This window comes from Xyrauchen texanus, chromosome 32 (genome assembly GCF_025860055.1).
Source record: "Xyrauchen texanus isolate HMW12.3.18 chromosome 32, RBS_HiC_50CHRs, whole genome shotgun sequence".
Lineage (NCBI taxonomy): Eukaryota > Metazoa > Chordata > Actinopteri > Cypriniformes > Catostomidae > Xyrauchen > Xyrauchen texanus.
Genome location: NC_068307.1, coordinates 16,629,550 through 16,701,638, shown reverse-complemented (window position 1 = coordinate 16,701,638; position 72,089 = coordinate 16,629,550). Strand labels below are relative to the sequence as shown.

The window sequence follows — 72,089 nt, the reverse complement described above, 5'->3', positions numbered from 1 at the left end:
GTCAAGGGAGTTTAGGCCCATATCTTTTGCTGTTCATGTTATGGGCTGTGCATGCAACAGGAGCATAGCAGACATTTTTACATTGTGGGGACACATTTATTTTTACTCTGTGTCTGTGACTAATGGGATTTAAACGTATCCAAGTGGCTCCAGTGTTTTGACAACATTCACCAAAATTCGTTCAGATCCATTTAATGATTCATTGACCATTTCTGATGATGCCAGGTGTTGACAAAAGAGTTTTTTGTGTGAAATTAGTTTCACTGTCACTGAATTAATTATCAAAAGAAAATATTAATCCTTTAAAATTACAAAGAGATTTTAGTAGATGTTTGAAGAATTATAAGAACAAAAAAAAAATAAAGCGAGAGAGATGTCCTCGATATCGATGATAAACTTTTGAGTAATTTTCTATACATCTAGAACAGGGGTGTTCATAAAATCAATTGCGATAGCAAAACAACCACTGGTTGGTTGATCTAGATAAAATATCAAAGATTGACTTTTTATTTCCTGACGTCTCTAGCTGCGTGTTGTTTGATTGACAGGCGGCTAATGTTTGTGCGCTAATGTGGATTCTCGACTAAATGGTAAAATACACTTTATAATTCCGCCCATGCCCTTCTTGGTGAGACATTAATGTAAACGCAGTCGGTGTGGTCTAAAGTGAATGTAGACAGTGGGACAAAAAGCATATTTGCATTCAAATGTCAGACACGAAGTGTACATTTAACGTTTGGTTACGTATGTAACCTCCGTTCCCTGAGGGAGGCAACAACACGTTGTGTCGGAGAAGCGACACTAGGGGTCTCTATTGAGCGCCGATATCCACCTCTGATCTATGAAAAAAGGCCAATGAGAGTTGGCAGCCGGTATTTGCATGTCCCGCCCCCGGACATATGGGTATTTAAGCGGCGCAAATACGGGAGTTCATTCAGGATTTTTCTGAGGAGCCGGAAATGGTCCGGCCACAACAGTGGCTCGGTTCAGCGACATGGCGGAGGAAAGACACAACGTGTCGTTCCCTCCCTCGGGGAACGGAGGTTACATACGAAACCAAACGTTCCCCTTCTGTCGCTCTCTCCACGTTGTGTCGGAGAAGCGACACTAGGGGACCCATCCAGCCTCGAAAGGGGGGAGTTGCTACAGCACGGCAACCGGGGCAGCTGTAACTGCCTAAGGGAGACACGGGGGTCCACTCGTAAGGGGACAGAACCGCGGAAATACACACAGGGGGAGTCCGAGCAGGAGGCCTTACCTGTGGAGCACCTATACCAGTACAGGGTAGCCATCAGGGTACCTGCAGTGGCTTGGGTCGGCGAGTTCCTCCGCTGAACCGCAGTCGGTCTACGTGTTACCGAGTTCTACGGGCTCGGACCTGAGAAAACACGAGACGCAACCGACTCGACGCGAAGGTTGTAAAACCTCGCGAAGGTGTTGGGTGTTGCCCAGTCCGCGGCTCTACAGATGTCTGTTTGGGAGGTGCCCTTGGCCAGTGCCCACAAGGACGCAACACCCCTTGTTGAGTGAGCTCGGACCCGCAAGGGTAGGGGCACGGCCTGGGTGTGATAAGCCAGTGTGATGGCGTTGACAACCCAGTGGGCGAGCCTCTGTTTGGAGACGGCATTCCCTTTCTGCCGTCCCCCAAAGCTGACAAAGAGCTGCTCAGAGCGTCTGGTGCTCTGTATACGGTCCAGGTAAATGCGCAGGGCGCGCACTGGACATAGCAACGAAAGGGCTGGGTCTGCCTCCTCCCGGGGCAGCGCTTGCAGGTTCACTATCTGATCTCGGAAGGGTGTGGTAGGAACCTTGGGCACATAGCCCGGTCGCGGTCTTAGGATCACAGACGTATCTGCCGGACCGAACTCCAGGCAAGTGTCGCTGACAGAGAACGCTTGCAGGTCCCCGACCCTCTTGATAGAGGCGAGCGCGATCAGCAGGGCCGTCTTAAGAGAGAGGGCCCTGAGTCCAATTGATTCAAGCGGCTCGAAGGGAGATCTCTGGAGTCCTGCCAAGGCTACCGAGAGATCCCAAGAGGGAACTAGGCCTGGCCGGGAGGGATTCAACCTCCAGGCACCTCTCAGGAACCTGAGGATCAGGTCATGCTTACCCAAAGACTTGCCATCTACAGGATCGTGGTGGGCAGCAATGGCGGCAACATACACCTTGAGGGTGGACGGGGACAGCCTCCTGTCCAGCCTCTCCTGTAGGAACAGGAGCACTGACTTAATCGCGCATCTCTGCGGGTCTTCAGTTCGGGAAGAACACCAATCTGCGAACAAGCGCCACTTTAGGGCGTAAAGATGCCTGGTAGAGGGGGCTCTGGCTTGGTTGATTGTATTCACAACGGTCGCCGGTAAGCCGGCTAGCTCTTCCGCATCCCGTCCAGGGACCAGACATGGAGGTCTGGGCGCGGGTGCCAGCGCGTGCCCCGTCCCTGAGAGAGGAGGTCCTTTCTCAGAGGAATTTGCCAGGGAGGAGTTGTCGCGAGAAGTCTGAGTTCCGAGAACCAAGTCCGAGTGGGCCAGTAGGGGGCCACTGACGTGACTTGCTCCTCGTCCTCCCTGACCTTTCACAGCACCGGTGCAAGAAGGCTCACTGGGGGAAATGCGACTTTGCGCAGCCCCGAGGGCCAGCTGTGTGCCAGCGCGTCTGTCCCGAGGGGAGCCTCTGTTAGGGCGTACCAGAGCAGGCAGTGGGAGGTTTCCTGGGAGGCAAACAGGTCTACCTGGGCCTTGCCAAACCGTTCCCAAATCAGCTGGACCAACTGGGGGTGAAGCCTCCACTCCCCGCCGGGCAGGCGTTGTCGTGGTAGCGCGTCCGCTACGACGTTGAGCTTGCCGGGGATGTGAGTGGCACACAGCGACTTGAGCCAGTCGTCGAGGTAGTTGAGAATGCGGATGCCGGCTACTCATAGCGGGGCAAGGGCCACCTCTGCGACCTTCGTGAAGACGCGAGGGGATAGAGACAGGCCGAAGGGGAGGACTTTGTACTGAAACGCCTGGCCGTCGAACGCGAACCGTCAGAAGGGTCGGTGTTGTGGCAGAATTGAGACGTGGAAGTACGCGTCCTTCAGGTCTACCGCTGCGAACCAATCTAGATGCTGAACACCAGCCAGAATATTCGTGAGCATCTTGAACGGGAGTTTTAACAAGGCCCGATTGAAAACTTCGCAGGTCCAGGATTGGTCAGTAGCTGCCGCCTTTCTTGGGTACAATGAAGTAAGGGCTGTAGAAACCCTTCCTCATTTCGGTTGGAGGGACGGGCTCTACCGCACCCTTGGCTAAGAGGGTCGCGATTTCGTGCACAGGGAACTGGCATGCTTGCCGTGTACTCGCGTAAAGCGGACGCCCTGAAGGGGCGGAGCCGAGCAAACTGAATTGCATAACCGAGTCGAATGGTCGGTGCAGCCAGCGTGATGCGTTGGGAAGGAAAGCCACGCTTCCCAGCTCTGCGCTAGGGGCACCAAAGGGACGAGTATTTTGGGCGTACCGGCGGGGCCTCGCAGCGGGCGGAACAGGTAATGCAGCATCGGGCGGCTTCGTTGCGGCCTGAGGCTGAGGTGCTGAGAATAGACTCAAAGCACTTACCTTGCTCCGCGCGCCCGGCAGGGGGCGGGTTCATGACTGAGGAGGAGGTCTGATGTTGGCGTCATCTGGACTCGTCTGAACCGGCCGGCTGGGGGACAGTTGTGGGCAGGCGGAAGGCGGGATCGCCGCGTCCGGTGTACCGGGACTGTCGTAATCTGAAAGCACATTGCCGTGAGAACGGCATTTGCGGGCCAGGTGACCCAGAGGCAAAGGAAATAGCTCTTTTATTGAGAATGTGGGTACCACAGCCCCCGTCAGGGGGTGTGGCAAATGAAAAAACAAAGGATTCTCCACCCAGCCCTCCACCGGGGGACGGAGCGGTCTTACCACCTCCGGAGCTAATGTCTTCGGCTCTGGGTTGACTGTCTCAGGAACGCTTGGGAGCCTTCCGGGTCCTAGAGGGGTTCATGAGACAGGGGCGTCGCCGCCTGTGGGGTGCTTCGACGCTGGGGCTGAGAGCTGGGCCCGGGTTGGGGCGGAGCAGGAGCTGGTTTCTTCGCCGCAGGGGGCGCCCTCGGCGAGCAGACGGGGCAGGGCCCGTAGCGGCAGGTGTGCGGCGGGGCATGATGTGAGAGATGGCCTCCGTCTGCTTCTTCACCGCAGAGAACTGTTGGGTGAAGTCCTCGACGGTGTCGCCGAAAAGGCCAATCTGGGAGACAGGTGCGTCCAGGAAGCGGTTCTTGTCAGCCTCACGCATCTCGACCAGATTGAGCCAGAGATGGCGTTCCTGGACCACTAGGGTGGCCATCGCCTGTCCGAGTGCCTGCGCTGTGGCCTTCGTCGCTCTCAGGGCGAGGTCAGTCGCTGAGCGCAGTTCCTGCAGCACATCAGGATCAGGTCCACCCCCGTGCATGCTTCTGAGTGCTTTGGCCTAGTGGACTTGCAGGAGGGCCATCGCATGCAGGGCGGAGGCAGCGGGTCCAGCCGCACTGTAGTCCTTCGCGTTGAGCGAGGATGTTGTCCTACAGGGCTTGGATGGGAGTACGGGGCCGCCACGCCAGGAGGCAGGGCTACCGGGGCATAGATGGTACGCAACTGCCCTATCGACCTGGGGAATCGCCCGTATCCGTGGCGCTCTCCGCCGTCGAGGGTGGTGAGAGTGGAGCGGGTGGCACCTAGGCGAGCGGAGGCGGGGCTCTCCACGTGAGCGTCAGCTCGTCATGCAGCTCCGGGAAAAGCGGGACCGGGGGATGTGAGGCCATGAGCGGCGCTGTCCCCAGGAACCAGTCATCCAACCGTGAAGGCTGTGGGGAGGATGGAGGGTTCCAATCCAACCCCACGCTCACGCGGCGCCGGAAAGCATGTCAGACATCTGAGCGTCGGCCTCAGCCTGGGCCTGCTGGCCCGGCGACAGTCCAGGGAGTCCTCGGCATCAGACATCACACTCTCCGATGCAGCGGCGAGCTCATCTGCTTCGGGCTCGGGAGGATAGACAGCCGGGCCGTGAGGCAAGCCGCTATCGCCCTGGCGTGAACGGGACCAGCAAGCGTGTCGGGGAATGGGAGGTTCGAGGGGCTACCCGGCGAAACTGCACCGCTGCCGCCCCAAATCGCCCTCAGCGCCAACCGCATCGTCCTCAATCCCGTGGGAAGAAGGAGCAATGCGGGTGCAGCTGGGGTGGCTTGCTCTCTGTTGAAAGCAAGCCGCGACCATAACGTGGTCATGGTCATGTTCTCGCAGTGAGAACATGAGCCATCCACAAACGCCACCTCGGTGTGATCGCGGCCCAAACACACGAGACAGCGCCTGTGGCTGTCTGAAGCGGAGAGCACTCTACCGCATCCAGGAACAACACAGGGGCGGAAGGGCATCTTGAAAAAGACGCGTCCTGAAAAGGACGTTCAACGCCGCTGTGTTTTGCTCTTTTAGAGAAATTACTCTTTTAATAGGAATTTACTCTTTTAAATACACAATGTGTGTGTGTGTCTGCGCTGTCGAGGCTCAGGGACAACAATGCACGCCGTGCAATGTGAAGGAGAAAGCCGCTGTTGTGCGCCGTCAAGATCCAACAGCATGCAGATCGTCAGAGGAAACAGGAGCGTTTAAAGTGGTGTGTATTCTCGCAGCAGACTGCAAACAGACCATCGGCTCCGAAGAAATTTTCTGAATGAACTCCCGTATTTCGCCGCTTAAATACCCGGTATGTCCGGGCGGGACATGCAAATACCGGCTGCCAACTCTCATTGGCCTTTTTCATAGATCAGAGGTGGATATCGGCGCTCAAGAGAGACCCCTAGTGTCGCTTCTCCGACACAACGTGGAGAGAGCGACAGAAGGGGAACCGAACAGACCACCGTCTAGTAGGATATGTCAGATAAACGATATTAATCAAACAACAATAACAAGGAAACGAGAAAACCACTCACTACTTTTGGCTTAATAACTTGAGTAGCTTTAAAAGTATTAATGTAATAGAATAAAACAGTAAAATTTGTAATAATAATATTTTTTTTAAATATTTTTTTTATTTTGTATTTTTTTATAATAGCAACCCCTGATGTAGAGAGTGTTATTTTGTATAATAAATTACCAGAAAGTCTCTACTACCAGAAAGTAGAGACAATAAAATAATGTATAATTAGTCTTTATCGTGTTTTTCTAATGCTGATAGAAAAGTATCAACTAGGCAGAACATTCCACCAGTCACAAACTTTTGTGCATCATGCATTAGAATATGAACACAACTATTTCTGGGCTTAAAAGATACAAGAACTAGGAGTACAATGTGGCCCCCAAGAAATAGTTCACTCAAAAATCACCCTCATGCCATCCCAGGTATGTATGACTTTCTTTCTTCAGCAGAGCACAAATTAAGATTTTTAGAATAATATTTCAGCACTGTAGGCCCATACAATATGAATGGATGCCAAAAATGTTATGCCCCAAAAAGCACATAAAGTAGCATGAAAGTAATCCGTATGACTCCAGTGGTTAAATCCATATCTTTAGAAGAGATATGATAGGTGTGGGTGAAAAAAATATCAATATTTAAGTAAATTTTTGCTAGAAATTCTTCTCCCTGCCCATTAGATGGCGATATGCATGAAGAATGTAAATCAACATAAACAAAAGAAGAAAGTGAAAGTTAAAGTGGAGATTGACTGAGCAGAGAGGAGAATTTATTGTAAAAATGTACTTAAATATTGATCTGTTTCTCACGCAACCTATCACATCTCTTCTGAAGACATGGATTTAACCACTGGAGTCACATGGATTAGGTTACTTTTATGTTGACTTGTGTGAATCTTGGAGCTTTAAAATTTTGTCACCTATTAATTTGCATTATATGGACCAAAAAAGTTTAGATATTCTTCTTAAAATCTTAATTTGTGTTCTACAGAGAAAGAAAGTCAGACACATCCGGGATGGCATGAGGGTGAATAAATGATGAGAGAATTTTCATTTTTGTGTGAATTATTAGTTTGAAGGCCGATGTGGCCCCTGTACCAAACAAATGCTCTACCCTGATTATTATATGCACCAAGTGACCCTTTTTTAGAGGTTGTTATTTTTTTTTGCATTCCTTGCATTGTTTTGAACATGTTTTATGTGCAACAGTAACTCTCTGCCAACATTAAGGGAAATTTAGACATTACACATAAACTGATTTTAATCATTGTTTTGAAAATAACTTTTTCATCTTTTAATTTCTGTAATCATGTCGCCCTTTTATCTAAAACATTTTCTATCACATTTGTGTAGTTTTTACAGTATCATAGATAAATGATGTATTTTAAACGTTGTCAGTCACAAACTCCCATTAAATACCTATATTTTGTATTCTGTCTGGCAAAAAGTGAATGTAAATTACGATATGTGTACTGATTTAATATTGGGGGTGTAACTTTTTAAGGAATAATTAATTGTGAGATCAAATGAGTGTTCATTTTCATTTTACACACATTTATCTTGGAAACGTTAATAAAAAGTAAACAGAAATGTCAGGGTAGCTACTGTCTGAGAAAGATAAGGTTCATACAGAGACATGTCAAGACTGTACCATTGTGAGAAGCCCTTGTAGTTCTATCTCGAGGCTCGTGACCTTTCTCTTGAGAACAGTGAGTTCAGTCTGAGATGTCTTGATCTCAGTACTGCCGGTGGTTACTTGAGTCTGCAAAACCTCAGCCTAAAAAAACACAGACATGCAATAAGCCATGAGAGTTGAGTCACGAAAGATGGTAATCACAAGCAGCTTTGTCCAATCAGAATCTGTGAACAGCCTCTGAAACCATTTGTATCCAGTAGTTAGATTATTACCTGAGTTCATCACTGTTATTTTACTGTACAAACAGGTAAACTGTCTCAACCTTGGGACATTTTTATAGATGTAATGCTTATCTGCTCTTACAATTGTCTAAGCCAGACAAAACAAAATACATTTTTGACTGTTTTGACAGCAGAGCACAAATTACTTTAACAATTACCTGAATACAATAACATAGTTCCTTTTGAGAACACAGAGTATTGTAATTCATGTTTTAAAGCATCCCTTTCATTGTTAAGGGATTTCCTTTAAATGTCAGAGAGAATGAATACATTCCAATCACTTTACATAGTGCCATATGCTGACCTTTACGATAAATGTTAACCTGCCACTCACCACAGAATTTTAAAAAAATGCAACAGGTTATGGCATTTTGTTTACTTCACAGGAAGTAATGAACTTGTCTTACTGGCTCACCTTGTTGTGAAACCATTTTTCAGCCTCCCTGCAGTTTTTTTCAATAAGGGTCTCATACTGAGCTCTCATCTCCTGCAGCTCTTTGTCAAGGTGTGATTGAGTTGCACAGTCGATCTCAACGTTAACAGAGCCGGATTGTTGTTTATGCAACAAATTCAGATCCTGTGGAAAAGAAGTGGGGGTATTGACTCGTATGGGATTCATTTTTGTGACACAATTTTCAAAATCATGATTGCTTAAACTGATTGTAGGGTTGTTTGTTTCCGTTAACAGATGACATGGATGGATGGATGGATGGATGGATGGATGGATGGATGGATGGATGGATGGATGGATGGATGGATGGATGGAGCGATCAATTAAAATTGTTCATGGTTTTTCCTGGGGGGGTTTATCTTAATTAACAGAGGACATGGATGGATGGATGGATGGATGGATGGATGGATGGATGGATGGATGGATGGATGGATGGATGGATGGATGGATGGAGCGATCAATTAAAATTGTTCATGGTTTTTCCTGGGGGGGTTTATCTTAATTAACAGAGGACATGGATGGATGGATGGATGGATGGATGGATGGATGGATGGATGGATGGATGATGGATGGATGGATGGATGGATGGATAATGCATGGATGGAAGGATGAATGGATGGATGGATATTGGGTGGATGGATGGATAGATAATTAATGGATGCTAGATGGATGTAAGATGGATGGATCAATTAAAAAAATGCTATTGTGACCTCTTCGTGGTTCTTCTTGATGTACAGCAGCTCATCCTTCAGCCCATTGAGCTGGTTCTCCAGGTCTCCAACAGATAATTTAATCTCTCCAAGAACCCCACGCAATCGAACCAAATCTGCATCCACAACCATACGCAAGTTCATCTCTGTCTCATACCTGCCACATCCATGGGGCAAGAAAGGATTGTAAGCATTAGTGGCATTTTATAACTTACAGTAATTTATATGAAGCTACCAGCATTGTAAATGAAATGTATTGTAAACTTTAACACAATATAAAATTCATAAGATATAAATGCATATCATGTAAATTTGGTAAGTGTACATATCACGCACTTCATATGGAAATCTTCAGCTGCAAGCTTGGTATTGTCCAGCTTCAGACGGAGCTCAGTGTTCTGCACTATACGGCTATGAATCTTTCAAGGACAAATGGTAAAAGTTTTAGTAATCTTGGGATGTTATGCTGCCAGGTAAAGTTCAGATGTTGCCCTTTAAATTAACATGACTTATATGACTGCATTTCAGGTTTAAAAGTAGTGTTAAGGTCACAGCTCATAAACAGAATTTACCTATTGTATTTGTCATATCTGGTATTTGAAACACAAAACATGGTATATTTCCATAATGTGAAGCAGTGGGGAGATTACATTATGGCATGGCATTCATTTCAGGGGTGTGACATCCTTAATTCAGATGATAGCAGCACTACTTTACCTGTGTGCAGAGCTCTGAGGTGGTTTTAAAATAACTGCTCATGTCTTTGCTCTTGAGTGGGCACTTGCTGTCATAAAACTCCTTAATTTGCAGCTCCAGTTTCAAGTTGGCATGCTCCAAAGTGCGCACCTAAAAAACACACTCAGATTTAGATATGGGCATGCATGCACTATTTATTTATTTATCTTGAATCTTTATGTTATTTTATTTTTTTATTTTTTTAAAGATTTAGACTTAGAATAATTTTAAGGACATTTTACACTACACTTTTTTTCCAACCCCAAATGTATTGCAATTTAACTACATAATATATATTTCTTAGGAAACTGTTTATGATAATATACATCCATGGGTACAATTTGAAGGGCAAACATTTTAAAACTATAATACATTTTTAATTATATAATTAGTTATTAGCGCATTTGTCAAAGATAAAGAAAATAATTATATTTGAAAATGTCTATGATTTAAAAAAAATTTCCATGGCAATATTTTTGGAGCAAAATGAATATGAATAAATAAAAATGAAATCAATATATACTTTAACATTTTTAAAAGAATGAAACAGGGATTATATACACGTAGAGTAGCTAACAATTAATTGCAGTTATACTCGTTAATTTAATTATATGGGTTAGAAAATATATTATTAATCAGAATAATTTAGTACATTTTTAATGTGATGTTTTTTACTTTTGGTAGATTAACTAGTAGAATACATTACCCGCTCCAGGTAAGATGCCAGTCGATCATTAAGATTCTGCATTGTCTGTTTCTCATTGGCACACAGTGTGACCTCGTTAGCAGGCATAACCAAGGATGAAGTGGACATGGATCTGGAGATGCGGACACCATTGCCCCTTGAGCTTCCATACTTCTGTCCACCAAAAGACAAAGAGACACCTGAACTCCCCAATCCATTCATGACCATTCCACCAGAGGAAACCAGGTTAGATGACCCGAACGCACTCAAACTGCGAAAGACTGACATGATTTGTCAAGGTGAAAAGACTGTGGAAGTAAGAATGTCTCTCAGTTTCAAAGCTAAGCATCTGAAGTCATTCCCACTAAAGACTGCCTTATATAGGCCTTAGCATGTAAAAAAAAAATCATTTGTTGCTTCTCACGTTGTGTAAAATTTCAAATTCCACTGAATAGATGGAATGTGAGAAAAGACACACCTGCGCACGCAGATCAAACCTATTGACTTGCAAAACCTGCTGTCACGCACCTAACCTTCTAAAACCCTGTAAAAAGATTAGTAGCTGTAAGATTACATCATAACATTTTTACCATTGTATGATTTAATATTGCTTGCATTACCTGACAGTTAAAAGCAAAAGTTTTTTTCTTCTTTGCTTTAGTTATGGTTCCACTGCTAATTCAACATGTGAGTGTTTAATCATTGAGGAATTATTCCTAAAACCATTTTCTATGAGAAACAATTCTATAATCTTGCTGTGACCCATTATACAATATATTAATGTCTAAATACCCCTGTTAAAATTGCAGGTTTTTGAGATGCAAAAGATAAATTCAAGATAAATCATGTTAAATCTTTTTACGATCATATTGAAGAGGATCTCCTGTGAACATCCATCTTCAAGTCATTCCACAAGTCTTCGACTGGATTTAGGTCTGGGCTCTGACTGAGCCATTCCAAAATGTGCATCTTCTTCTCCTGAAGTCATTGCTTTGTGGACTTAGATTTGTGTTTGGGGTCATTATCGTGCTGAAAGATTAAATTCCTCTTCATTTTCAGCTTTTTAATGGAGGCCTCCAGGTTTTGGACTAGTATATGGCACTATACAAGATTCTTTTTTTCTTGACTAGTGCCCCAGTCCCAGCTGAAGAGAAATATCATGATGCTTAATAACATGATGCTTCCACCACCATCTTTAACCGTGGGTATGGTGTTGTTTGGGTGATGAGTTGTCTTATTTTTATAAACATACCTTTTAAAATTATGGCCAAAAACTTTGTGTTTTCACCACAGCATTCCATTATTGTTTGCGCATGCTTTGCCATTAGGTACAGTATGATAAACATTCAACTTGCTTAAGCTTGGTAAAACCACAAACCCGAATGTTGTGTACCTGAACAAAAACTATCAGCACCACTCAATATTAATATAATTTTCAGATGGCACTTTGTAATGTGTCAATAATATGAACAGACAAACCATTGTCTCCTAAAAAGACTTAAGCCCAGATAAAAACTGAAATTCTGGTGTAATTTTATTTTTTAAAGTGCATGCATGGAGAACTTCACAGGAAATTTAAAACAATTATGGCTTCAGACTATTATGACTTTAGCTGTCAAAACTTTTATAGGCTGGAAATGGCATGCTGCACCACCCATTCTTTGGAAATATTTCAGTCATTGTTATTTTATGTTCTTTTGTGAATTCATACACTCCCTGAGCACTTTATTAGGAAAACCTGTACACTGACTGATTAATGTGACAATCTAATCAGCAATTCGTGTGGCAGCAGTGCAGTGCATAAAATCATTCCGATACGGGTCAGGAGCTTCATGTAATGTTCACATCAACCATCAGAATGAGGAAAAAAAATGATTTTGACTGTGGCATGATTGTTTGAAAACGCCCGATAGGGGGCGGTTTCAAACACATTAAGTGTTCCATGACTGGAGTTGGTGCCCTACGTAGGCTGTGTGCTCTGCATTTAGAGAGTGGCGGTAACTAATGATCTAAACATTTACGACACTGAAAACTGTAACTACACTGAAATAAGAATACACACAGGACTTTAAAAGCTATGAAATAGCAAAACAAGGCATTATATATGTCCTTGTGGGACATTTTCACGTTTTCACTGTAATAATTAATAGAAATGTTTCCAAACCTCTCTTCATATTGACAAATTTATCCAGATCTGACAAGAGCCTTTAAAGGGTTAGTTCACCCCAAAATTACTATTCTCATTATTTACGCACCCTCACGAAACCCCAGATGTGTATGAATTTCTTTCTTCTGGCTAACATAAATAAAGATTTTTAGAAGAATTTATCAGCTCTGTAGGTCCACACAATACAAGTGAATGGGTGGCAACATTTTAAAGCTAAACAAACAAACATAAATCAGCATAAAATTAATCCATAAGACTCTAGTGGTTAAATCAGTATCTTCAGAAGCGATGTGATTTGTGTATGAGAAACAGAGAAACAGATCACTTTCACATTCTTGTGTTTTTGGTGATTCACATTCTTCTCTGCATATTGCCTCCTACTGTCTAGAAAAATATTGATCTGTTTCTCACCCACACCTATCATATCACTTCTGAAGACATGGATTAAACTACTGGAGTCTTATGGATTACTTTTATACTGCCTTTATGTGCTTTTTCGATAATCAAAATTTTGCCCTACAGAGCTAAAATATTCTTTTAAAAATCTGAATTTGTGTTCTACAGAAGAAAAAAAACACATCAGGGATGGAATGAGGGTGAGTAAATGATGAGATAATTTTCATTTTTGGGTAAACTATCTCTTTAAAGTGATTGCTCAGCCAAAATATAATATTCTGTCATCATTTCTCTACTCTCATGTTGTTCCAAACCAGTGTGACGTATTATGTGGAATACAAAATATGTTAGACAGAATGTTAGGAACTAACAGTCTCGGTCACCATTCACTTTCAATATATATATATATATATATATATATATATATATATATATATATATATATATATATATATATATAAACATTCACTGAAAGTAAATATTGACTCAGGCAAACCTTCTGTCTAATATCTCCTTATTGTGTTGCATGGAAGAAAAAAGGTAATATGGGTTTGGAACAACATGATGGTGAATGATGACAGAATGTCCATTAATAATATTTAAATGTATATTATGTAATGGAATATAGGGGAGTAAACGTCTATTATGTCATTTGTGAAAGTAACGAGTTACTCACTACTTGAGTACTCTTTTAATTGGATACTTTCTTACTCTTACTCAAGTAATTATTTTGGATAGTACTTTAATTTCTACTTGAGTAATTATGTTTTTGAAGTAATTGTACTTTTACTTGAGTACAGTTTTTGATTACTCTACTCACCTCTGGGTACGAGCTAAGAGAAAGGCTACGATACAGAAAGACAATCCCCTGGAGCAACCTGGATTTAAGTGCCTTGCTCAAGAACACAATGGTGGTGGCTGTGGGGATCGAACCAGCAACCTTCTGATTACCAGTTATATGCTTTAGCCCACTAAGCCACCACCACTCCACAAGGCAACGGTGACTCAGAATTGCTCACTGTACTGTAGTTAGCAGAATAGCATCTCAGAATGCACAACACGTCGAACATTGAGGTGGATGGGCTACAACAGCAGAAGACCATGTTGGGCACTTTATTAGGACCATAGTGTACCTAATAAAGTGCTCAATGAGTGTTGATTGGTCTACCCAATATCTTACAAATATGCATATTTCTCATTAACTGAGATCATGTTTATATTAGTCTAGTGCAGCTTAAACTTATGAAAAAGAAAGAAAACAAACATGAGGACATTTAATTCTGCACCATCTCGTGCACGTCATATCTTTGTGTATTTCAGGTACTGAATGGTGAATTATCAATTGTTTGCTGTCCTCAGATCAAAATAATAGCATTACCTCAAGGTAAAATCTTTATGTAGGCCTACATAATTTTAATGATCCTGAGAGAAAGCGATTGATTCTTCAACCACATTAAAAATTAAACGCACATCACTTTTAAATTAAAACCTTTTCTCCATCAGTTTATTTTGATCAATAACACATTTTTAAAAATGTTATTTTTTGATGGTGCCTCATAAACCATATAGCCTAATTAGGGCAATTTTTTTCATTCAATGAAATGGTGCGCTTTCCTTTGGATGACATGAAAAATAATATATATCATGATGACTCCTGTTCACTGTCAAAAGAGCCTATAATGGTCATCAGAACTGGACCATGGATCAGTGGAAGAAGGTCCGCCTGGTCTGACGAGTCCCATTTTCTGGCAGACATGTACGTGTGTGTTGTTTACCTGGGGAAGTGATGGCACCAGGATGCACTTTGGGAAGACAACAAGCCAGTGGAGTGAGGGTGATGCTCCGGGCAATGTTCTACAGGGAAACCCTGGGTCCGGTCATTCACGTAGATGTCAATTAGACACGTTCCCTGATGGCAGTGGCCTCTTTCAGTAGGATAATGTGACCTACCACACTGCACACAATGTTCGGGAATAGTTTGTGGAACATGATGAAGAGTCCAAGGTGTTAACCTGGCCTTCAGATTTCCCAATCAATGCAATTGAGCATCTGTGGGATGCGCTGGACCAACAAGTCTGATCCACAGCGGCTTCACCTCACAACTTACAAGACTTGAAGGATCTGCTGCTAATGTCTTGGTGCCAGATACCACAGGACACAGGGGTCTTGTAGAGAGTCCATACCTCGCCAAGACAGTGTTTTGGCAGCATGCATAGAACCAACAGCATATTAGGCAGTTTTGGCTCATTAGTGTATACAGTATATATGCACACTGAGCACTTTATTTGGTACACTGTGGTCTAGGGACGTGCCATGCATATAAGCAAGGTAATCAGTGCATCCATAACAGAAGGGTGAAAAGAAAAATGGCACTGAAATATTTAAATATAATTGTTAATATAAACTACTGTTTTCATTCAAATTTCTCATCTTTTATCTCAGTTGAGCAGCACAGACAGTAATTAATTTATTTGATTTGGCACCACACTCTGGTATAAGCACTTTATGTTACGCTTCCTCTAATTCAAAAAATTGTTTACTGCCCTTTCATTCATCACTGAACGTTCATTCAAAGTCACGCCCGCTACTACAAATGGCCAAGGTAAGCATGCTTACCAAAATGAGTAAGTCAATCAGAAGCTCTTTCCTTTAGTCACGCTATCTATATTTTTGTTTTGTGTCAACAAGTTTAAGTTCACGATACGAATGTGTTATTATGTGCTAAAATTTATATCTACAGTGTAAGCAAAGACCTACACTGATTTGGCAAAATTCATTTGAAATAAAAATAGAGAAAGAGAGGCTATTAAAACTTCATTGGGTGACTTTTACAACAAAGAGACGGCTGCTCCTTATCTCGCTCTCCTGCTGATCAGCTGATAGAGTAGCTGATTCAGCACTGGCCATGCTCTATCACGGCCCCGCCACGCCCTCTTCCTCGTCACACTCCTCCCCCACCAGATTCAGGCCAGGGCACCACCGGTCCCAAGGCAGACGGCCACGGCTGTTTGCCTGGTGAATGGCAGAGGCGAGGACTCAGCGACAGTGCATACCTCCTCCCTTCCGGTTTTCGGTACCACCATAACAGATAAAGATGGGCAAGGAGGAGGCGGGAACCAGCTGAACAGTCAACGTAAGGTTTAATCAGTAACTTAACTTAAAACAAACATAAACAAACACAGACACACATGCAACGTGGCTGCTTGCATAGCTCTCTCTCGAACTGGAGCCTCCGGCTAGTATTTATCCCCCTCCCTGGTGATTTGCCTGATTAAGGGCCGGCCCGGCAATTTTACTGTCCTGAATTTAAAACAAATTGGTCAAGAATTTTGCCACTGTGACATAATTGTTTCCATTGACTGGTGAAGGCAAAAATGTACATCTAACATTTCCACGACATTACACTCAGCAGGCACAGCATTTCATAATGTGTATTAAAAGTCTTTGATGCTTGCCCAGTCTCAAAGTCAATGGCATGTGCCTGACAGTATATATACATATACACCAATCAGCCATAACATTAAAACCACATGCCTAATATCGTGTAGGTCCCACTCGTGCTGCCAAAACAGCTCTGACCCTTTGAGGCATAGACTCCACAAGACCTCTTGTCACGATTCACTGTTGTCTGGCCTGAGTTTCTCCCCTGACATCTGTTCCCAGACTACACTTCCCATAATACCCTGCTCTCAGCTCTGCCAGCTGTCCTTTATTGTCCTCACCTGTGTTTCATTTAGTCATTATCCTTTGTGTATTTAAGCCCTGTTGTTTGATCATTCGTTGTCAGTTGTTGTATTTGTTTTGACCTCCTGTTCCCCATCCGTTCCTGTTTTTTCTGTTCCTGTGTTTTTTCCCATTGTGGATGTTTCTTTTGTTCCTGTGTTTACCCCATTAATCTGTACTTTGTTCATTTTATTAAATGCATTTATATCCTGCTCCTGTGTCCTCCTTCGATGTAACAGAACAACTGACCAACCAAAATGGATCTAGCGGCTCCATTCATTTTGGCTGACCCGAGCGAACTTGCCTGTCCCAGAATATTCCTGTCAGTTTTGTGTCCTTGCCAAGTGCACAGACTTTTCTGATGCTACACTGAAGTCCATGTACTCAATCCAGTGGAGGGAATTGCCGGAGACCGGAGATTGCACATGGAAGGAGTATGTGAGGCTAGTTTTGGAGACACTCGCTGCAGAGGAACCAGCTCTCTCAATCCCGGTTTCAGCTTCTGAGCATTCTACACCTGCCACGGCCAACGAGCCAACGCCCACGCCTACCATGGCCAACGGCTCTGCCCACCACGTCTCTGCCCTCCACGGCTCTGCCTTCCACGGCTCCGCCCCCTGAGCCTTCCACAGTCCCACCTTCCACGACTCTGTCTCCAGAGCCTTCCACGGCTCTGCCTTTCATGGCTCTGCCACCAGAGTCTTCCAGGTCTCCTCTTCCAGTGACTATTCCTTCTTCAGCGGCTCCATCTGCCTGACTAGTGGCGACTCCTACAGCAGCTCCACCTCCTGACCCAGTCCCCATCCTGTGGCCACCTCCCAGGCCTCCTGACCCAGTCCCCATCCTGTGGCTGCCTCCCAGGCCTCCTGACCCAGTCCCCATCCTGTGGCCACCTCCCAGGCCCCCTGACCCAGTCCCCGTCCTGTGGCCTCCTCCCAGGCCCCCTGACCCAGTCCCCGTCCTGTGGCCTCCTCCCAGGCCCCCTGACCCAGTCCCCATCCTGTGGCCGCCTCCCAGGCCCCCTGACCCAGTCCCCGTCTTGTGGCAGTCGCCCAGACCTCCAGACCCGGTCCCCACCTTGAGGTCATCCCCTTGGTCTCCAGACCGTCCCCCAGATCTGCTCTGGTTACCTTGGTCTCCTAGCCATCCGCCTGACCTGCTCTGGTCCCCAGCTCTATCTTGGTCCTGCCTCCCTGTCTTTGCCCTATTCCCCTCATCACCTTGCCTCTTGTGCCCCCTTGTACTGCCTGTTTTCCCTTTTTTCCCCACATCCCATGGACAATTTTTTTTTTTTGGGAGAGTCTAGAATCCGCTCCTTAGAGAGGGGCTATGTCACGATTCACTATTGTCTGGCCTGTGTTTCTCCCCTGTCATCTGTTCCCAGACTACACTTCCCATAATTCCCTGCTCTCATCTCTGCCAGCTGTCCTTTATTGTCCTCACCTGTGTTTCATTTAGTCATTATCCTTTGTGTATTTAAGCCCTGTTGTTTGATCATTCGTTGTCAGTTGTTGTATGTGTTTTGACCTCCTGTTCCCCATCCGTTCCTGTTTTTGCTGTTCCTGTGTTTTTTCCCATTGTGGATGTTTCTTTTGTTCCTGTGTTTACCCCATTAATCTGTACTTTGTTCATTTTATTAATTATTTTAAGCTGCATTTTGATCCTGCTCCTGTGACCTCCTTCAATGTAACACCTCTGAAGGTGTCCTGTGATATCTGGCACCAAGACATTAGCAGCAGATCCTTTAAGTCCTGTTTGCGAGTTGGGTCCTCCATGGATCAGACTTGTTGGCCCAGCACATCGCATAGATGCTCAATCGGATTGAAATCTGGGGAATTTGGAGGCCAAGTCAACACCTTGAACTATTTGTCATGTTCCTCAAACCATTCCTGAACAATTTTGGCAGGGTGCATTATCTTGCTGAAAGAGGCCACTCCCATCAGGGAATAACATTGCTATGAAGGGTGTACATGGTCTCCAAAAATCTTTAGGTAGCTGGTACTTGTCAAAGTATCATCCACAAACCATCAGCAATATTAATAGACTTTTCAGATGGCACTCTATGATGTGTCAATAATATGAACAGACAAGAAAATAACAGACATTGTCTGCCAAACCATTGTCTCCTAAAAATACTTAACCCCAGATAAAAACTGAATTTCTAGTGCAATTCTTTTTTTTTTTTTTTAAGAACTTCACAGGAAATGTAAATCAATTATGGTTTCAGACTATTCTGACTTTAGCTGTCAAAACTATTATAGGCTGGATATGGCATGCTGCACCACCCATTCTTTGGATATTTCAGTCATTGTTATTTTATGTTCTTTTGTGAATTCATACACTCCCTGAGCACTTTATTAGGAAAACCTGTACACCGACTAATTAATGTGATTATCTAATCAGCAATTCGTGTGGCAGCAGTGCAGTGCATAAAATCATTCAGATATGGGTCAGGAGCTTCACATAATGTTCACATCAACCATCAGAATGGGGAAAAAATTATATCAGTGATTTTGACCGTGGCATGATTGTTGGTGCCAGACGGGTTGGTCTCCTGGGATATTGATGCACAACAGACTCTAGTGTGGAGTGGTGGTGATGTAGTGGTCTAAACCACTACACTGGTAAACTATTAATCAGAAGGTTGGTGGTTCAATCCCCACACCACCATTGTGTCCTTGAGCAAGGCACTTAACTCCAGGTTGCTCCGGGAGGATTGTCCCTGTAATAAGGGCTCTGTAAGTCGCTTTGGATAATAGCGTCTGCCAAATGCAGAAATGTAAATGTGGTGTTTTCTCAGAATGGTGCCAAAAAAACAAAACAAAAACATCCAGTGAGTGGCAGTTCTGAGGACAGGAACATCTGTTGATGAGCGAGGTCAATGGAGAATGGCCAGACTGGTACGAGCTAACAGAAAGGCTACGGTGCAGTACAATTTTAGTTAGCAGAATAGCATCTCAGAATGCACAACACGTTGAACCTTGAGGAGGATGTGCTACAACAGCAGAAGATCATGTTGGGAACTTTATCAGGACCATAGTGTACCAAATAAATTGCTCAATGAGTGTTGATCGGTCTACCCAATATCTTACAAACATGCATCTTTCTTATTAAGTGAGATCAAATTTAAATTAGTCTAGTACAGCTTAAACTTATGAAAAAGAAAGAAAACAAATATCTCGTGCACGTCATATATCTGTGTATTTTGGGTATTGAATGGTGAATTACCAATTGTTTTGTTGTCCTCAGATCAAAATAATAGCATTACCTCATAGTAAAATCTTAATGTACATACTTTTAATGATCCTGAGAGGAAGCGATTGATTCTTCAACCACATTAAAAAGTAAAAGCATCAGTTTATTTGACAAAATTCATTTGAAATAAAAACAGAGAAAGAGAGGACCGGCTGCCGTCCGCTGGTAGGTTGGTCATTGTTACTGGTTAGTCTGAGGCTATGAAGTGGGGATTTGGAAATCAGGTGCTTCTTGTGTTATGTCTGTGTAACAGATAAAGGATGGGCAAGGAGTGGGCAGGAACCGGCTGAGCAGTCAACATAAATTTTAATGACATAAATTAATTTAAGACAGACATAAACAAAAACACATGCAACGCGCCTTTGTGCATCTCTCTCTCTTGAACCGGCGTTTCCAGCTGCCCCTTATCTCACTCTGATTAGATGATTCAGCGCTGGCCGTCTCCTCGCCACACTCCTCCCCTGCCCAATTCAGGCCAGGGCACCACTGGTCCCCGGGCAGATGGCCACGGCTGTTCGCCTGGTGGATGGCAGCGCGAGGACTCCGGGTTTCGGTACCACCATAACAGATGATGGGCAAGGAGGAGGCAGGAACCGGTTGAACAGTCAACGTAGTGTGGCAGGGCGGAGGGCAGGGCCGGGTTGTGATCATTCACACCCGGTCCCTTATCAGGCTAATTAAGCCTCCGAGAGGGATAAAGGCCGATGGCAGACGGTAGTGAGAGAAGAGAGAGATCGTTTACGATGTGTTTGTGTCTTTTGTTTAAGTTCATCATTAAAATATTATTTATGTCGACAAGCCGGTTCTCGCCTCCTCCTTTCCACTGAACCACGTTACAGTAAGGTTTATTCAGAACTTAACTTAAAACAAACATAAACAAACACAGACACACATGCAACGTGGCTGCAAGCATATCTCTCTCTCAAACTGGAGCCTCTGTCTAGTCTTTATCTCCCTCCTGGCTGATTTGCCCTATTAGCCCACCCTCCTCCTTGTCACAGTCTGTTTTATAGTTCTAACATTAGGGCGCAGTGTCTGTTTAAAAATATATGATTTATATAGATATAGATATAGATATGTATATTAAGGAATGTAGAATGCTGTATTTATGTTAGATTTGCTTTGTGCATTCAGGTTAAGATTGTTGTCTTTGGTGGTCAGATTAGTTCATTGCTGCTGTCTATTCCAGTGGTTCTGAACTGTGGGAAGAGTGATGTGTGAGGCCTAAGTAAAACATAGCTTGCTAGTAACTGGCCATATTATCATTTTCTTTTTGTTAAAAAAAAACATAGTGTGGCTCTATTGTTCATTGTATGATTTAATGGACATAAACATGCTCGGCTCGGTATATCTCAATCTTTAATTTATGTGATATGAACAATTTTACTGTCCTGAATTTAAAATAAATTGGTAAAGAATTTTGCCACTTTGACATAATTGTTTCCATTGACTGGTGTTTTCTAAGGCAAAAATGTACATCTATAACATTTCCATGACATTACACTCACCCGTATAATGTGTTTTAGGCAAAGCGTTTCATAATGTGTATTAAAAATCTTTGATGCTTGCTCAGTCTCAAAGTCCATGGCATATACATATATATATATATATATATATACACACAAATCAGCCACAACATTAAAACCACCTGCCTAATATCTTGTAGGTCCCCCTCGTACTGCCAAAACAGCTCTGACCTTTCGAGGCATGGGCTCCACAAGACCTCTGAAGGTGTCCTTTGGTATCTGGCACCAAGTCATTAGCAGCAGATCCTTTAAGTCCTGTTAGTTGCAAGGTGGGGCCTCCATGGATCGGACTTGTTGGTCTAGCACATCCCATAGATGCTCAATCTGAGGAATTTGAGATCTAAGTAATTTGGAGGCCAAGTCAACACCTTAGATGTTTAGATGTGAGATGATTAAAAATAAAGTGCAGTATACTGGATGACTAGTCGGATCCAAAAGACCTAGATGCAGTCTATGAGAACTAAATCCCCTACCACTATTAGAGAGGTCTGTAAAATGCTTGGTTTCCTGAGCTACTATCGTTAATATGTCCAGGACTTCTCTCGAAACAGCAAGCCCTTCTACAACCCTTTGCAAGTGAAGAATAGCGCAACAAAAACATTCTGAGGAAGAACAAAGAGGGGAGGAGGAAAGAGTGTCCAGTTACCATCTCGGACGCCAGTAGAGTGGACCAAAGAACTTTGTGTAGACTGGTTGATGCTTTACTGCCAGTCCTTGCCTATCACAACTTTGACCTGCCTTTAACTCTCCACACAGATGCCTCAAGAGCAAGAACACTTAGCCGTTCTTTATCAGTGGTGAAATGGAAGATTAAATGTTATCGGATATGGGTCAAGGACTCTGACACCTGCCGAGCAAAATTACAGACTCCATTCTGGGTATCTGAATTTCCTCCCACTGAAGTGGGCTGTCTGCGAGAAGATTAGGGACTACTTGTTCTATGCAATTCACTTCACAGTCTACACTGATAATAACTCCCTGACGTACGTCATGAGCACAGCGAAACTCAATGCACTGGGCTACAGATGGGTTGGAGGGCTCTTAGATTTCAGATTTTACATCAAATACCAACCTGAAAAATGAACATGGACATCGACATCGACACACTCTCCTAATTTCCACTTTATATAAATAAATACATCACGGAATGCACAGAAGAACTATCCAGCGAAGCAGTCAAGGCCACCTGGCAAGGGAGTGGAGCTGCTGAGAAACAAGATGTTGCCTGATTAAACAAGATGAAAACCACAAAGAACAGGCCCAGCTAGAGTCCAATGGAACTCTTACAAGTAATATGAGACAAGGAGCCAGAGGTACTGTCAAAAAGCTGATGCATGAATGGAGAAAACTGCACTTAGAATGAGGACTCTTGTATCGCAAAACGGCACATGGACGTCAGTTATTTTTGTCAGCAAAGTATAAACAAACAGTCTTTAAACACCTACATGACAAAATGGGCCATGTTGGCATAGAAATGGTCCTTAGCCTTGCAAGAGAAAGGTTCTATTGGCTGTTCATGAGAAGGGACATAGAGGCATAGGTCACTAGACAGTGCCCATGTATAAAGCAAAAGAAGCCAGCATTACACACAAGAGCTCCAATGGGCAGCATAACCAACAGTTCACCCTTTGAGCTTGTGTCTATTGATTACTTGGAACTGGAATGTAGCAGAGGTGGCTATAAGTATATTCTTGTTGTTCTAAATCACTTTACAAGGTTTTCTCAAGCCTATGCAACCAATATATGTCAGGGAAAATTATGGCATAGAGGATCTTTAATGACTTACATGTTAATATTCCAACAACAGCAACTAAAAAGATGAGAAAGCATAGACAGACAAAACAACAAGACAAACAAGCACAAGACAGTGACACAGATACTCATGGAGATGAGAGTGATTACTACTGGCTACGAATGCCAAACAACCAAATGAATGACCCTGAACTTATCTGCAATCATCCTTCCTGTAATGTACCTAACTGCGACTAGACTGTAGTTCAAGGAGAACTACCCTGACCCTCAGTACTGACATTCCCACCCAGGCCAAGTTAGGAGATCCACATGTGATAGACGGCCAGACCAGACGTTCATTTACCATATGTTAGATCAGCCTACAGTACAGCCATATCCTACAGTAAACAGTTTTGGCGCTTATGGGATGGGTCAGATACCATTTTGTGGAATGTCACCTTACCACTTTCCACCTCACCTCATTGGCCCTTACAACATTCCACCGCCATTTCAAACAGTCCCACATTTGCCGCCAATGCTATTGTTTGGGTATTTAAAAAACAATAGGTAGATTTTTTGATTAAGGTTGAATTTCCTTTATGAATGTAATGTCAAAAGCCATTTTTATTTTGTTGGGGAGCGTGTGTCATTTATGGTCACATTTTTGTTTTAAAGGAGTGTGTATTTTTTATTGAAAATTGTATTTTCCAGAGCCATTTTTATGTTGTCAATATAAATGCTGTGTTTTCACAAAAAAGCCACTAATTTGTGTCTTGTCTTCTTTTCTCCTGATTTCTCAGGTATGTTCAATGTCAGAGTTGTAAAATACATTATTTCTCATGTCAAAACATATTAAATGTCATTTACTTTGGATTTCATGTCAATGAATTCTTTAGTTAAAAGATATGTTGAGTTTTCTAAAGTTTCAGTTTCCTCCTTTGTAATGAGTGTAACAGCAATTGGAATGGTCATTCAATGCTAGTGAATGGGCCAAAATGGTGTCCGCCCCTTAGCCGTTGTATTTTGAGATTATTTTTGTTTGTGTTTAAGTAGTGATAAGGCTCCACATATGTCTTGTAATATGTTGTTTATTTAAATCACATGTTTGATTTAAATTTTCAGTGGTTATTTCTGTACAAATGTTATGTTTAATTTCAGATTGCAATACTAATGGTGTAAATGTTGTACGGTGACATTTTTTTCCACCTTGTGGTTCAGGGCTTCCGTAATATTATGTCATTGGACAATGGTAATTATATAAAAATGCAATATTAAACGCAATATTATGTCAACGGGCTGCAGGATGCAAGCACAGTCAGACAGTTGATTGATTGAAGAGGCAGCAGCATTGCAGCAAAACAGCAATGTCACAATGGAAAATGAGGTAGCAATGGAAAAAGAAGAAAACCGAGGAAGAAAAAAACTGCAAGATGTTAAGTAGTTATGCTATGTTTTGAGCTAAAGTTAGCTGGCTAGTTAGTTAACATAGCCTAGGTAGAATATCTTCTTGTTTTAGGAAAGTGCACATTTGCTACTCTTACAATTAAACTGTAGAAGGGTAAAAACATGCCAGACAGATAATTGGTATGATGTAAGCAACACAGCTACAACTAATACAATTGATAATGGGTGTGTTAGATTTATAGTGTGCGAATAATCAAACTTTTTTTTTTAAGTCATATTGGCAGCACTGAGGGGCCCCCAAAATCAAATTCATCTACCTCGTTTGCCTGCTCTCTCTCATCCCAGAGCATTAAAGAGCCACACCAGATGCTCGTTAGTGGAGCATTTGTTGTGCTTTAAAAACACTGCAGAGACAATCAGTCTTTGTCTGGCCTTGAATTTTGTAATACACTCTGTGCACTCATGGAACGACTCTTTGTCTTGTGTTTTCCTTGATGTTATTTGTGTCTCAGATATGACTTCAGATAAGTGTTTTCTATGAGTGCTGTTTATATTGAAAAAGATACTTGTTTGATTCCTGAATGTTTTTTCTTGATTTTCCTAGAATATTCACTCACTTCAAAGTTATATTTTGGAACTACTATGTTTATTCCTACCTGCATTGAGAAACATGTTATGTTCAGTTCTCCATTTCAGTTGTGGGCAAAGAGATTGAGTTTATGCCTAGCCTGAGTATGCATTTCTGTTTGAGATTCATTTGAGATTTTCATCATTCCTGCTTCTGAACAAAGTTGATTGCTTACCAGTGATACTTTAAGGAGATGTTGATGATACTAGCCAGTGAACACTTACATGTCATGAGTTTTGGTTTATGTCTAAACCCACTGGTTCCTGAAATTACCTTGATGGCTGTTATGGATGAATCCTGAGTTGACTTTTGAGAATCTCCTGTGGACATGCCTATGTAAGGGTGACCATATTCTGGTTTTCCAAAAAGAGGACACCTTTTTTTTTCCTCGAGGGGATTGGGGTGGAATAATAGGGTTCAAAAAAGTGTTAGAATGCAAACTTTAATACAGTGAAAAAAAACTCTATTAGCATATGTAAATAAATAAAGATGTCCAAAAAAAATTTAAAGTCCATGTACTACAATAAAATATTTGATGCCATGAGAGTACCTTCATTTACTATTATTTTGAATAGCCATGGAAAATGAAGCAATGTGATAACAATTTTACCAGGTCGCAAAAAGTTTACCTGATGAACTTTCAACTTTTGCTGACCCTTAATGCTTTGCAGAGCAAATTGCTGTGTCTAGGAAACGTAACGTAACATGGTTGCTATGACAGCATGCCACTCTTTAACAAGAGCGAGTGCTTTAAGTGAGAAAAGGTCCCTCTGAAAGGGAATGTATGAGGTACATTTTAGGAGCGTTCTAATGATGTAAAGAGAAAAGAAAATAGATTTTACTGGTGTAATTTAAGTCTAATACTTTATTTGAATGATATATTAATTATACATATTATATAGCCTACTCTGCACTCATCTACTGAGGTACTTCAATTTGGGAATTAACATTCCTTGCGTTTAAATGTCATATTTACGGGCAAATTGGCGTAATTTTTTAGACATTTTCGTTGAAGCAAGGTATTGTGTGTTATGAGTGCCCACATCATGCATCCTCCGAATTCCCGTGGAAGAAGGTCGCATTCAAAGTGTCCTCGCTTTTCTGAAACGAGACAGCCTCGATGACGTGTGCGGCAGACAAATGCGACCTCCGGAGGACGGGAAGGCAGTTATACACATAAACATGTATAATATTATATCTAAATATATATACACACACACACTGCCGGACAAAAGTTTGGAATAATGTAATAATTTGATGTTTCGGGAGGAAATTGGTACTTTAATTCACCAAAGTGGCATTCAACTGATCACAAAGTATAGTCAGGACATTGCTGATGTAAAAAACCATCACTATTTGAAAAACGTAATTTTTTATCAAAACTAGACAGGCCCCATTTCCAGCAGCCATCACTCCAACACCTTCTACTTGAGTAATCAGGCAAAATGTCTAATTTGGTACTAGAAACTCACTTGCGAACACAGTTGAAAGCTATTTGGTTTGTTAAATTAAGTTTGCATTAACATTGTGTTTGTTTTTGAGTTTCCACAGTATGCAATAGGCTGGCATGTCTTAAGGTCAAGATTAGGTCAAAAATGGCAAAAAAAGAAACTCATCAGTCAATCATTGTTTTGAGGAATGAAGGCTATACAATGTTAGAAAAAAAAAATTCATACAGAGTGTACACTAGTCTTCATAGACAAAGGACAATTGGCTCTAACAAGAACAGAAAGAGATCAAGGAAGGCCAGATGTACAGATAATTACATCAGAGTCAAGAGGATAAGTACATCAGAGTCTCTAGTTTGAGAAATAGACACCTCACATGACAGCTGACAGCTTCATTGAATTCTACCTCAACACCAGTTTCATGTAGTAAAGAGAAGACTCATGGTGCAGGCCGTATGGGAAGTATTGCAAAGAAAAAGCCAAAAAGAAACAGTTAGAGTGGGCAAAGAAGCACAGACATTGAACAACAGATAATTGGAAAAGGGTTTTATGGATCTTAACCTCATTGAGCTTTTGTGGGATCAGATAAACTGTAAGATGTGTGAGACAAGACAGCTCATCTATGGCAAGGGCTACAGGAAGCTTTGGGTGAAATGTCACCTGAGAATCTGGACAAACTGGCAGCTACAATGCCAATGATCTGCAAAGCTGTCATTGCTGCACGTGGAGGATTTTTTGATGAGAAATCTTTGAAGTAGTTTAAGACGTTCTGAATTTTTTTTTCGAATTGTAATATAAATATTACACGTTATTAATGTCCTGACTATACATTGTGATCAGTTGAATGCCACTTTGGTGAATAAAAGTACCAATTTCTTTCCATAAGAGCAAAATCTGTACATTATTCCAAGCTTGTATTTGAGTAAACACAATGTGATCATAACATTATATTAAAACATTTTACATGGAATCCTGAAAAATAAAAGGCATAATTTGTATAAGACTTAATGCAGTTATACAGCCAAATCATTTTCTGTGTAATTTCATAAAAAATCAGAGTTTTTATTTGTTGCCTAAGTATCAAGTTAGTAACATTACCGAGGTACCAGGGCTGGTATCTGGTATCGGAACAACCCTACCCTAAACCTTAAACATAAACCTTACCGATAGTATGATAAAAAGCTAAAGTAATAGGAAAAACACAATTTCAGAAGCAACCACGTCACTTTGTGGTGCTTCTATGACACTTTCGGCTCATGTGTGGATTTGGGTGCTCTTCAGGACTCGTACCTCAGACCTTTTGTATGGCATATGCAACACTCTCAATCAGTTGAGCTACCAAGCTTGTAAATGTAGTTGTTATGTAATGCAAATGTTAAAATGAGTCATGTGCTAAAGTAAAAGTGTTTGTATGTCATAAGATGGAATAGTGTGGGGAATAGACAGAGGTCTGCACAGGGATTAAAATGTGTGGCCAGACCCTACACGGCCCAAACAATGCCGTTTTTAAGCCCGAAACCGACTCAAACCCAAAATTTCTTGCTATTTAATTTCTTCCCTAGCAAGTACTGTTATAATAGGTTATATTTATGTAAGCATATAGGCAACATTCGTAACAGTACTGAAACAGTAAACATACACAGTTTAACATGGCACAGCTGCCTCTTAGTACACTAGAGCAGAAAATTGCCTTACTGTTTATGCGCTGAAACTTCACTTGGTGCGGAACAATCAGGAATAATATGAAACAATGCAACAGTCCCCTCTATGCAGTCTGAAATTGTTTAGAATGTTGAATCTTTGTGAAAACGCTAACGCATTTTAGCCCTCACAGATGTGCTCATCTATAGACATTCAGTCTAATTTTCAGTTCAAGCACCACCCTTATTGTTTCATTGAATATAGTAGCCTCTTAGTGGACTAGAAGCTTAATCTAGGTATCATAAGACAGCAGAGATCCTCCCCTTTGCGATGGTATGCCGCCACATTTTATCATCAATGGTAGAAAACACATTTTCTGATTATTTGTTTTTACATGCTTTTCCTTCTGGATGGCATATTTTGTTCTGAACATCTAAGATATAACATTTGATTCAGCCAAGCAAGCTCACAGACAAGTAAACAATGGCTCATTGTTTAGAGAACTTCCTAAGGTAAATGCAGATATAAATGTTTGAGCTATTTGGGGCTTAAAACAGCAATTATCAGAGCATAAATGAGACGTTTGTTGACTTACAGAAATCATATTTCACTTTGTGATTCTTTTGAAAATCTTTCGAACTGTGGTATTGGGGCAACAAAAATAACTGCAGAGTCACATTCCTGAGAATGAGAGCTTGCATTTGATATATGGCTTGTCCTATGTGCTATGTGAAGGACTTTTCTTTGTATATCAGTATTTCTACCCCATTACCTCTGGGGGGGTGCTAATTGTTAACGCGATATCTTGTTATTTTAAGTAACTTAAATTTGTGATGTTATCTCTGAAAAGTTCAGATTCTAAGCATTCAAATGATACCTCATACGCCTGACTTATGTATACGGAGACTTTAACGGTTTTAAGTGTAAACTTTTTTCACTATATAGAGCCCCCATCCCACAAAAGATGTGTATTCAAATAAGTTTATGTATGAATTGTATTTTGTGTGTGTGTGTGTGTGTGTATGTGTGAGCGTGTATTTATCACTTTGTGGGGACCAAATGTCCCCATAAGGATAGTAAAACCCGAAATGTTTGACCTTGTGGGGACATTTTGTCGTCCCCATGAGGAAAACAGCTTATAAATCATACTAAATTATGTTTTTTGAAAATGTAAAAATGCAGAAAGTTTTCTGTGAGGGTTAGGTTTAGGGGTAGGGTTAGGTTTAGGGGATAGAATATAAAGTTTGTACAGTATAAAAACCATTATGTCTATGGAAAGTCCCCATAAAACATGGAAACACAACATGTGTGTGTGTGTGTGTGTGTGTGTGTGTGTGTGTGTGTGTGTGTGTGTGTGTGTGTGTGTGTGTGTGTGTGTGTTTAGTCAAGCCATGACCTTTTGAACTTTTAAAATAAAACGCTATTCTTGTGCTGTAATTTAAGATATTCTGGAAAGCAAAAATTATCAATGGGACTGTAAGATCCAAGTTATGCCACTGCTTTCAGAAATACTTTGTTATTAAAAGAAACAGGTGGGAATACATTGAAGTCTTTATTCCAATGTAACACTGTATGTTTACAGTGCCCGATACACTTTACATTAAATACATTGAGCTCCAGGTCTTGTCCATTTCATTGTGAGACAAGCGAAGAGTATATAAACATTGTTCAAATGTAAAAAATCATCACTCAACTTTAACCTCTCATATTTGTGTCAATCATCAATTCTTTACATATTCTACCAGACATTGCATATTGTTGAGTGATATTTCAGGACTTTTGTCAAATTTTTTGGATTTTTATTTATATATTAGTTTTTAAATAAACATTTTTTCTGAGCTAAATCAGTAGATATATACATCTTCACACTCTTTGAAAATCCTAAATGCAAAAAGACACACACACACACACACACACAACTTTCATCTCATATTACCATCACTGTTCATTACAGTAGCCTAACTCATTCTATCAAGTATGATTAACAGACACAAATGCACACAATGAACACAAAGGGTGTTAAAAGGAACAAAAACTGTGTTCATTGAACAATGTGCCCCATAGTCTCTGTATACTGTGATTTAGATTCAGCGAATTAAGACACTGCATAAATTTTTAACTGATTGTGTTTACTGCTCATGGGCATGGCTAGGTCACATAACTGCAAACTTCATCACTATATTTACTTTTGTTACAGCATCCCTGATTTTTAAAACACAATAATATATATTACAAACTTTACAATCTGGTGGAAAAATGGTGTCTGTGATATTTATGTTGTTTACGCGCGCGCGCGCGCGCGTGTGTGTGTGTGTGTGTGTGTGTGTGTGTGTGTGTGTGTGTGTGTGTGTGTGTGTGTGTGTGTGTATTGTGTCATCACATGAGGTGTTCTTAAATTTTAGCACAATCAAATTCAGAAATGACCACAACAAGATCACAAATGTACAGTACCTTCTATTCGCTAAACAAGACTGTAAAATGTGGCTTCTTATTTTATCCAGTACATTTATATAGCATAGCAGGTACAGTACATAACCTCACATAATGTACCAATAATTCTCTCTGAATTGTCAGGGGGGAAAGGGGGATTTGATTGCCCAAATCAGTGCTATCAATGACAAACGTATTTCTCAGAGAGCAGGACACACTACTTACACTTTTGTTGCTTGGTTGGCAGCAAGCAAGATGGATGCCCAATATAGTTCATGTTCCTGAATTTCTAATAAAAAGAAAATGTTTTACTTGTTTAAATAAAACAGTTATTCTAAGACTGATGGTTACAGACAAATTCCCTTCAAGAGGTGGCATGTAAAAAAAAAGTCAACAAATGCACAACTTTTCCCTTCTGAAGAGTGTTCAAAACACCCTACTGCAACAATGATACAAAAGAAAAAAAACACACGTTTAACATTTCATAATGAAATGTCTTTTCAGGTGCAATCCATACAATTCCCAGTGCCACAAAGAAAGTCATCCTTAAAGATGCTAACACAGGCAACAGTCACCACAGAAATGTAAACCTGATATGACTTTCCATTGATATGGCTTTCAATAAGGCCCCATAACAAATGAGGGGACATACATTGAGTGCAAAAAGGAAGATGATGCACAAAATGGCACAAGCAGCAGCTCTCAGTGCTAGGACTGTTCATGTAGTACTGTTACTTGAGTCTGTCTTCTCTTTTCCCCCAGAATCCAACAAGCCTCTCTCTACCACTTTATACAGGCCCAGACTTCTGAGCTTTTCCACAAGATTTACACTGAAAATGTTTCTCTGTCGTTCCTGTTCTCTTCTTTCTTGTTCACTTCCACCAAAGTTCCGCTGTCTTTCCCCTGAGGCAGTGCTGAGGGTTTTTAAGGTTCTATGAGTGAAATGGGAGCTAGGATGAGTTGAGGCTGAGATGCCATGCTCTGAAACCAGTTGTAGCAGCCCGAGGGATGAGGGGTGTGTGGCTGGGTGGAAATGTGCTGTGGAAGCAGAGATGCTTTGGAGACCTGATGAAGTTCTCACGTGCTTACAGCTCCCAAAAGCGGACATGCTGCGGGGTCGTAGGCTGGGGAAACAAACGGGAGAAAGCATAAGGCTGTTAAATTCTCCATGGAAAGATTTGGTCAACCACATAATATCACATCAGAAACAAACTGGGCAGAACAAACGTGTGAGTGAAGAATCCAGTCTTTTCAGCTACAATATCTGATCATGCTTATGAATAAATTAAAATGTGACCTGCACAGGTTGAACAACATGAGAAAGATTTTAAAGGGATAGTTCACCCAAAAATTTATATTTTCTCATAATTTACTTACCCTCATGCCATCCCAGATGTGTATACGTTTTGTTCACCATTTAATTGCAATGTATGAACCTACAGAGCTTTTCTAAAAATCTTTCTTTGTGTTCTGCAGAAGAACAAAATTCATACATGCCTGGGATAGCATTATGGTGAATAAATGATGAGAAATGTTTAATTTTTGATTGTACTATTCCTTTAATGTAAGCTAACATGCACAATCTACAGTTAGTACATTAATTTGTCTCAATAAAACATGATCTCAGTAGACAGATGTTACATATTACAGATGTGAACTGCTAACTCAGTAATGCATATCTCATTACAGGACTCATATAGCTAAACCTACAGTGGGGTCCAAATCTCTCAGGCCATATTTCCTTTTATTTTGAGGATTCTGAAAAATGGTGTCACATTGAAACAAAATTAAGAAATATTTAAGATTCTGCATGATTTCGATCACTAATCAAATGTAACAAATTTGTCACAAATTTGCATAAAAGGTCAGATTTTCCTGATAATATTGAAAAGGTTTTTGCTGAAAAATGAAAACAAAAAAATAAAAATTTGTACTACTAGCCTATGACTTTTGGACCCTACTGTCTTTCTGTACAGGAAAGAAGATGCAATTAGCAACAAAAGTCTCATGCTGTTGTGCTACAATGTTTTGTTATGTTCATAAATAAAGCCTACGGTTAAAGAGATAGAAAGTGAATTAGTTGTTAGATTTCGTGGTTCTGAGATGATGATCCTAGTGAAGTGTTTGGGAAGATCATGCCTGACACTTCTTACTTTACGGCGGATGGAATTATAACTGTAAAAAGAGCCGGTTCCAGCGTTTCCTGTTATAAAGGGAAGGAGGAAAAATATATAATATAAATGTAAATAAAAATATATATATTTAAGAAAGGCATTAAGGTTGAGAGGTGGAAGACTATGTACTTGAATCCAAATAAGAAATTTCTTATCTGATGTTAAAGTACACAATAGCCCATTGCCAGGGCTATTGAGAGGAAAAAAAAGAAAGTGGGTAGAAAAGATTTCTTAAAATGATTGTAACTACATCCTATACCAGAGGCAACAACTCATCCTCAGAGTTTAATGTGTGTGATGGATCCGATAAAATCTTTTGAACTTCCCTGAGAACTGACTGCTCATAAAAAACAGTAACTTAAGGGACTGGTATTCCCTTTTCACCATACTAATGTCCATTAAAGGCAAAAAGAGCAAGAGCATTTTGTTGGATGGATGAGAGTACTAAAATAAGCATTGTGTGATCAATAGCATGATCATGTCTTACCTGGTAGAGAAGGAGGAGAGGAGGACAGAGGGATGGAGGTTCTGACAGCTAGTGTTTGGGGTGGTCTGAGGGAGGTTAGGCCCAGATGAAGTGACTGTGTTGATGTGAGGAAACACACAAACACACTAAAACTCAGCTATGCATGATGGTTATTTAGAGCACTTCACTACAGGCAGGGTGGATCAAAACAATACATCATGAACTGCTTAGTAGCATGGAGAAGGCAATAAAAATAGATACAAAAATAATTGGAATCCCAAAAAATGTTTCACATACTTCTTGGTTTTGAAGTATCAAAACACAAAAGAATGTGTAGCTTTCAGTAGATAAAAGGAGGTTTTTACCAACAGTGCCGTGTAGGAGGTCTGGGAATTTGGACATGACAGGCTCATCCTCTTCCAGGTCATTGAGGCTGTAGACGTGCTGAAAATCCCCATCTAGCTCCCTGAAGTCTTTAGTGAGGACACCTGGCCGTGGGTGGAGGATACCCCCAAGATTGGGCTTGGCCAGCTGCTGCCATTGGTGAAGAGTGACTGAGCCTAGAGACAATAGCAAGATGAACTAGAATTTTATATTTTCCAAAAAAACAGTGCTTGCCTGTGCAAAACTTGCCAACATGACGATGTTCTGGGTGGTTGATATGCAGTAACAAGGGCGTTCTTGGTGTTTTATTCCTGGCCCAAATAAAAAGAGGCCATACCTATGCTATAATAATATTTACATTTAATAGCTGCGTTTCCATCCACTTTTATGCACATTTTAGGATATTGCATAAAAACTGCTTGATGAAAACACCAAGATGCAAAAAGAAATCTCCAAAATGTACATTAAAAAAAGTATATGCTCACTTGAGGTGGATGCATTGTTTATTTTGCAAGAAAATAAATTTGCTTAAACTGTAATGAACACATTTAACCAGATAAGCTCCTGTTGAACTAGGAATACAAGATGTGCAGTGTTCTGTCTGTGTGCTCTAAACCATGAATATTTAATCAATAAAAGAGTCACAGTGGCTACAATTTCTCCGGAAGTGTCAATTTTGGGATGGAGATGTGGCTTTATTTGCAAATTGTTTTTGCGATATTTTGGGTTTTCGCTTATATTAAATTCACAACTTGGATGGAAACATGGTTAATGTCCCTTCAAGTCTGAGGAATTTGTACACCCATTTAAAGATACTGTAAGCAAAAGTGTTAGCCATTTTAGAACTTCCACAAGACTTAGCTGTTGAATTAGACATGGCAAGAATAAGACAAGTCTTCTGATTGGCTAAACAGCTGTTTACAGAGCCTAGCGCTGTCAGAGAGACAGGAGTGATATTTCAAATGGCTATTTCAGTGATATCTGACAAGTAATAGGGATGTTTTCTGTGTGTCATTTTATTAAAAAATCACTTACAATGGGGGCCTGGGTAGCTCAGCGAGTAAAGACGCCGACTACCACCCCTGGAGTTGCAAGTTCGAATCAAGGGCATGCTGAGTGACTCCAGCCAGGTCTCCTAAGCAACCAAATTGGCCCGGTTGCTAGGGAGGGTAGCTTCACATGGGGTAACCTCCTCGTGGTCGCTATAATGTGGTTCTCGCACTCGGTGGGGCGTGTGGCGAGTTGTGCGTGGATACCGCGGAGAATAGCGTGAAGCCTCCACACGCGCTATGTCTCCTTGGTTACGTTCTCAACAAGTCATGTGATAAGATGCATGGACTGACGGTCTCAGATATGGAGGCAACTGAGATTCGTCCTCCACCACCCGGATTAAGGCGAGTCACTACACCACCACAAGGACTTAGAACACATTGGGAATTAGGCATTCCAAATTGGGGAGAAAAAGATATCTATTAAAATAAATAAATAAAAAATCACTTACACAACTTTAATTGCATGCCAGGCACAAATTGCGAGTCTGATGACTTAGAAAAGTAACAGCACACCTCTCCAAATTTGTAAAAGCTTGTACTTAACATATATGTGTTAAAGTCTACTCACCCTCCAGTGGCTTAACTATTTGCAGACGTTCAGGCAGGTACGAGCGAGACGAGCCTGTGCCTGAGGAATGGGTGGAGGTGCCAGAATAGTTTGTTCCTGTGGATACATCACTGTCATTGGGCGTCAGGATACCACTGGACCCACCGCCACTACCGCTGCTTCCATTCTGCAGGGCACGTAGTTTCCTCTCTCTCTCCACCTCGAAGAATGGACGCTCTGATGTATGACTTTCCTGACGTTCTGAGAGAGATCGGAGAGCTGCCTCTAAATCTTGCCCACCTGGTGTACCTGGCTGACCCAAACGCTTTGATTCCAGCAACCTGTGCAGGAAATATTTGTAATTATTCAGAATTAATCGATGGACTTCTTATTATAAATATGATCAAATTTGTGCAGTATAATTTTAAAAATAAAAAAAATCTCAAAGAGAACTTATAATGAGCAGTCACTGGGTTGAGGAATGTAGAAAATCTCAACACCGGCTGCAGCAGTGGAAAGTGATCTCCAATGGCATGTGCATCGTAGTCACGCAAGGGGCAGTCCATGAAGAGTGTATTCGTAGGATGAGTGTATACATTGTGGAAGTCAGGAACAGATTTGTAGAATCCTCCGTTAAAGCTAGTGAGGTGCATAACAATGCCCGACAGAGATAAGCAAACTTAACTCCAGACATACAGGCAGAGACGAGGTATCCTTTGTGGAAGACCAACTGACACGCAAGAATACTGGAAGGCAACAACACACCCGCCATGTGGGCAACCAACAGATACACGAGACAGGACCAACTAGGCAGAGAGAGTGAGGTTAGTACTCAACATCAAACAACAATCTAGCAAAGACACTGAGAACACAACGGGCTTAAGAAGGAGTGAATTAGAGGAGAGCAGGTAATGATCGGCACGCTAATCATTGGCATGATCACCATTCTCTCGGGAACAATCAATGTTCCCATGGTAATGCATGCATGCTGGCTGCGCCTGCGAGGGTAAGAAAATTACAAAACATATAAAGCGAACCGTGGGTTCTCAGCAGGAAACCGATGGAGCGTGTACTCCAGGTAGGGAAGGAGGTATTGCCCCAAGTGAAGGAGTTCAAGTACCTCGGGGTCTTGTTCACGAGTGAGGGGACAATGGAGCGGGAGGTTGGCCGGAGAATCGGGGCAGCGGGGGCGGTATTTCACTCGCTCTATCGCACCATTGTCACGAAAATAGAGCTGAGCCGAAAGGCAAAGCTCTCGATCTACTGGTCAATTTTTGTTCCTACCCTCACCTATGGTCATGAAGGCTGGGTCATGACCGAAAGAACTAGGTCACGAGTACAAGCGGCCGAAATGGGCTTCCTTAGAATGGTGGCGGGCTTCTCCCTTAGAGATAGGGTGAGGAGCTCAGTCATCCGTGAGGAACTCAGAGTAGAGCCGCTGCTCCTTTGCGTCGAAAGGAGTCAGTTGAGGTGGTTTGGGCATCTGGTAAGGATGCCTCCTGGCCGCCTCCCTAGGGAGGTGTTTCAGGCACGTCCAGCTGGGAGGAGGCCTCGGGGAAGACCCAGGATTAGGTGGAGAGATTACATCTCCATACTGGCCTGGGAACGCCTCGGGGTCCCCCAGTCATAGCTGGTTAATGTGGTTTGGGATAGGGAAGTTTGGGGCCCCCTGCTGGAGCAGCTGCCCCCGCAACCCGATTTCGGATAAGCGGTTGAAGATGGATGGATGGATGGATGGATAAAGCAAACCGACAAACCGAGAACTGGTCCACTAGAGTCAAAATGACTGTGTTGTCATGGGAAGGGTGGAGACCAGTTACAAAATCCATGGCTATGTGCGACCAGGGCATCGAAGGGATAGGCAGCGGTTGGGGAAGCCTGTCCGGGGATTCACAGGACGTCTTATTAGTCGCACAAATGGGGTAAGCGGCTACTAATCGATGTATGTCCTGCACTAATGATGGCCACTAGAATCACTGTCTAATGAGTGTCTGAGTGAGAGTCACCCCTGGATGACAAGCGACATTGGATGAGTGACCCCACTGTAGGATGTGCATAACCAAATAATCAGCCCGCTGGGCATGTGGCGGGGGGCGCAGTGTTTCGCAGCACCACACAAACTTTAGCCTCCACCTCACAGGATACCATGCCCACTATGCAAGTGGTGGGAGACAGGCTTGATGTTTTTAGAGCCCAGCACGAAGTTGAAACGTGTGAAAAATAGTGCCCAGCAAGCCTGTCTAGAGTTGAGGCATTTGGTGCTATGTATATACTCTAGGTCCTTATGATATGTCCAGACCACGAAAGGTACACCTGCACCCTCTAACCAATGACACCTCTCACACAAGGCCAACTGGACAGCCAATAATTCTCAGTTGCCAGCATCGTAATTCTGTTCAGCTGGTGTTAAGCGGTGCTAAAAATTAAAGTACAAATATGCATCTTTCCGTCCGAGGTGAAGATCTGTGACAAGACTGCTCCGACACCAACCTCAGATGCATCCACCTCCACCACAAACTGACTTGTGGGATCAGGAGTAATGAGGATGGGTGCGGTAGAAATACGTTCCTTTAATTTTGAAAATGTAACCTCAGCTCATGAAGATCAACAAAATTCTATGGGTGTTAAAAGCCATCTTCCACACATCCCCCTTCCTAATCTGGACATGGTGATAAGCGCTGTGTCAGTCCAACTTCATAAAGACTGGACACTCCCTGCAAGAGTTCAAAGGCTGAGGACATCAACGGTAAAAGACAGCGATTCTTCACCTTGATGTCATTCAGCGAGTCTAAGCGAGCCAACCTTCTTCTCTGTGAAGAAGAACCCTGCCTGCGAAGAAGAAGGGCGAATGAGACCAGCTGCCAGATAATCATTGATATACCTGTTCATGGCCTCCCTCTCGGGATCTGAGAGTGAATACAGCCGTTCCCAAGGCAGTGAAGTGCCAGGAAGCAGTTCAATTTTCATATGGGTATGAGGAGGAAGGGTCAAGGCGTGGGACCAGCTGAACACTGCCCTCTAGTCATAATATGACAATGGTACTCGGATAAGTCAGCCGGTTCATCTTGCAATGAAACACAAGACTGGACAGGGGAAAGAGCAAAGTTAAGACAAACAATAATAACTCCAAGCAAGAACGGTGTTGGTTGACTGATCTACTTTATGTGTGGGTTGTGCGTTACCAACCAAGGATGCCCCAACACTACCGGTGCCGATGGAGATTGGATAAGTTAGAAGGACAAATGCTCGATATGATTCCCAAAGACAAAGGTGCCGGCTTTGTGGATTGAGTGATGACGGACAGTGGCGTGCAACTTAGGGTGTGGGCGGTGATGGGTCTTTCCATAGGAAGTCACCACTTAGTAGCCAATTCGAAATCCATGTTTTCCCTTCCGCTCCAGAATCAACCAAGGTAGAAATCATGTGACAGGAAGGTCTATACTGCAGCCAGGCAGGGAGAAGTGTCTGAATCCAGCGGTTTTGTCCAAAGGTGTTGCGCTCACCAGTAACCCCTCTCCTACTGACAATCGTTGTCTTTTACAGGACAGGAAGCAGAGAGATGATCAGAAGCAGCACAGTAAAATCACAGTCCATTAACAAGATATTGCTGTTTCTCCCTGCGTGTTATTTGAGTTCTAGTGACTAGCATTGGCTCAGTGTCAGGCCGTGATACTGGCGAGTTGGCAGGAGAGGCAGAACGGGTAGGAGAATCAACCGCCAGGGTAGTAGGAAAGTGGCGTCGGCGATGGTGACAGCGTAGGGTCAGGCATCGACTCGATAGACAAATACACCAAGTCATTGAAGAGCGGAAACAAATCCAAAGAATACATTTGCAGAATGTCATTGGAAAGACCATGCAGAAATCGATCCCACATAGCATGGTCAAGTCTCCCTGCTGAGAGAGGGCAGAGCGAAGAGTGGATTCCTTAGTTGGGTCCATACTTGGCTAGATTGTTCTATAATGAGTGATGTGAGACAAACAGACCCAAGAGCAGAGGAACACTTCAAAGGATTTATTCAATATAATAATGAGCAGTCACTGGGTTGAGGAATGTAGAATATCATAACATCAGCTGCAGCAGCGGGAAGCGATCTCCAATGGCGTGCGTGTTGTAGGTGTGCAAGGTGCAATCCATGAAGAGTGTTCGTAGGATGCGTGTGTGCATTGTGGAAGTCAGGAACAGATTAGTAGAATCCTCCATTGAAGCTAGTCAACTAGTTAGAATCCAGGGCGTGCTGAGTGACTCCAGCCAGGTCTCCAAAGCAACCAAATTGGCCCCCTTGCTAGGGAGGGTAGAGTCACATGGGGTAACCTCCTAGTGGTCGCTATAATGTGGTTAGCTCTCGGTGGGGCGCATGGTGAGTTGTGCGTGGATGTTGTGGAGAATAGCATGAAGCCTCCACATGTGCTATGTCTCAGTGGTAACACGCTCAACAAGCCAGGTGATAAGATGCGCAAATTAACAGTCTCAGAGGCAATTGAGATTCGTCCTCTGCCACCCGGATTGAGGCACTATGCCACCATGAGGAGTTAGAGCGCACTGGGAATTGGGCATTCAAAATTGGAGAGAAAAAGGGGAGAAAATAAAGTAAAGGAAAAAAGGTGTTGCTCTGCATGCTAATCAGTGGCATGATCAGTGTTCCCCCAGGAACAATCAATGTTCCCATGGAAATGCCGATCAACAAACCGACAAACTCACCAGAGCCGTGACACATACCATATACTTGTACTGTTCAATGAAAGCATAACTAGTTCCCTATCTCTATACCTAAAAGATAACTTTTTAGCATTTAAATTTTTTTTAACATTATTTATGAATCATATTTCCGGATTTAGAACATCCCTAAATTTCCTATAAGTGAAGTTTTGTCTGATTGATCTTACATCTGGGGATACATTTTCCCCAAAACTTTAGCTACAAGTATTTGCGTACACACACATACACAGAAATATTAGAGCACACACTAACCCATGTTCCTGTGTGTGTGTTGGGGGAGAGTGCTTGTCCTCCAGGTTGAAGCTAGCAGAGTCTGATTCATAATAACTTGTCCGTGGCGTACTGATTCGACTAGAGCGCAATGACCCAGAGCTCGACCCCGGAACCTGGGGAGACTCGATTTGGGAGCGTAGTCGAGCCACCTGATTGGCTATTTTCACTGTCTCAAACACACGCAATGGGTGATTCCTGTGGTTGCAAATTCAAGAGAATCATGTCACATCAAAGTCCATAGTTAAGTAAAACATTTATGTGACCCTGCTAATGTATATAGACAATAAACATAATTAGCTGCTACATATATTTGGGTAATGACTAACTTGTATTCAGTGGGCGCAGGGCTGTCTAGGCCTTTCCGGAAAGTTCCTTCGATCTCAGCAGCGAGTGAGTCCATTGGGAAGATTGCAGATAGGGTACTATAACGCTGGACAGTGCTGTTGGGTAGACTCTTATTGCGCTGGTTCTTTATGTCCTCTTGAGCTTCGTGTAGCATGTCCTCACATTCTGAGTACCGATCACGCAGTTCCTTCAGCTACCACCAGAGACAGAGAGCATATGTTTCAAGTTTCTGATCAAGTAAATTATTTAAAATGGCAATACACTAGAAACATGACACTAGTGATAGTGAGAGGAGCCAGTGAAAGCAGTAGAATGTTTTCAATGTATGTTTGTTTTACTGCTTGTGCAGGTTTGATGTTGTGAGTTTCATACCTCTGTTTTAAGCTGTGACTGGCTTTCTCGTGATGAATTAAAATGTTGCATCAACTCCTCATTCTCAGCAGTGAGCTGAGGGAAAACAAGTTTTATAAATATACTGAGTCTCTAAGTGATATGCAAGAGAATGTATATACAGGCTTGGATATTCTAATATAGAGAATAATATAGTGAAACAAGTAAAAAAAAAAAACTGACATTTGAAGTAGTTCTCACTATATGAAAAGCACATAAATTGGCCAAATCAAGTTTTGCTTTAAAGGGGCCATGAAATAATTTATATATAATTATGTTTTTTTATCATTTTATTCTCTGAGCTCCACTGATTATGTTAATAAATTAATTTTTGCACCAAAAGAGTTTTTTAGTAATCTGATCATTTTCACCCTGTCTCTGACTGAAACGCTCTGTTTTGGCCTAAGCGCCTCCTTAAAACTTCAACGTAAACGCCCACTTTTATGGTTGGCTAACATCATACAGCACCTCAAATATAGCCATATTTATGGATATAAATATGGATGAGAATTAACAAGCCCCTCAACATTATAAAACTAAATTTCAGGGTTTACACATAACACACATTCAACACATTAACAGTTCCTTTGCAGGCTTGAATCATGTTATGACTTGTTCACAAAAAAATCCATGCAGTAATAAATGCACACACAGTCCATAGTCCACAGTGAAACTAGGCGCACTGAGGTGTACATCGCCAGAAACATAAAAACGGTCACAGACTTTCATCTAGTGCATGTTTACATAAACAAAACATTTAAAATAGAGCCGATGTGCGAAAGAATGCATCCAGAACAGTTTGTGCTCAAAACAGCAAGAGGCAGAGCAGCTGAATGTAAGAGAATGGATTCTCCTATTCAGAGTTGTAACTTGACACCATGTCTTTTAAAAGAGGCCCCAAATATGTATCAAGCGGTCAAAGATGTCTGTCTAGTACGTTTATATACAAAAATAATTCAAAATATTTCAGATGTGTCCCCTTTGGTGTTCAGGAATAGTTAGCCACACTAGGCCTGTCTGTCCTTCTCTCTCTCTCTCTGTCTCTCGAACTGAGCACCAGTAGGTGGGGCCAATGGTGCAATGTTGTGGGACAGGTATATACAAATGACCAATGTCTTGTGTTGTCACGAGCACACAGAATTCAAAACGAGATGTTTCAGCAGGGTGGTAACTTTAAATGCTCTTTTTAGACTGGGGAGAATGTTTTGAGTTCTGAAATGTACAGTATGTTTTTATAGTACAGTTACCTTTTAAATGACAGAAATCAAGGGAAATTTCATTCTCCATTTCATGACCCCTTTAAATCTACTAATATATACAGGTTTTGTGAGGTTTCATTTTAGGATTAAGGCAGGGTTTGGGTTAAGCAAATATCATCACCTCCGCATTAACAAACCTCATCATAAACCTATGAGATATAAAAACATATGATAAATCCTCACTAATATAGTGAAACCAGTTTGTGTGCATGTGTCTTACCCCTTTGCAACGCTGCTCTAGGTCGACTATCTGTCCCAGGAGTGAGCTAATCTCTTCTTGTTGTCTTAAAGAATCTTCCACCCTTCGAGAAAGCTCCTCCGACAGAGATGTGACCCGTTTATTCGCCATTGCTGGTGAGAGAGCCAAAATGAGAGAGAACATTAGTCCGTTGTCAAGAAATGTGATATTGAATGATTAGTTGGCCATTGTGGATAATGTTGGGTACTCACAGAGTTCATCCACACACACCATCATAAGCTGCTGCTCTTGTTCCTCATAATTGTTGGTCTCAAAGGTTAGCTCGTTAGCCTGGGAGAAGAATGATGTGTTTGAAAATGCATACCTATGACAGTATTCACAATTCACAAGCAGTTTTTGATGTTCTTCTGACATTGTGTGTATGTGCATGTGTTTATGCACACCTCTGAGCGCAACTTGAAGTTCTCCTCCTCCAAACCCTTGAGCTTTTGTTGCAGGAAGTCGTAATTCACGTAGTTACTAAGAGATGAAGACGTATCATTCTGTATAAGTCTGAAGGAGGAGCAAAAACGTATCAATATATCAGAATCCAGACATTGATCACTCTGTATGTGTGTGTGTGTGTACACTCACAGTGATTCTGTGGCATGCTCTATCTCTTCAGTGCTGGCATAAAAGTGCAGGAGATCATCTCTCATGGACAGCTCATGACGCAGCTGTGCTATCTGTAAGAACAGATCCAGAATTAAATGGTTAATTTGTACTCCAATTTGTTTATCATGGATAAAAATGTAACACACTGAACTGAGTGGCTTACTGCTTTTATAAAACGGTGGCCACTGCAATATGATAAATGACAACGATATACAATAAACAGTTAAATTATTAATAATAATCGAAACACAAATCGCTATTTTTCTATTGAAATAAAAAAACAAAATTCTTCCAAATCTTCCAGTATGTGTGGGCATTGAACAACAACTTTGATTGTGACTCATTCAATCCTTTTCATAATTTGTTTTAACATTTACAATCTATGAATTTATTTTCACATTAAACAAAGATTAACCTCTTCCGTGGCAATTTCCAACTGTTCATCCAGTAGTTTGTTTCGTTCAGTCACGGCTTTGTTCTGCTTGAGCAGCGATTTGCCAATCCGGGCTGCCAGTTCCAGATCCCGCTCTTTCTGCAGAGGAAAAGAGGTGGGACTTTTATTAATAAATCAATTGAAACATTAATAGAGGAAACATTTTTTATTGATGACAATCAATGAACATATTTGAAAAGCATACTATCACTCACCTCCTCAAGCAAATGTGTAACTGCCTCAATGTCATGATATGTCTTTGTGATTTGACCAACTCTCTCTGAGCACAGCACTGCAGAGAAAAAAGAGAGAGATTGGGAGGGAAAGCAAGAAAGAGAGGAGGGAGACAAAATGTAATAACAAAACATACTATGTTTCACCAAATGTCACAGTACATGTGTGTCAAAGGACATCTATATTATTTTGGATGGATCATAGGCTATTTAAAGGAATATTCCGGTCTCAAACAAGTAATATTGATAACCACAAAAATTTATTTAGACTTGCCCCTCCTTTTCTTTAAAAAAAAAAAGCTGCTTTTATAAAATTATAAGCTTCAAATTTCTGCCTTTGAACACGGCAAAAATTGTCCCCTATTCACATCCATTGTAAGTGATGATTAAGTGCCTTTATTTTCTTTTTTGTATCGCTTGAATTTTTTTAAATACATATATTTATTGAGACAATGAGTTAAACAGACAGCCTTATTCAAAGTGTATTTTTTATCAGTACATAAATGTATACAATTTTAACTAAAACGGATGTAAATGTTCGTAAATTCCATGAGGAATGTTCCTACCATCAGAGCAATTCAAGCTTGATACGTCACCTTGATGTTTTTGTGAATCTGTGGCAGTAGGTGGCAGTCAGTGCAACTCCACCTATACAGGCACCATGCCTCAAAAGCGCTCAAAGACAGCTGGACCGAGCAAACAGAATGCAGGGTTTGTAAAATGCATTTTTCATAGTTTCAAACTAGGATTAACTTGACACAATGTCCTAAAAGCACAGTGTTTATAGCTTCTCTGGCTATAAACTCAACCTTGACAAAAGTGAGCTCCTTTCATGCACTATCATTCAAAGTAATAAATAATAAGTTCAGTTATCTTGGTGTGTCTGTTACTAGGTCTCATTATCAGTTGTTAAAGGCCAATTTTACTCCGCTTCTGAAATGAACTCAACAAGATCTTATCCGCTGGTCCACTTTGCCCCTGTCCTTAGCCGGGCGAATCAACACAGTTAAAATGAATATCCTCCCGAAATTCTTATATTTATTTCAGTGCATACCATACTTCCTTACGAAGGCATTCTTTAAAATGTTAGATGGTCATATTTCATATTTTATTTGGAACAATAAAACTCCTAAAATCCGGAAACTATTTTTACAAAGGCCTAAGATGCAAGGCTTTACCAAATTTTTTTATATATTATTGGGCTGCAAACATCAAAAGCCTATTGTACTGGCTATTGGATACATCTACCCTGGATATTCCTGCTTGGTTACACATTGAAACCAGTTCTTGCTGTCGGATTTCACTTTCTGCTCTTTTGTGTTCATCAATTCCCTTGCATACGCCCCAGACTTGCCGTAACACTCACATGCTACACTCCTTAAAAATTTGGGCCCAGTTTAGAAAACACTATGGGTTAGTCTCCATGTCTATCTTTGCCCCGATTGTAGCCAATCATCTGTTTCCAGCTTCCCTTATGGACAACACATTTAATCAGTGGCTTAAGAAGGGGATTTTGAATATTAAGATGTTATATAAAGGGGACATTTTCATGTCATTTGACCAACTTAAGCATGAATTTGCTCTTCCAGCACATCACTTTTTTCATTATTTACAAATCAAACATTTTATACAGAATCAGTTTACTCAATTTCCTTCTCCACCAGCAAAGACATTTCTGGATTCAATCTTAGAAATTAACCCTGAGGTTAAAGGAATCATATCCAGGCTTTATACAGCTATATTTGATATGGAAGGCTCCTCACTCTCAATAATTAAGGAAAGCTGGGAGGGGGACTTGGGGACGTGCGAGACATGGTCTTATTCAATCCAAGATTTTACATCGGCTTTATATGTCCAAGGTCAAGCTTTCAAAATCTTTTCCTGGGGTTAGCCCCATTTGTAATAGATGCAAGCAATTCACAGATGGCAGCAGTTCACAGATCTCCAAACTGCAAACAGCAGTCCATATTAATGATGAATTTAACCTTCTACGCTAGAGACTCTGAAATGCACTGCAGAAATTGGGGACATCACAACAGGTAAATGAAAAAACAGGTCCTTCCAACACTTTAGAGATGCCCTTTCAGTTTTTGATACCTGTAATTATTTTAAGGTTCAGAAAAAAACTATCCACACTTTTGCCAATTGCTGGATTAGCTCTATGATGCAAATAGCAAAATAATGAAAACCTGTTAAAAAGTGTTTTAAGTGAAGATTTACGTAAGTATTTGTGATTTCATTCAGTTTTCCACATGTCCTGGTCATTGAGCCTCTTCTAAACCTGCTAACTTTGTTTGGAAGCAATTCAGTTCAGCTGTGATTTACGTCACTGAGAGAATTAAGGACAAGACAAAGCCTACTCTACAGTTCGTGAGAAAGAGACGCTGCACTACATGCAGGTTAATGTGACTTAACAGATTAAAGTAATTTAAGCCCCAGTCACTGTGAAATGGCTGGCTAAGAACCCTGTGTGCTTGTGCATTTTAACATGATTTTAGTGTAATTGACGTTAGTAAAACAGAACCATTTCAGATTTCTAACATTTTCTGTGTAAAGATATTTCCAATTTGACAACTTCATTGCCATGATAACTGTGGCGAGGAGGAGGGCGTGGCCTGGCCTTGATGACTCACATCAGGATAGGGATGAAGATGAACCAGGGACACCAGTTCGAGAGAGATTTTTATGATGTTTATGTTTGTTTAAGTTATTTTGACTTTTCTGCCGGTTCCCGCCATCTTGCTCATCATGAACACTGTTACAATAACATAATATTGTAAACACTAAAACCCTACAACAACTATTTAAATAACTTTACAGCTATGATAATACGAGATTTAACAGAAAAATTATTGTAAGTGCTTTTATAAAATTGTAAGTATGGTAAGGAGAAGGGTGGGGCCGGGCTGCGATGATACATGCCCGGCCCCTAATCAGGCTAATCAAGCTGACGAGAGGGATAAAGACCACCAGAGGTGGCAGTTCGGGACACAGTAAGCTTCACATTTCTGCGTTCAAACCCTAAAAAAAATTTGTCCCATTCACTTCCATTGTAAGTGCCTCACTGTAACCCAAATCTTTCCTTTTTTATAGAAAAAAAAATATTTTTTGTCCTAATCAACATTACGCCACAAATTCTGTCGATTGAGTTTAACTTGTATTGACGCCAGAATATTCCTTTAAGTTTTAGGTTCATGTTTTGCTTTCAACAATCAATACAGTGTAAATGATATGTTAGGTTTTTCTATAGGGCATAATGCACAAAATAAAAGGAAGAAAAGACACGTATACATAGACTGTAAATGGAAGGTCTATATAAATGTGAAGGTCTTTCTTTACAACACATGTGAAACAGCATAATGCAAATTAAGGTGAAGGTTAACAGACATCAAACAATTGAAATCTATTTGCCAATCCCATTTACATCAGCTAATCATTTAGCAGACACTTTTATCCAAAGTGACTTAAAAAATAGAAAAAGCACTATCAATTTATCATGCATGAGCCAACAATATTAGCAGTACCACAATAATGCAAAAACATAGTTTCTATGGTAAACCAGAATAGTACAGATGCTTGAGCCTTGTTAGTGTCTTTAATCCAAATGTATCCAGGAACCACTCCACACATAGCTTTAGTGATGCATATCACCAAGGTCACCTCGACTGGTCATTCCAAACCTTTTTTGATCATTATGAAACAGGTACAAGTCTACTGTAACCATGTTTAAGGTGGAACACCACTGATAATCTGTCCACATAGAAGGAGATCTTTTTTCTGCAGATGATAATCAGCCTCTTATTGACATGCTGTCCTGTCCAGATTGCCGAGACCCCCAGCAAGCAAGTCCCTCTTCTGCCAATAAATCATATAGTGACATTCATCTCTCCATTTCACACGGTGAGTCTCTCCCTCTACTCACTCTCTGTATGCAACTCCTTCTTTTAGTTCTCCTCAACAAATAACTCCCCTCTAATGCACCTGAACCATCTTCACCATATGTTTCTCCCTATCTTTCTCTGTCTGTTACCTTGTACCAGCTGTCTGCACAGCCCCTCAGTGTCGGCTTCCTCATCTTCCTCAGGTTCTTCATCTTCCTCATCGTGACTTGTGCTGCTGTCTCTCTCACTCTCGTCCATGCCCATACTGCTCCACACCTCCATATTCCCTTCATCCATGTCTGCACCTCAATTCTGCTCTGATTGCTGTCTTTTGTGCAATGCAGTCTGTTCGTATTTTTCTCTCACTCTCTTTGTGGTTCTATTACAGCAGTCTGTGCCCAACTGATTTATGACACTGATACTGAATCCATCTCTGTCTGTGTTGCCAGTCACATGCCTTTAGAACACATAGACTGTCCTCTAGGATTTTGGTATCCCAGTGTGTGCATACTGAGTTGTTATAGAATCTGCTGCGAGTGTGTCACTGCAGCTCTTGTCTGAAGTCAGCTAAGACTCACCTGGCTGCACTGGAGTCACAGGAGGAGGGCAACTGTGAAATGAGGGGAGGGGAGAACAGCTAAAGGAAACTTTAGATAAATACATAATATTTTTGTATATTTTTGTAGGGATTTTAATCTAGTTTTTGAAGCTTAAATATTATGGTAGAATTCTGCTGATTTGATTCTTAAAAAGTGCGTACTACTGTGCAGATAGAGCACCCCACAAACAGAATATGGTACATTCCAGATTTATGTCATAATACTGCTGCAGCAAAACAGATGGACACTCCCACGCTCAAAAGACCACATGTCCAGTGTGTTCTAAATCTCATTGTCAATGTAGCACATGTTTAAATTAACATGCTTGGCTGAGAAAAAAATATGTTTTTAAACTTTTGAAATCTTGATTATAAGCTAATGTGAGATTTTTATTCATTATTTAGTATTAAATATACATTTTACAATATGCTACTATAATACTTTAAATCTCAGTTTAATGTTTTGATGATTACTCCAAATGTAATTAAAATGTTAACAATATTATTATTTTGTAAATTAGAAATGGCAAAATTATAAGAGTTGGATTCTGATGTTCTGTATCTCCATGCTTTACTCTATATTATCCTGACATGAAAATCAATACAGATATTTTTCTTTAATTCAGTTTTACATTTATATTTTTGCATGCTGTTAAAATCCATATTTTTTCCACATATCCTGACAATTTGAAAACATCCCTATTCATTTCTCCTTCAGACACACTGAAAGTAACTGGGTCAAAATTGCTTTCCAGCCCAAGTCTAAAAAGATCTATTAAATATTAAATTAAACCAATATCAATTTTTCAGTTGTGGACAGTGGATTGTAGGTCTTGTAACCCCATATAATGGCATGATGTGCTTTAAATCTGGCCTGCAAACCACTGGCGCTTACATCAACAGAAGCTTAAAAAGAGAACTACACAGAGTGAGGAAACTTCACTAAGATCACCATTACTTGTAGTCACATAAAAAAATCACAATTTCCTTATTTGTCCTACACCTCACTTAATTCCATCTCTAATAGATAAACCTAATTAAACATGTAACCATTCCCATCCTGGAAAAAATATGAAAAGACCCATTTCATCAGATTCTAATTTATTTAACGAATTTAATATAATCACTTAGTGGTAATAAATTATTCTAAAAAGAAACAGCAGCTTCCTGAGTCAAATCAGATGTCACTTATAAAATTGTTCTGATATGATGTTTATGCCAGACAATCATTTGTTCATAAACCTGTGAAATCCAGCTTCAAAGTGCAAGTTGAAAATAAAGCAAAAAAGAAAACATGGATACAATTTTGGCCATTCAGTTTAAATTTCAACCATGTTTAGATATTTAACCCAGAAATAAAAGCTGTGTTTAGGCTATAGCCCAGATAAAGAGATCACTGCACAAGTACAAGAGCATCTCTCCTCACCAAATGGATTAGAACTAAATGAACACCCTAAATCAAGCAGACCACCCACAGAACAGTTTAATTTCCCACCATTTAAAAAAACTATAAAATCAACATTAATTTGAGTGTTTGGATTTATTCCACACTGCAGGTTTTTGTGATCAATGACTGATCAAAATTTCTAGAATCAATGCTATGTATGTGTATAAAAGCCATTAGACAAACGTCATAGACAAAAATCTTGGTAAAGAAATAATCTGGTCTTTAAAAAAAAAAAAAAAAAAGCAAAAATCGAGGTTCCATTGAAACACTTGCAATGGAACTGAATGGGGTTTAAAGTTAAAATACTCACTTTTTCAAAAGCATAGCCACCACAAGACATAAACAATGTGTGTAATGTGATAAAATCACCAGCTAACATGGTAATTTAGTTGTCAGATGCAAAAATTATGTTTAAAACAACTTTACAGCTTTACGTTTTAACAGAGGAATTCATGTAAGTGGCTTTATAAAATTATAAGCTCCACATTTCTGCCTTTAAACCCTCCAAAAATGGCCCCATTCACTTCCATTGTATGTGCTTCACTGTAACGTCAATTTTTTATAGATTTTTGTTTTAATATAAAACAAGGGATAAGTCAAAATAGATTTTTGTGGTAATCAACATTATGCCACAAATGCTGTTGATCAAGCTTAACTTGTACTGAACCCAAAGTATTCCTTTAAATCTTAAAACCACCTGTCAGAGTGTACACAAACTCAATCTGAACACCTCCCAACACAGACATTTTCCTGTTTCCAAAAGGTCCACTGAAGTGGCCTAGAATTATCCAATCTTAGCACCAAACAGATACCGCAGTGCTGTTTCGGTGCTAATGTCAGAGTGTCTGAGGCAGGGTGCCAGGTCATTGAGAGGAGCCACTGAGAACAGCAGAATGTCTAATTATCCTTAAGCAGTAAGAAGCTAATCTTCTTGATGGAATTTTGCATCTGTGCACCAGGAGGAAGGGGATTACAGCATGGCCCTGATCTCCAGCAGGGGCGGGTAAAGGAGAGGTGCAATCCCAGTGGTCAACAGTGGCAAAAGAGCCTCCTGTAACTGGTTCAGTGAGGTCATGTACTAGGTCAACGGGGATAAACTAAATAAAGCTGCTAACAGTTGATGCGCGGTGAGCAAGAGACAGACACAGTGGGTGTGGCAACAGGCCTTGCAGAAGTGTACTCTGCATTTTAATGGCAGCTGTGATGAGGCTTTATTCCCATCATGTGTGCCGAATCATCTGCTGCCCAAACGAGGCTTATTAAATTGCACCTCTCCTCTCTCCTGCCCACTCCCATTGTGAGCCTGGCTGAAGTACAGCCCTCAGAGGCGGGGCAACAATGACGAGAGTGAGGGGCGGGTCATTTCGCCACATTGTTTACAACAAGTAGCCACAACATAATCACACATGAACTAAACATTTTGCTACCGAATGGTGCAGTACCCTAAAATCAACCCCATTATGCAGAGTTACTGAAAGCACCATCTCCAATCAGACATCTTTGCATCAGTTCAAATGTGTTTCCCTTTTCAGGTGTTGCTACTGATAGCACAGCCTCAGAGACAGGGGTTCTGGTCTCACAGACACAAGGAAGTAATTGTGATCACATATTTAATGATGAGCATCATTCGAATGTTGCATTTTCCCTCTAAGATATAATTTTTACTACACTGAAGGGTTAGGTTTAGGGTTGGGGTTTGGGTAAGGGCGTATGGTTAATAAAATATGCATACCTGTTGACGGCTAAAATTATCTCGCTTCACAACTCACTTTTGGAGCCACTTTGTGGACATTTAACCTGGAAACTTGAGTTCACACATGCCCATATGTTCAACAGCACTTCCAGCTGCAGCCACTGGGGGCAGTGATTACAATTTCAGTAGGCACAGACCGATTTTAGCTAAAAAACTTTTGACCTAGTGTCACCAGAGGTTGCACTACAAAAAATCTTTATTCGTCACTCTGACAGACTAAGTTATGATCTATTTTTATCTGTCATACTTGTTTTCATTTTATAAGTACTAAGGCTACATTCAGGGATGTAGCATCCATTATAATAGCATGTACTACATGAACGTGAAAATTAATATGATAATTTTTACTACAAAAGCGCAAATCCAAGGAGTTCTAGGGTGAAGTTTTACCTGTTAATCAACCGCTACGCTAAAACAAGATGTCACAGGTATGTTTGGTCATGTAAAGTGGAAACGGGAGCCGGGTGAACAGTTCACGGAACACTTTATTTACATACATTTTCATTTGACAGAACATAAAACTGCTTTTCATCACACACTCTCCGGCGCACACACACAGCTCTGTGTGTCGTTCACACTATTGTCCTTCCTGGCCCAACGCAGAATCCACACGTTCATCGGCTGCAAGCATCTCTCTCTCTCAGGTTCACAGAACTTTTTCAGTGTGCCTGATATCACATAAAGTGTCTCAAATGATAAACACACACATCTAAATCTCAGTTAATACAGCTACTCCACTAAAACAAGTGTAGAATTCTGCTCTAAACTTATTGTTTGCACTAAGATTAAATGCAAATATAATTGTCAGAAACGTTACTTTTTTGCGCTTTCTTTTTGTTCACTTCATAAGCATGCAGTAACACACTGACGTAATGATTGATGTATGCAGTAATGAAATTAGAGACCCTCTCCACAAAATCTGAGCACAATTAGTCAAGGTGTAAATGGCGATGGTACCTGTTAATTCGCATCTTAAAGCATCTTAATACCCAGGCACACACACAGCAGGAGAGTGAGCGAGAAAGTGAAGTCAAATCTGACGCACTTGGTAAAAATAATTTTCTTGTTTCTTTTTTATCTGTCAAAACAAGGGCCTTGGGATTATATTATGTGGGTATACACTTGACTACCAGAGTAATTTTGGCTTAAAGACTATCTAGTCATTAGAACTCCAATTAGTATTCCATTAAGAGTTTTCTAAGCTTTAATGTGGTTGTCTGTTTTCTGGAGGTATGCATACTGTAGTGTGAATATATGCGGTAGCAGAAATATTGTAGGATGATCATTTGATTTACTAACAAGATAAAATTATTGGATATTTAGTGTGTTTTATTATTATAAATCAATGGATTAGCACCTTCAGTTAAAAAACAAACAGCATGAGTCACCAACTCAAAACACGTTCCAATAGGTTTAATATGGCATTACTGCCAAACTATGAACATATACAGTATTAGGTGCCATATTTCAGAAATTAAACTTTTACATTTTAGAACAAGCAATAAGCAATAGTTTAAAATAAATGTATTCTTGATTTTAGACATCGCTTCACATTAGTATCACCATCATGGCACAAACGGGTTGTTTGTAGTCTAGTCTTTTACCATTTTGAGTAATGCGTTCTTAGTAAGTGTACTGTAAGTTTTTTGATGAAATGCAACTACTAAATGACAGGAAACCAATCAAAATAAGAAGTGTGTTAGTAGTCGCCTGCTGCAAGGGCAAATCACTGGACCATGTATATGATACCTGATATGATATTTACTCCAGGTGATATTCATCCAGGTGATATTTGTCCCCCGCACTTTTCCAAGCTAAACCCATACCGAGTCCAAATTGTGGATTTTTATAGAGTATACTTTGTGTTTTGTTACTTTGGGCTGATTGAGCGACCATCCAGCCAATCACAGGTGAGTTTCATGAGCCGAAACAACCCTTACATAATAGGTCGTCAGTCAGACAGTCTAATCAACACGGCTCCGTTCATTTCTACAAAGTTGCTTTCAACAATGCTCATTTATCCATTTTTTTTATCGACATTGATGTTGATCTAAATTAATAATCTAGAGATGAGGAACACAAAAATGCACACACACACACACACACACTTTTACAATGACTGCTATGCCCCTGGTAGGAACATGATTCTTTAATGGCCTTCTTTGTTTTTATTAACACACTTCTGCAAACTTTTAATGCAGGATTTGTATTAATGCATGTTATGAAGCTATAAGGGAGGAAGGTGTTGACTTACAGAAGTATTTAAGTGTCTCCTCAATCTGCTCCTGTGTAAGTCCAAGTGCAGCTTCTGCTGGCACCAGAGGAGTGTGCAGCCAGTCGTCATGCTCATACCCATATACATGGTCTGCCCGCAGAGTGTATTTGGGCAACTCTTCCCTCAGCAAGCTGACTATCTCCACCTCTGGCAAATCCACACTGGAGCACAGATCTGTGTGTGTGTAATGAATAGAAAGAGAACCATTCACATTCTTCATATTCAAGTTCATATTTGGTGGAATATACCTGATTTTCAATCACAACTTTCATGCGTCTTGGCATGCTCTATGCCAGTCTTTCACAATGCTGTTGGGTGACTTTATGCCACTCCTGGTGCAAAAATTCAAGCAGGAATTCCACAAACACTAGAATGGAATGGCTGCCATACATGTAGAGATGCTGATTTAAGAAACATTTGGAGTGGTCTCTTCATTTTTCCATTATTTGTTTAATTACGCATTTTAATTTTATAACTAAATTTCATAACATTATAGTTAGCAATCCTTAACCATACTAAATCAATAAAACTTGAGTAAATTTAAGTTTGATTAATATTATCTTAAGATCACTCGATTATTGTGTTATGAAATTTTAATGTGTTAATCTTAAATATAAGCTATATATATATATATATATACACACACAGTATATGTACAGGGCTAAGAGACTCAATTATATTTTTTACCTTAAATATTATCAGAATTCAAAGTAAATTCGTATTTTCAAGTCAACAGATATTTAAATTGACGTTGTACCCTAAGTCCACAAGATGGCGCAACTAGACAGATAAACCTGACAGCACCGTGTTATTATCGAAAAGAACATTCCTGGCTGTTAAATTTGTTAATCCCATTTTAAACTAAAGTGCATAAAATAATAATTGAATAATAATTATTAATATTATAATAACAAAAATTTTAACCAATTTATATTCTCAAATGTTAAGTAAAAATAAAACGTGAAAACTATTATTTCCTTGACTTCTTTACATACACACAGGTGAGCTCAATCAAGTTCACATACATAATATATTTTTTTTATCTACTCCTTGTTCCTAATACACATTAATAAACATTAATTTAGCCTATGATTTTATGTAAAGCGATGGAACATGTTTTCATACATTTATCAACTGCACACAGATACATTATACACAATATTTTCCATCTGCTGAGCCGCAGAGCAATAGGTTTGACTAATAAGTCAAAATCGTCCTTAAGTCACAGCAGTTTCAGGCCCGCAGTCTCTGGACTGTCACTCAAGCATTTGTTGTTTAAATAATTATTTTAGTATAATTTATTCCTACATTTTGTTCTTTTATTTTTTGCAATGTAAGTTTTGATAATTGTAATTGAATGTTTATTTTGAATTTTATATGATTAAATACATATGACATTAAATGCTATATAAATGCTAATATTATTTATATCTTTTTTAAGTACTCTGTAACATTATTAAGATGAAGGAAATAAAATGATCACATATAATATAGTAAAATGGGTAAAAACTTACAATAAACTTTCATTTGTTAACATTTGTTAACTTGAAAAACAATGAACAATATTTTACAGCATTTGTTAATTTTGGTTTATGTTCATTTCTACATTTACTTATTTTTAAAATGAGCGGCACGGTGGTGCAGCGGTTAGCACTGTCGCCTCACAGCAAGAAGGCCTTTCTGTGTGGAGTTTGCATGTTCTCCCCGTGTCTGCGTGGGTTCTCTCTGGGTACTCCGGCTTCCTCCCACCATCCAAAAGACATGCAGGCTAGGTTAATTGGTGTCTCCAAAAAAAAAATTGCCCTAGGTGTGGATGTGGATGTGGATGTGGAGGTGAGTGTGAGTGTATGTCTGTCTATGTGTGGCCCTGTGATGGACTGGCGACCTGTCCAGGGTGTCCCCCGCCTTTCGCCCAATGTTAGCTGGGATAGGCTCCAGCCCCCCGCGACCCTGTACACAGGATAAGCGGTTGACGATGGATGGATATGTTTTATCCATTAATATTAACAGATTAATAAATGCTGTTAAAAATATTCATTGTTAATTCATGAAACCTACTGCATTAACTAATGTTAACACATGGAAACTTATTGAAAAGATTTGAAAAGGCTACCAATAAACGTTTTAGATAATTATCAAATCAAAATCATGTAAAAACAGCACATTTTAAATCTAAAAAAGCAAACAAACATATGAAATGTTGCTCCAAATGGTAGATGGCGCTAATAACACCGCATCTGAAACTGCTGTGGCTCTGTAGATGGACATATCTCTATACACATTACAAAATCATACAATGTTATTAAATATAAAAATAATATACACATTGTGGTATTGATATGAAAAATAAAAGTGTGGTTTATAAACAACAGAGGAAACGGATTGTGGAGATGAATGAGCGGTTCTCTTTTCCCCTTGTGTATCCTCTGCGAGGTTCCATACCTTTATTTTTGGAATAGGTATTCATCAGGTATGTAAGGAACTCGTAAGCACACCTCATTATTATGCACATATCCAAAAAGGAATTTATCTGAAATGACCATTTTAACTAGTAAAAATTAAATTTTAACATGTAACAATTTCACACTCGACTGCCAACTGATCCAGTGAGAGCTGAAGGTCACGGACCGATGATGACATGAAGACAACATCATCTGCAAAAAGCAGCGATGAGATCCCCAGCCCACCGAACCGCACACCTTCCCCACCCCGACTACGCTTCGATATCCTGTCCATGAATATCACAAACAGGATTGGTGACAAAGCGCAGCCTTGGCGGAGACCAACCCCCACATGGAATGAACTCGACTTTGTGCCGAGGACCCGGACACAGCCCTCGCTTTGGACGTACAGGGATTGGATCGCCCTAAGAAGGGACCCCCACCCCGTACTCCCGCAGCACCTCCCACAGTCTCTCCTGGGGACCCGGTCATACGCCTTCTCCAGATCCACAAAACACATGTAGACCGGATGGGCATACTCCCAGACCCCTCCAGGATCCTTGCGAGAGTAAAGATCTGGTCCGTCGTTCCACGGCCAGGACGAAAACCGCATTGTTCCTCTTCAATCTGAGGTTCGACAATCGGCCGAACCCTCCTCTCCAGCACCTTGGAGTAAACTTTACCAGGGAGGCTGAGAAGTGTGATACCCCTGTAGTTGGCACACACTCTCTGATCCCCCTTTTGAAGAGGGAACCACCACCCCGTTCTGCCACTCCTTAGGCACTGTCCCAGATTTCCACGCAATGTTGAAGAGGCGTGTCATCCATGACACCCCCTCCACATCCAGAGCTTTCAGCATTTCTGGTCGGATCTCATCAATCCCCGGGCTTTGCCACTGCGGAGTTGTTTGACTACCTCAGTGACCTCCCCAGGGAAATAGAATCTGATCCCCATCATCCTCCGGCTCTGCCTCTACCATAGAGGGCGTGTTGGGATTTAGGAGTTCTTCAAAGTGTTCCTTCCACCGCCCAATAACCTCCTCGGTTGAGGTCAACAGCGTCCCATCTTTGCTGTATACAGCTTGAATGGTTCCCCGTGTCCCCCTCCTAAGGTGGCGGACGGTTTTCCAGAAGCACTTTGGTGCGGACCGAAAGTCCTTCTCCATGGCTTCTCTGAACTTTTCCCACACCCACTGCTTTGCCTCCCTCACGGCCGAGGCCGCAGCCCTTCCTGGAGCAGCTGCCCCTGCGACCCGACTTCGGATAAGCGGTTGAAGATGGATGGATGGATGGATGTAACAATTTATTTTTAACACGTAAGAATTGTGTTACAGATATCAAGAATTATAGTTTTTACTACTGGAATTTCCATTTTTTATATTAAGAAAGTATTTTAGTGAGTGATGACATCATTGTTGATATCAAGAATTCAAGTTTTTACAAGTGAAAATGTAATTACTGATATAAAAAATTGGCATTTCCACTTGTGAAAATTACATTCTTGAAATCAAGAATCAGCATTTTAACTAGTGAAAATGTAATTGTTAATATCAACAATTCATATCCTGCGAATGAGTAAAAAGCTATAAGGGCTTGCCATAAAGGCACATTTTCCCAGTAAGGTTCTTTCAAAGCCAAAAAACAAAACTAAATAAAAAAAACTGTTATTTGCAAGAATTATGTTACAGCCAGTGATTATTTAAAAGATATAAGGTCTAAATTAATGGCAGCAGCTTAAATGAAGAGTATGGTTAAGCTGTTTCTGTAATGAGGATACCCTGGAATCCACATACAATGCTGAATACTATTAATATAGCTTTATACAACAGTCAGTTCCATTTCTCGAAATTCACTGGTGTTCAAGTGGTGTTTAAAGAGTGCTAGAATTTATTCTAACAGTACTGTAACAATTTACTATTTCTATCACTTTGCATGTCTGCATTTTGTGGATCTCAAAATAGTGGTGGGGAATTTAATAAATTGCAGTGACTCAAGTCTTTTAAATCCTTTCACCAAAGAGATTCATTCACTGATCATTTCTGCAGAATACATATTTTAGCCAGCAGGGGGAGACAAATGACCAAAACAATGGAACTAAACGAGAATGATTTGTTTCCTTAAAGGAATAGTTCACCCAAAAATGAAAATTATCTCATCCTTTACTCACCCTCAGTTCATCCCAGACATGTATGACTTTCTTTCTTCTGCTTAAAAAAAAAAAAAAAAAAAAAAAAGATTTTAAGAAAAATATCTCAGCCCTGTAGGTTTAAACAATGCAATCCAACAGGTTCCAAAATTTTGAAGCTCAAAAAAGCACATAAAGGAAGCATAAAAGTAATCCATTCTATTCCAGTGGTTAAATCTCTTCAGAAGCGATATGATAGGTGTCGATGAGAAACAGATAAATATTTAAGTAATTTTTTACTATAAATTATCCTTACTGCCTAGTAGGTGACGACATGCATGAAGAATGTGAATCGCCAAAAAGAAAAGAACAAGAACTCTTAGGAGAGAAGAGCGCTTAGGAGGGCAGTTTAGAAGTGGATATTTATAATAATAAAGAACTTAAATATTTATCTTTTTCTTGCCCACACTTATCGCTTCTGAAGATATGGATACGGACCACTGGAGTCTTATGGATTACTTTTATGCTGCCTTTATGTGCTTTTTGGACCTTCAAAATTCTGATCACCATTCACTTGCATTGTATGGACTTACATTGTATGGACTTAAAAAATCTTTGTTTGTGTTCAGCAAGAAAGAATGTTAGTAAATGTTAGAAAGGAGGGTTAGTAAATAATGAGAGACTTTTTTTTTACTGGTGGAGAAGAAAATGCACAAACTAGCTGAACAATTTTTTGTCTGAAATATAAATTGTTCAATGTGATGTTTGATATATTTGTTTGTTAAACTGTTGTATAAAGGCAATAGCACACTCGAAATTGTACTGATTCCTCTGATCAATAGCTCGATTGAGAGTGTGACATTGCTTAAACAGCACCCACTTTGAGCTTTTACAATGGACCATAATTAGAAACGAATGGAGCAACACACATATAAGTACTTCCTTAGGTACCGTACTTTGTCCCACCTTCCTGCCTTTGTCTGCTTTCTGTTCTAAAGGTAAAACAACAAACTCATATCAGTGAGCTGTAGGTGATACTGAACACTGTAGAATGCGCCGTCAACATTTGAGCAATGTATCACTAAACTCATCAAATTGGAAAGGCAGTTAAAAAATATTTTAAATACATAATAGAAGCTAACAAGTCTTTCTCTTATCCCAACATTATTTGCAGATATAACTATAAGTCATCCATAGGTTAATTCTCTCTAAAAGTGTAAACACTGTCTCTGTGGTGCAATACAAATTCCTTTTTGTTTTTAGTGACCTGTCAAAATTGGCTCGACCAATAGCATGAGTTGAGGATGGGATTATCTGTTTGTTCGATCAGCATTAGACGGTTGCGTATTAGCAAATTTGTTTAAAAACAATGTTTATTTTTGCAATTCCGTTCGGTGGCACTAGTGCTGCAGAAATTACTCACACCTGTAAAGGAATATTCTGGGTTCAATACAAGTTAAGCTCAATCAACAGCATGTGTGGCATTATGTTCATTACCAAAAAATAAATAAACTTTTTACTTGTTCCTACTTTTCTTAAAAAAAAAAAAATCTGTGTTACGGTTAATGGGCCAAACTGTAAACATTTAAATACTCACTGTTTGATGTAAACAATATGTGTGTTAACAAGATCTTATTGTGATAAAATTGCTTACTAACCTTTCTAACCTTACTAACTTCGTTGCCATGACAACATAATGCCATAAACCCTTAAACGACTATAAAAACAATGATTTATTTTTTGAACCAGAAACCAGAAACAGTGATCATGATCTCTAACTCTGCAATAAATTTAATGGCATCTATGCTTACATCTTTTTATTTGTTTCCCTGTCTCAACCTCGGGACTCCTATCCTGAGGTCACCAGAACCGGCTGGATCCAGCACCATTCCTGCTTCATGTTGGACTCCACTGCTAAATGTCGCTGAATGATGATGACTAAATGCAGCCGGTGCCAGCCATATATCACTTCAGTCTATTATGATGGACTTCAGAGGATGAACTGATGCCAAATTGCTTTGAAGCGATGTGTGTTGTGAAAGGCGCTATACAAATAAAATTGACTTGACTTGACTTGATTTAAACAACTTCATAGCTCAAAAAAATACATACGTTTTAACAGATGAATTAATGTAAGTGCTATAATAAAATTATAAGCTTCACATTTCTGTCTTTTAAACCCTCCAAAAATTGGCCTCATTCAATTGCATTGTAAGTGCCTCACTGTTATCTGGAGTTTTGCTTGACTTATACAACTGATTTTACTCTAATAAGGATAAATATGCATAACACACACACATTTTGGGTAAAATAGTCAGTTTTATATACAGTATATATATATTTTTTATTTTTTTAAATTATCAACACTTTTCAGTTTGGAATGGATTCAAAATGTCTCTCTCGTCTTCAGCCATGTTGGATTTTTTTATCTTTCACCGAGCTTATCACGGTGCATTCTGGGATTGTGTACCTGGGTAAGGTACACAATCTAAGGTACCATTGTATTCATACAATGGTACCTTAGAATTTGGCCAAAACTAGATATCTTATGAGGCAGCACAATTGAGATGCCTACCTTTTGGAACGGCCTTCGCCTTGGAAGCACGTCTACAGTATGACACCTTAAAATGCTGCCTTCAGAGGCTGCTCACTTAGTTTTGGAACAGACCCACAGACTTCCAACAAGTGGAATGGAAGATTCTGTTATTTGGCCATTGGGTTTATGTTGCAGAAATATGAATATCCTCCTGAAAAGACCAGCATTGCTGGTCATCAGCTTATATTGTGTTTTGGGTACTGGTCCCCCAGCATGGGATTCTAGTGTGCTTGTGTCCCCACCAGGCTTTTAAACTAGCTTAACCAGCTTCATCAGAAAAACCATGCTGGTCAACAAGCTTCACCAGCAGGGGCCTGGGTAGCTCAGCGAGTATTGCCGCTGACTACCACCCCTGTAGTCGCAAGTTCGAATCCAGGGTGTGCTGAGTTACTCCAACCAGGTCTCCTAAGCAACCAAATTGGCCTGGTTGCTAGGGACGGTATAGTCACATTGGGTAACCTCCTCGTGGTCATGATTAGTGGTTCTCGCTCTCAATGGGACATGTGGTAAGTTGTGCGTGGATCGTGGAGAGTAGCATGAGCCTCAACATGCTGGGAGTCTCAGGGGTGTCATTCACAGTCAGCCACGTGATAAGATGCGTGAATTGACGTCTCAGAAGTGGAGGCAACTGAGACTTGTCCTCCACCACCCGGATTGAGGTGAGTAACCATGCCACTATGTAAGTAGTGGGAATTGGGCATTCCAAATTGGGAGAAAATGGGATTAAAAACAAACAAACAAAAAACAAGCTAAACCAGCAAGGTTTAGCTGGTGAAAAGCATGGCTATGCTAGTCAACCAGCTAGACCATCACCAAACAAGCATTAACCAGCATAAACAAGGTCTTACAAAATCCCTGACTGTACCTGTGAGAGTTGAGACATCATGGAAACCCTGTACTGGCAGAACACCCTCCCTCAGGTTCCCAGGACTGAGGCAGTGCTCTTGGGCGAGGGTCCTGCATCCCTCTCCCTGCTCTCCATGGAGAATGAGGGCCCCTTGGGGCTCCAGGGAGGGCTGAGGGGAGCCGGCAGGAGGAGAAAATGCAGGATCAGGGAAGTGAGACAGTGTGACAGGCTCGATGGGGTTCAGGGTGATGGGTGCTTGGAACCCTCAACAGACTGCTGTGCTGGCCCTTACTGGATGAGACAATGGGTGTGGAATAGGCAGACAAACTCAGGGCACACGTCCTCATGTAACCTATTAGGGACAGACAGATATTTTAGAGATTAACACTGCTGTTAATACTAAAAGAAAATGAATTTACTTTTCTGAATTTGTGCTCTCTCTCTCTCTATTTAGATAAAGTGCATGAGTCATATGGACAACTTTTATGGTATTTTGTAGAGCTTGACAGCCCCTGGTCACAATATGGTTTCATTGCATGGAAAAGAACAGTTAGGATATTTTTCAGCTAAGAGATATCAAAATTCACAAAAGGAGGTATATCCTTTTCATATTTGGCTGCTAAACTATGGAATAGTCTCCCTAACACTGTTCGAGATGCAGAAATACTCACTCAGTTTAAGTCTAGACTAAAGACTCATCTATTTAGCCAGGCATATACCTAATTTATACTTTAACTCACAATTATGCTGCTTAAGTTAGGTCTGCCGGAACCAGAAACCGGAAACATTGATCATGATCTATTACGCTGCAATAAATTGAATGGCATCTATGCTAATATTATTCTAATTGTTTCCCTGTCTCAACCAGATCCAGCCGTATCCAGCTCCATTCCTGCTTTGTGTTGGACTCCACTGCTACATGTCATGTCTACATGATGACGACTGCCATCCAAACACACTTCAGTTTATTACAATGGACTTCAGAGGATGAACTGAAGGAGTTGGAGAAACCAACTCCAATCATATGACATTGCCTGAACCTTGGAGTTAGGATAGACCTCACCGAAATTACCATCTGGTTGAACTGCGATGCACCTCACTGATCTCTGCCTGCATCACCTTTGTCTAATGATGGACTACACTCTTATAATGTAATACATAGACAATCAATTAATTGTTAACAAATGCCTTCATCAGCCAACTAACAAGGAAAATTGCATCTACGTGAACTTCTGCAGTAAATCCAGGATGGACTTCGAAGACATTAGTTATTAATCTTACAGTTTTTATAAAAACATTCTTTAAACACTGACCCTTATCACTTACTTAGTTTAATGATTTTAAACCATGACTTGCACTATACATAATTAAGTAACATTGGCATTATATTCATGATGTTAGTCAGAGGGGAACTGGCCCGCACAGTGAGCCTGGTTTCTCCCAAGGTAATTGTTTTCGATTAACCTTGTGTTCCTTGCCACAGTCGCCTTCGGCTTGCTCACTGGGTTTCTAAATACATTTATTATTTAATTACTTATTTTTAAACACATTTCACAATCGTATTTGATCAAACTACACAAGGATGACTCTAAGACATTATAGATATTTCAGTTTCATTTTCTATTAATGCATGATATTCTGTAAAGCTGCTTTGAAACTATGTGTGTTGTGAAAGGCACTATACAAATAAAAATGACTTGACATGTTCCAAGTAAGAAAGTAAAGTTGTGGTAATTTGAGGGTGAGTAAATATATCTAGTGCAATATACAAGGCAATATCTTCGTATGTCTTGAATAAACAGATCATGTTCGTTATAAGTAGGCCATTGATTGTGATGTGCCATTGATGTGTAACTGGATAGGGCCTCAAGTAACAATAGCTTGTGTGCCAGTGAAAATGTTTATCAGGTCCAATATCAAATGACATGACCCCCTTTTCAATAATTCAGGTTGTAGACTAAAAGTCATTCATGACTTCTGAGTCATGACCAGATTGTATGTTTTTGAACAAGGAAAGAAAATGACCCCACAGTGTCACTATATTGCATGTATAATTGTTTTGACAAGAAAAAAAGGATAACAAATGTTTCACCAGCATTCATAATTCAATCCAAACTGAGAGATAACAACAATTAAACAAAAAAATGTATCAAGCTTGAGCAGTTTATTTGATGATTTTTTGTATATCCACCAAAGTCTGAAGTCACTCTTTCACTTAGTTCAAGGTGACTGTACACATTACTGGACTCTCTGCCAACCAAACTCCTGCCGTCAGTGCCTACATGTGTTCTTTCACGTGTCTCTAGGGCTCTTCACATCTCCAGAGATACAGAGAAGGAGGGAGTGCAACAGAAAGAGAGAGAGAGTGAGAGATAAAAATAGGAGAAAGTGGGAAAAAGAGACAGGAGGAACAAAGAAGGATTTATTACAGCCTATCAGAGCAGTCCTAAAAAAACACTTGAATTATGGCTTAAGTTAGGGGGAGGGGCCAGTTCAATGTTCAGAATGCATGTGTTTGGCAGAAAGCCACATGCATTCTGAACCGGTTGTCTCCTAGGAGACCTTAGGACTGTGAACGTGCAGCTTGGTCACATGTTGCATCTGTCAGCGGGCCTTTATGGGCAATGGGCACAAGCAAACACGTACACACACAGATTTTAATTTGCTCAAATGCCATTATAAAAGTTAGCAACATAACAAAAGTGCTTTAAAAAATTTTTTACATGCCCCTGCAGTACAAAATAGTCACATTAAGTAAAAAATGCAATTCTAAATCACATAGTATATAAAAAATGCATTATTACGAATTCCCAAAATCACAATGAATTAGTCCCGAGATAAACAAATTATTATAAGGATAATCACTATTTTGAAAATGAGCCCAATCTTTTTTTTAATTCATATGAATGTATCAGGGAAAGGTACTCTACATTCTATAGAGGGACAATTGAGAGCATCCTGAGCAGCTGCATCACTGCCTGGTATGGGACTTTCACCGTTTCGGACCGCAAAGCCCTGCAGAGGATAGTGAGGACAGCTGAGAAGATCATCAGGGTCTCTCTTCCCTCCATCATAGACATTTACAAAAAACACTGTATCCGCAAAGCAACCAGCATTGTGGATGACTCCACACACCCCTTACAAAAATTCTTCACCCTCCTGCCATCTGGCAAGAGGTACCCTCACGGGCCCTCACGGCCAGACTGTGTAACAGCTTCTTCCCCCAAGCCATCAGACTCCTCAATACTCAGAAACTGGACTGACACACACACACACACACGTGTCCTGAGTTGCACTTTAATTATTTTCACTTTATACCTGGCTACTACCTCAATAACTGCTATGTCCATAGAACACTATCTCATAGTATGTTATGTTTACATTTGGCATTTTTAAAAACTGTCATCTTTTTGCACTACTGTGTACTGGTCGGAGCTGCACTGTCTCTCACTGTGCCTATTGTCCTGTTAATATTTAGTAATTTATTGTACTGTCCCATACTTTTTGCACACGTTTGCACGTGCACTTTATATAGGTATGTTATTTAGTCTGTGTAGTCTCATGTGGTTCTGTGTTTGTCCTATGTTGTTTTATGTAGCACCATGTTCCTGGAGGAACGTTGTCTCGTTTCACTGTGTACTGTACTAACTGTATATGGTTGAACGACAATAAAAACCACTTGACTTGACATTTGACTTGATATCTTAAGTCCTTTAACTGGTCACTATAAATTTTTTCCAGCAGTTTTAACACAGATTTATTCACCTTTTTAATTTTAGCACAATAGTTAACACAAACTTACAATGAAAAATACTTTCACAACATTTATTAATAAATAAAACGTAATTGTGTTTCTGCTCCCCATACACATCTTGTGTTGAGAAAATTTATTTAAAGAAATAATTACATCATCAATGAAGGAAAACAACATGTAGCATGGAAATATAAGCTTATTTAATACAAAATACTGTCAGTTCCAGTAAGCTTTTCCTCTGATTCACATCAGTCAGGTGAGGTACAGTAGGTTAATTGCCTGCAATAAACCATGGACTACAGGCTCAGACCAACAAAGGTGTGACTGAATACAGATATACTGTAAATGAGTACAACAAATCTGGCTGTACAATCAAAAATCTAATTAAATAACAATCACGAAGCACAGAGCTTTAAACGCATTATGTTTTAGCCGTTTTATCATAAAGTTTATGGGGACTCACCCTTTACCTTTTGATTGATAATCCTTTGCATTCAACCTTTAAAGGAGAACTGCTCTGATTGTCTTATTTTTCTAATATTTTGGTCCAGTTTGAAGTCATGAAAGTTCAGGTGAGATTTGTTATAACAGGTGTAAGGGAAGACAACTGTCTTACAGGTGATAGATAAGTTCACCCTATCATTCCTGTATTTGATCGTGTGTGCCAAGAATATAAACAATCCCATTTGCCGACAAGCAGTCCACACTCTCTCATACTAAAGAGGTCTTAAAAGATCAAACAAATCAAAAAAGTACAAAAAACATTACACAACAGACATTGTGTGCTGCTTTGGGTGAATGGGATTATAACTACAGTAAATGTACAGTAAATGTTTCCTGATGCAATGTGCAATTAAAAGAAGAACTATCTGGAAGGACTTAATAAAAAGTTACAGTTCATCTTGAGGAAGAGCCTTTTGATCCTGCATACATGAACAAAAACACTTCATACTCATTCTGATTGAGTACAATGAACAAAGTTCTGACCAGCTTTTAACAGCAGATCAGCACAATAAAATTAAAAAAGATTAAACCATTTATGCTCTGAAGGCGTTTTTAAAGATTTTTTGGTTTAGTGGAATGACAAAAATGAAAGGCTTATAACTCTACAAAAAAAGAGGGTCAATTGTTTGGTATAATTTTAAAGAAAGTGTTTCACATTTTTTACTGATGTAAATTATGATAAATTATGAAACTGTTGTGTGTAAAAATCCAAGGAGATCAGCAGTTACAGAAATATTCAAATCAGCCCATCTGGCACCAACAATGATCCATGTGATTATCTAATCAGCCAATCATGTGGGAGCAGTGCAGTGCATAAAATCATGCAGATATGAGTCAGGAACTTCTGTTAATGTTCACATCAACCATCAGATCTCCTGGGATTTTCATGCACAACAGTCTCTAGAATTTACTCAGAGTGGTGCAAAAACATCCAGTGAGTGGCAGTTCTGTGGACTGAAATGTCTTGATGATGAGAGAGGTCAACAGAGAATGGCCAGACTGGTTCAAACTGACACAGTATATGGTAACTCAGATAACCAATCTATACAATTGTGGTGAGAAGAATAGCATCTCAGAATGCTATTTTGAGATGTGGGTTGGCTCTGTATTGGCAGCACGAGGGAGACCTAAACAGTATTAGGCAAGTGGTTTTATTGTTATGGCTGATCGGCATATATCTCAGGGTGTAAATAAGGTAGCTCAGAAGAACTGCTTTTGTTTTCTTACCAATCATTTCAACTGTAACTGAGTAACATTTTGTGTTGATAGGATAAAGCAATCAAAAATTACAGCAAAACCAAAAAAAATTATCCTAGTGTCCAAAAACTTCCCAAGAGTCCAAAAGCCTCTCCAAACAAATAAAACATAATAATTCTACATAAGAAGAATTGAACGATGAACATGCAAACACAACAAACACAGCATCTCCTGGTGGCCAAATGTAATTAGAATGAACAATCCTCTCTACCCATATTTGGATGACTTCCCCCTCTGGTTGCAGCAATCTGAATCCTAATATGATTGGTTTAACATTCCATATTGCTGGACAATGTACTATTTCATTTCTGATTAAGTCATCTGATCCAGTAAAGCTAACTTGTTTTTAGTCAGATAGCACATAGTGTGCTGTGTGCACATTATGCTTCGTAATCATCTAAGCATCCGATTACCTTGTGTGTGGAATAGTTTTAACAGGAATCCCCTCCTCTACGTAATGGTATGTGATATTTTATGTTCAAGAAAAATAAACAGAAGTTACATGCAAAACGCGGCTTATAAGCAACACATATTTACACGTAACATGTATGTCAAAGCTATGTACTTTGCTATTACTTTCTATATTTTTGTCTGTAAGTAAAACAAATAGGCTGTTGTACTCTACTTTGAAGCTTTCCAATGACATATGACACATACATTTCTGATCAGTATGAAGATTTTACAGATTACAATAATTTTACAAAAATTATTAATAACTTTGTCTGCAAATTTCAAAGCGCATGTTCCTTTTTGGTCATAATGCCTGCATGCATTGTGAAGTAGAGCTTCTAAGCTTTTAAACAATACCTATTTTGTGTTGGTCAAGACTATAGTTATTACTATTTTGATTATAATGCAATTCTCTGCGGGCATGGCGGGCCAATCCGAGTTTAAAGGGTTAATGGATTAATTTGTATTTTATGCAAATTTTCTTTTAGAAAACAGAGAGAGGAGCAGAGCACCACAGTTCAATATATCAGAGCATGTGCACTAAGCACTAAGCCCACAGCTACAACAATTTACAGGATTTTTAATGACACAGTAAGAGTGCAGGACTACAACCTGTGGCAGTAATTAATATGGGGACAATATGAAAGAAAATATGAGAACTGAGAATTACTGAAAGTTTCATTTGCTGATTTGGGCTTGACACCAATACAGGCTCTCCACACAGCTCTGTCTGACCTCTAACTAAAGAAGCTGCTGTTTATCACTGTCATCAGCAAAATGTATAAATGAAAGTCCTCATTTATTGTTATGTTGGGACAATGAAGATGCAAATCATAAATGAGTCATGATTATGATATCACCTCTACCTGTCGGAACCTCCCTTTCTTTTTCACAGGTGGTTTGCTCTGGTTTGATCCTCACTGTAAAATCAAATCTACCACACAAAGAGGGGGCTGTTAAAGATTAAATAAAGCACACATTGCCTGACTAATTAAACTTTCCATCAACCACTAAACTGATACACTTTTCTGAACTTTGCAAATAAAATCTATAAATAAGGGGTAAATAAAATTTGACCTGAAATATGTTAAAAGAAAACAAGAATCAGGTATATGGAGTACTTAATGTGTGCCGATCGGCAGGGATGAGATCTACATTTTAGAGGTCAAGGTTACCCTAAGCGACATACAGTATTACACATAACAAAGACATTCGTGCTTATAAAGGTGATCATCTGATCTGATTCAACCCACAGGGATATTAAATCCAATTGTAAATATTAAGGCCTATTGTCTAGTTTTGTAATTTGCAACATTGTCTTGTGTGTTTTTTTTCTTATGTAGTCTTGATTCAAGTTTACACATCACCTATAGCAAGCTGCATAACACAGGCTACGTTGACAGAAATAGAAGCAAACTTTGCTATGCAGCAGTAGATGACTAATTTTATGCCCTTTATCTACATTCATACATATAGTACTGTGCTAAAGTCTTAGGCACATAAGATCTTTCACAAAAACATTTATCTTAAGATGGTTATTTATATCTTCAGCTTTAGCGTGTCAACAGAAACGATACATTTTAGACTCCCAAACATTCATTTTGCAAATAGAGTAGAATGGAATAACAGGGAGCCCAGCAATAGATGGCATGAATATATACTGTATATTATTCATTGTTAGATCATATTTTAATGTAAAACCAAAATAAAAAACGTATATGTAGAAATTAACATTTCCCGAGATTATTAAATGCTGTAAAACTATTGTTCATTGCTAGTTCATGTTAACTAATGTGCTAACTAATTTTAACCAATACAACCTTTTTGTAAAGTGTTACCAAGCTGCAATATTATTGTCTTGTTTTGTAGTATCATTAAATAACAATCATGATATTGTGTGATTTAAGGACAAACCATTAAATGTCCCTAAATGGCCAGCAAACAAACCAATAAATCTCTGCCGAACTCATCTGCTGAGAGCTACACTACTTAAATTCAATGAGTTCAATTATAAAAGAAAACACTGATTTCATGTGTTAGCAACAACTTGAAAGAGCACAATAATATGGATTCTAGTGTGAGTAAAGAGTAAATAAGAAATGTAAAAGGTGATTGATTCATAATACTGTTTTTATAAATAACACTGGTGAGCTTGGCTGGAATCCTTTGTGTATCCCAGACCACTGACTGCAAGACATTTAAAGACAATCAGAATTATTACATAATCTGCTCAGGAAAACATCACATTTTTGTATAAGATGTTGACCAAAAAGATAATCAATTCAGAGATGTACACATTGGCATCACACACACATGCACGCATACGCACAATCACCATTATTCTCAAAAGTTAACAATAACTTATCAGCATCAACATTCTATTAAGATTTGTATTTATTCTGTTCTGTGTGCAGCTACAGGTCACTGCAGATTGCATATCATATCTTTCTGCACACCCAGCAACACTCATAACAATTTAAAAGCAGATGGCAACACACTCAATCCCTGTCTCTTTTATATTAAGGGCTTCTTTAGTCCCACCGACAACTGATGAACCAAAATCAACCAAAATGCCAATCCGTGTCATTCTCCTATAAGCATTTATTTTAACATTGTCACATGCTGTAATAGGACAGACAGCTGAAAACTACAACTGAGGGTCAGGCACTTAGCTACTTACAGCAATTGACAGATGATCCCTGCATTGGACGAAAGAAGAGCCGCTCTCCCAGGATGACAGACGAAAGGTCGCATACAGGAGCTTGTATCCTTCTTGACAGAGTCCTTTGCAAATGCTCAAGGTTGCCCTGTCTTACTCTCTCTTTCTATCGACTGTCCTCTGCACTGTGATCACTTTCTGAACAGAGAGAAAGAGAAAGGGTGGAGTAAGTGGAGTGGGTGGGGGAGGGAGGGACAATATGGGCAAGAGAGAGAGAATGAGAGACTCTGTGAGCCAGTACTCGGCACCTCAAATAGCAATACAGCTAAAAGCAATTTAACCACCGCCAGGTCAATATAATCAAATCAATTAAATAAAGTTATGAAGTCAAATTAATCATATTTATTGATTAATTGAAACTTATTGATTAATAATTCATTTGACACTCACATGGATGCTTGTGGGCTCTTGTAACGCTGTTGAAGAAGTTCTTTAGTAAGGACAAAACCAGAATTACGTTGTAATGCTTAATACATTTGAAAATATTATTGACCAAGGACTAAATAAAAATAATCTATATTCTGAGTAAAATAAAAATATTATTGTTTGTATAATATCATGACTGTTGTATCATGCGATATCGCCAAGGAATGTCTGAAACAAACATTCATGACTTCCTGAGACACAGAATGTGTTTCTCCTCATAATATTTTCCTCATGAGTGCAGAATTGGACTGTACAAGCTGAGTCACTCATTTGCTTGCTATAGCAATATCCTGGAAACAACACAGATCTCTGTTTTGCATTTGTTTGCAAAGGCTTTATTGAGGAGAGCTGGACTAACCACACATGGCAAATCAGACAACAGCACAGGTGTGCACAGGAGTTAGGAGCTGATCTTATGTTATATAAATTTTTACATGCCGCTCTGGAATACTCGATTATGATTGGTGAACGGTGCCATCTAGCGGTCTGATATCTCTGAGTAACAACCACACATTCTGCCATACATCTTATTTTGCATTTAATGGAAGAAAATAAAAGTCCTTCAGGAATGGAATGATATGAGGGTAAGTAAATGATGACAAAAAATATCCCATGATCTATCCAAAAATGGAAATTCTCTCATCATTTACTCATCTTCATGCCATTCCAGATGTGTATGACCTTCTTTCTTCTGCAGAACACAAACAAAGATTTTTCTAATAATATTTCAGCTATACTGTTCCATACAATACAACGTAAAAGAATGGTGTCCAGAACTTTGAACATCCAAAAAACACATAAAGGCAGCAAAACAAAATTAATACAACTTAGGGTTAAATCCATGTCTTCTGATGCGCTTTGATAATTGTAGGTGAGAAACAATATTTAAGTCCCTTTTTACTATTAATCTTACATTTCTATTTATGCATTTGGCAGACCCTTTTATCCAAAGCAACTTACAGAGCACTTATTACAGGGACAAACCCCCCGGAGCAACCTGGAGTTAAGTGCCTTGCTCAAGGACACAATGGTGGTGGGTGTGGGGATCGAACCAGTGATTACCAGTTTACCAGTTTTATGTGGTTTAGACCACTACACCACCAC

General features: G+C 40.2%; 2 protein-coding genes across 2 annotated transcripts in view; both read right to left on the bottom strand.

Moving 5' to 3' along the window:
- LOC127626265 (keratin, type I cytoskeletal 47 kDa-like) overlaps positions 1 to 10,760 on the bottom strand; it is a 13,824-nt gene extending 3,064 nt beyond the window's left edge. The window contains exons 1-6 of the mRNA XM_052101939.1: positions 10,459 to 10,760; positions 9,735 to 9,863; positions 9,354 to 9,436; positions 9,018 to 9,174; positions 8,272 to 8,433; positions 7,591 to 7,716 (exon numbers count right to left, since the gene is read on the bottom strand). Coding sequence (XP_051957899.1) covers positions 7,591 to 7,716; positions 8,272 to 8,433; positions 9,018 to 9,174; positions 9,354 to 9,436; positions 9,735 to 9,863; positions 10,459 to 10,725 — 924 coding nt within the window. The 5' untranslated portion in view covers positions 10,726 to 10,760. The remainder of the gene's footprint in view (positions 1 to 7,590; positions 7,717 to 8,271; positions 8,434 to 9,017; positions 9,175 to 9,353; positions 9,437 to 9,734; positions 9,864 to 10,458) is intronic.
- Positions 10,761 to 30,613: 19,853 nt separating this feature from the next.
- Positions 30,614 to 62,765, bottom strand: LOC127625771 (trafficking kinesin-binding protein 1-like). The gene is made up of 16 exons (XM_052101129.1): positions 62,741 to 62,765; positions 61,894 to 62,130; positions 53,847 to 54,041; positions 43,896 to 43,972; positions 43,663 to 43,779; positions 43,227 to 43,318; positions 43,037 to 43,145; positions 42,845 to 42,923; positions 42,615 to 42,745; positions 41,118 to 41,192; positions 40,727 to 40,938; positions 40,380 to 40,595; positions 35,431 to 35,750; positions 33,792 to 33,986; positions 33,448 to 33,541; positions 30,614 to 31,910 (listed from the first exon to the last, which is right to left on the bottom strand). The coding sequence occupies exons 1-16, from the start codon at positions 62,763 to 62,765 to the stop codon at positions 31,505 to 31,507; spliced, it is 2,580 nt and encodes an 859-aa protein (XP_051957089.1). The 3' UTR covers positions 30,614 to 31,504.
- Positions 62,766 to 72,089: the final 9,324 nt, after the last annotated feature.

Bases quoted from the DNA above. Each gene is read 5' to 3' on its own strand.
- LOC127625771 (XM_052101129.1), bottom strand. From the start codon at position 62,765: ATGGAGCTGGATACGGCTGGATCTG. The intron at 62,131-62,740 runs GTTGAGACAGGG...GAGGGTTCCAAG, and splicing joins GCTGGATACGGCTGGATCTG to CACCCATCACCCTGAACCCC. The intron at 35,751-40,379 runs GTTAGTGTGTGC...TTTCCTGCACAG, and splicing joins ACACACACACAGGAACATGG to GTTGCTGGAATCAAAGCGTT.